Here is a 70,260-nt window from a genome sequence, read left to right as displayed (position 1 = left end):
TCTACAAAGTGAGTCCAGGACAGCCAGGGCTACACAGAGAAACCATGTCTCAGGAAAAAAAAAAAAACACAAACAAAAAACAAAACAAAACAAAAAACCTTGTTCTAATACAAAAGCTGCAAAAACATAATTGTGTGATTGTAAAACAAGTTAAGCAAGCTATGATTAAGTTATTCTCCTGTTTACAAGAGTGAGTCCAAAGTAAATTTTATTGCTATGCCCCTCTCTGCTGTAAGTGGTCAAGGTTTGATTAAATCCATGTACTCACACGGATGCCTACACACACACACACACACACACACACACACACACACACACACACACAGTTGTGGGAGGCTTTCCAAGTTCAATTTCGTGCACCCTTTAGAAAGAGTTCTTCAACAATCGAGATGTAATATGAATAAATTAATTAAAAAAAAAAAAGAGTTCTTCAGGAGCCAACAAACCCTAAAAACTGAAGTTGTCAAGTCTAAAAGACAGGCAGAAGAACGTTCTGGTAACTGAAGGAAGCAGGACCGTACTGTGAGGTTCTAGATGGCCTGAATGCAGCAGTGTCATTATTAGCTAAAGGAAATAGTGTTTCATTATTAGTTAAGGAAATGGAGTTTTTAGCTGAGGAAATATAAAATTACAGGTGGCCTGGACTCAGTTCCCATGACAATAGCAGCGTCAGCCGAGCAAGCTGCAGGCCCATAACGATAACAAAGAAAGCTGTAGTGAACTGAGGAGAACAAGTTAAAAATTCTCCCTAGCCCCCATCTCAACCCTGCCCCTGGGAATTACTGCTCTTATCTCGCCCTACTTAGGATTTACCACCCTAGACCCCCTATTGTTAGCCTAGCACTCTTTAACTAACCATTGCCACTGAGTTGTACTTTTTGTAGAAGATATTTAAACCCTGAGTCTCTGTAGGACGGGGTCTTTCCATCTCCCCAGAGTTTGGTGGACCCAGATGCGTCAGATTAATAAATTCCTTTGCTTTTGCATTGATTCTGGACTCTGTCTCTCAACTGGGCTTCCAGGGACAGACTCAGACAACCCGACTTCAGCAAGCTGGCCTTGTGAAAACCTTTGGAACTGATTTTGTTATAAGGCTTTAAAAGAAGGACGTTTAAGAACTACTGACTGCATTTATGTTTTTTGTTTGTTTTTGTTTTTGTTTTGGGGGGTGTTTGGTTGGTTGGTTGGTTGGTTCATTGGTTGGTTTTTGGTTTTTGTTTTGTGTTTTGTTTTTGTTTGGTTTTTTTGATGAGGCAACTTGAGTGTCCTAGTTAGGAAACCAGTCACTAATAATTCAATCACCAGGCAAATCAAGTTGGGAATAAAATGAGCCATTATTTAAAACTTGAATGTCCTGTATCCAGACGATGTTTATCTACTTAGAAGACACACCACCTCCTGCAGAGGCTTGGGTTTTGCCAGCTGAAACACTTCTTATTACAGACTCTGAGAGGATATATATAACAATACCAAGACCCAAAACAACTTTGGTTGTTGAGTTGCTGGTCTGCTGAAATCCTGCTGACTACACCAGGGGAATCACTCCCAGGAACTGAGTCTAAAAAGGTCTACTTCTCCTGTTCCCACTAACCTCTTTTCCCTCCTATCTAGGTGGGTTGGAAGGGGGGGGGGTATAAGCATTAAAGAACCCCAAATAAAGTAGGTTTGGAAAAGGTCACAGCCTACAGTAACGGGTATTCAGGTGAGCGCTGGCTCTACACAAAGCAAAAGATCACCAGGTAACCAACAACATCCCCTCCAGCCTTCAAGGCGAACATGCGCTGATTTCGTCCGTTGAAGAAGAGAAACCCCGGGTAGTTAACAACTGAATTCCCTGAGGGGTCTGTGAGCACATGGACCTTGTGCCCTCTACACAATGTTGTCATTGAAGCTAAACATTAGGTGTCGCACATTTTGAACAGGGCACATTCTCCAGTGACAGGTCCTGAGAGAGAAGACCAGGAGATGATAAGATCAGTTGGGAACTGGGAGGCCCTAAGGGAGCCGTGTCCTGTGCCGAGCAAGCTTACTAATTAGTGTGGCATCTTAAATACCATTTCCATAGGAGAAATGGGGCAGAGTCAGCAGCAACTATCAAGGGGACCAAGTCACCATCCCAGACAGAGCACACCATGGCCTCGGGACTGATAACTCCAGGATCTTTGAAATGACTAAGGTAACATCATCTTTTTTTTTATTTTTATTTTTTAATGTATACAGTATTCTGCCTGCAGGCCGAAAGAGGGCACCGGATCTCATTACAGATGGTTGTGAGCCACCATGCAATTGCTGGGAGTTGAACTCATGACCTCTGGAGGAGCAGCCATCTCTCCAGCCCAGGTAACGGCATCTCACTCTGGCTTCAGTTTGAGTTTGCACAGGTGGCTCTCAGGCCTCTACCGACCTCCCCACAACAGTCCCCTGGGCCTTGGCAGCATTCATCCCATCAGGCAAGAATGAAAACAGTCAAACTAAAGCCAATTAAGCTTTACTCACTATGCATAGGATTGAATCTCCAAAGCAGCATTTGAGAGTACAAAGTGGGTCAGCTTTTCAGGGCTCCTTTTACAGGAGGAGAAAAAAAAGTATAAACTAGGGGAGTTTTGTAACATAAGGATTACACAAGTAAATTTTACAGAAGCAGATAGCAGATTAGATTATTTGACAAGTCATCTTGGCAGAATGTCCCAAGGCCCCTTGACAGAACACCTTACCTTATTAAGGTAGAGTATGTGGAAGTCTAACTTGAATTTCATAGCAAATAGAAACAACTTATTCTGACCTAATAACAAAATGGCTTTTAACCCTAAAACGGACTCAGTCTGGTCCATAACCTTGACCATGGTCCAGGCATATTAGCCAAAATAACAAAATAACTTTTTAAAATGTCAAAAATAATTGACATGCTAGATCTAAAATAATTACTATGCTCTGCCATGAATGAGTATTTCAAGGCTTCATCTTCATCTAACTTTGATGTAAACTGTGGTCGGCCATTCAGTCTCCGGCAGGCTGGCCTGGATTCTGTGTCCTGCAGACTGGCCCAGGCACCGATTGCCTCAGGACAAGAACAGACAGACCTGAAGATCACTGGTCCCAAGGGCCTGTTTCTCACTCAGGGGTGACTAGAGCGCTTTGAGGCCAGGTCCTCAGTCTCACCGGGGGAGGCGGAAAATGAGCTTTCCACTGGGTATTACAGTTAGCTCTTTTAGAATGAGACTGCAGGTCACAGGGAGACTCGGGAGTCCCACAAGCCCGTGATGACACCCAGTGTGACAGCTCCTTGTTTGAGCTTTTGTGACAAGCAGAAGCAGGTGGATGTCGGAAGCCCACACTGGCAGGCAGGCCAGTGAGACACACGCCGGGCTGTGCTTCACCTGGGGTCACAGGCCCCAGTGGCTGCAAGCCCAGTTCTGCCATCGCTGCCTGACCACCAGGCATCCAGCGGCAGGTCCACCGAGAATAAGTGGAGTCTCCGACGATCATGGTGGAGGAACAGTGAGCAAGAGAGCGAACCTGAGAGTGAGCGCCTGAGCATGCCAGCCAGCCAGCCTGTATTGATAAACCTTGGGCAGTGGGGAGGGATCTTGAGGGTAAACGTGTCTGATTCACGAGGGCTAAGGGTGCCAGGCCAGGATACTTAATCTACATACAGTGTGCAGTGACACTGGGGTCCTATCACAAGAAGAAAATAGTACTTATTTATGCTAGGCAAGGACATCTAGCTATGATTAGAGGTCATTTGCTGGAGGCTAGCATCTCCTCAGCATAGGGTGCAGCACCAGATCAGGTGGCGTGAGAACGCCACTGAGGAAAAGAGCAGTTTCTTCTTACCTCGTCCCTCGAGGCTCCTGAACTCACCAGGGTGCCTCGGTTCCCAAATAAATCTGCCCTTTTTAATACTTTTAATCTGGCCTTGATTGGCTTGTTTCATCAGCAGAGATAACTCATCAATAAAGAGAATGAGTAGCTGGGTAGCCGGTGTCGGGATGGGGGTGGGCCTGTAAGCTGGAGGGAGTTTACCGTAGAAGAGGGAGCGAGAAAGGCTAGGATGCTATCATACACCTTGAAATGTGTAATAGGTTCTTGTCATTCTGAGGAAGCCAGGAGGCCAGCATGAGCTTTGGTATGCTGGTAGTTGCACAGGTAGCCATGTGCCCCTCCAACTAGAGGTAAGGGACTCAACTCCATTTGGCAGATGAGACCTGGCGTCACAAGTTCCCGAGGAACTCTGGCTTTTATCTAACTGTCAGAAATACTTCTATCATCCAGGCCCGAGCTCATTTCTGCATATTTGAACAGCTCAAAAACCATTCAGCCTTTGGTTGATAATAAAGGACATTGAAGTCTTTTGTGGCTGCTTCTCAGGTGGGGAGGGTTGTCCAGGAAGGCTGGGATGTGGGTCAAAGCCTAGGAGGCCGTGAGAGCTGCGGGCCCAAGGGAGACCAAAGAACAGCCTTGGAGTCAGCCCCTGAGGGCTGGAGTTTGTAAGCCAGTCCTTTCACGTTGGCTTTCAGCAAGTCCAAGGCTTGCTGGTTCTAGTAAGGTAGAACTAGCGAGGCACAAGGCATTTGCAACAGTTTGCAGGGCCATAGTTGATTCCCAAATAGTGTTTGTCAGCTGAGTGGAAATCTGCTGGGACCAAAGGTCAGGTTAATGTATCATGCATATGAGTGTTTTGTTTGCATGTATGTCTGTGCACCGTGTGGGTACCTGGTTCATGGAGGCCAAGAGAGAATTTGTTGGGTTCCCTATTATTGGAATTGTGTACGTTCATGAGCCAAGAGATGTAGGTGCCGGAATTAACACCAGTATTCTTGACTGCTGGCCATCTTCCCAGCCACAGTGTGCTGCTTTTTTTTTTTTTTTTTTAAACAGTAGATTCTAGCCTTGGCTGTCCTGTAACTGACTCTGTAAAGCAGGCTGGCCTTGAATTTAGAGATCTACCTGCTTCTGCCTCCCAAGTGCTGGGATTAAAGGGGTGTGCCACCACCACCCGGCTGTAAGGTATTGATAAGGAGGGCCCAGCCCATTGTGGTTGTGGCCATCCCTGGACTATAAGAAAGCAGGCTGAGTAAACCAGAGGAAGCAAGCTAGTGAGTACCACACCCTACGGCCTCTGTATCAGCTCCTGCCTCCAGGTCCCTGTCCTGTTTGAGGGCCTGTTCTGACTTCCGCAATTAATGTGGTTAGTTATATACAGATTATCTGTTATTGAAAACGTTGTAAGTTTTATTCTATTTTGTGTGGGGGGTGTTTTGCTGTGTGTCTATAAGTGCACCACATCTGTGGCTGGCGCTGTAGAGGTAGAAGGCAGCATTGGATTCCTTAGTCCCAAAGTTAAGGATAATTGTGTTTGAGGCACCATGTGGGTGGTGGATTCTCTTTAAGAGCAGCAAATGCTCTTAAGCACCAAGCCATCTTTCCAGCATCTGCTATTAAAAACTCTTAAATTCGAAAGCCAATCTAATGCCATTGTGACTTATTGTTTGTTAATGTTTTGTGCCAAGATTTTCATATATATGATAAAAGCCTGATTATCTAAGACTAGCGGGGGGGGGGGGGGGGGGGGGGGGGGGAGATGCACACACACACACGTGGTCAGTGTTGTCTCTTCAAAAATCACCTTTAGACTTCGTAGGTCATATTTATTATATCTTGGCTTTTCGATTCTGTTTTCAAGCCTGTCTTTATTACACTTTGAATTTCTATGAAATTGAGCAAAATATTGACTTTGCGGTGAATTGTGCTATTAAGTGTGCAGAGTTGTGTCCACACCTGCTCAACTCTTCTTTTTTGGAGCTTTGATCATTTTCTCACACAGAGGCTCTTTTTAAACACCTGGGGTTTTAAGATTTTTTTTTTTAATTGTATATGAGTGCTTTATCTGCAAAAGAAGATATCAGATCATATTATAGATGGTTTTGAGCCACCATGTGGGTGCTGGGAATTGAACTCAGGACCTCTGGAAGAGCAGGCAGCGCTCTTAACCATTGAGCCATCATTCCAGCCCCACACCTGGGGTTTTAATTAGCACACAAAGTAATAGGCTTCTGTCATAGTCTCACGCATGCTTTCTTTTCCACACTGGGCCTCACCCTCCCTCCACCAGCCCCTCTTGTCTTACATGCTTTCTGTCATTCTCTTCATCCCCTGCCCTTACTAGCCCCTACTTGGGCCAGCCCATAATATGTTTCTAGGGTTTTGGTTTTTTGAGACAGGGTTTCTCTGTGTAGCCCTGGCTGTCCTGGGTTTGCTTTGTAGACCAGGCTGGCCTCGACTCACAGCGATCCACCTGCCTTTGCCTCCCGAGTGCTGGGATTAAAGGCATGCGCCATCATGCTGGGATATTTCTAGTCTTATGACCTGTTTTAGTTAATAGTGCTGTGCCGGCTCCTTTCTGTGGTTCTGTCCCATCCTTTTGTTTTGTTTGGTTTGCGAAGGGTCCTGCTACGGAACCCAGGCTAGCCTCAAACTTACACTCTTCCAGCTTCAGCCTCTCCAGTGCTTGGATGCCTGACACACAGCCCAGCCAGCCTGTCCTTTTTCCAATTACTTCAGTCCCTGATTTACAGAGTCAGTTTTAACCTTTCTTCGTTTCTAATATAACAATGGGTTCCTTGTGGTGGAAGTTTTGGATTCCTTAACAACTCAGTTATGTTATGTAAATATGTGTTTGTTTTTAATCTCAAGTGTGGGATATGGGGCTGCCTTACTTTGTCCACTGCCTCACGAAGGCTCAGAGAGGAGCGTGATATTTGCCAGCTACAGATCGTTTTGTTCTGAAGACTCTGAAAATGCCGGAGCTGGGAGAGAGCTGGAGGTCTTCAAAGAAGAAAGCTGCTGCTGGTTTGTCCTTCTGCTGTGTTTGTTGTTTTCTGGGTGGCTGGATGCTGCATACCCTGACTACACAGATTGGATTGCCCCAAGGAATTAAATCTAAAGAGGTCTACGTCTACTTTCCCTCCTAACCTTCTTTCTCTCCTAATGCTGGGGGGTCGAAAGGGAGGAATAAGTATAAGAAGCCCCAATAAAGTAGACAAAAAGCATAAAGCATGCCTACATTCCCTTTTATCCCAATTATTGTTTTAGTTATATCCATCCTACAGTGTGTGTGTGTGTGTGTGTGTGATCTCTTGCCCTTTTATATAAATACTTGAAACTTTCTCACCCTTTTTGTTGTCTTTATATGTCCATCTCCTCTTCCCATTATTGAGAAGGTGACACACTGTCCTATGGTGCACCGTGGATGTTTTATGTAAGAGATAGCGGTGATAATCACCAGGAAGAAATGCTCAGAGAAGCATCCCTTCATTGTGTTCAAGTTCTAGACAGCGACAACAGAATTATCACCCAAAGTCCGGGGCCAAGGAGCCCTAGCGTAGATTTCTGTTGGTTTTGAGACAGTCTCATTCTGTCCAATCTGACTTCGAACTCTGTGCGTAGCTGAGGCTGGCCTTGAGCTTCTGCTCCTCCTGTCTCCTACTCCTGAGTCCCAGGGATTACAGGTGTGTACCACCATACCTGACTCAAGGTCTCCTTGATCCTTTATTTTAACCACGTGTATGTGTGCGGGCTTGTGCCTGTGAGTGCAGTGTGTACAGAGGCCAAGAGAGAGCGCCAAATCTCCCCAGGGTTGGAGTCACAGGTGGCTGGGAGCCATCTGCACTCTTGAGTATGTCTGCTGCGCAGTGCTTTTGCTTTTTAAGGGTTTTTATCTGGTCTGTGGGAAAGGCTGGACCTTAGGGTCTGACTCACTCCTTACTACCACAGCTCAGTTTCCCTTCCCCTAGTCCAGCCTCTGGAGTGGTACTTAGCAGGAAGTGAAAATGAATTCCAATGAAGAGTCACAGAAATAAAAGTCAGTCTGTCCGAGGAAGGCTGGAGCGCTAACATTTCTCACAAACTGCACGTTATCATTGTGTCTGTGTTGCATGGGACATAAATAAAAAAAAAAAAAAAAAAAACTCACAGAGAAGCTAAGCAGCTTCCTCACGGTCCAAAGTGAAAGCTGTCACATGGCTGCCTAACCCTGAGCGTGCTTCTCTCTGCACCACAGCTCAACAAGGCGGTTGCAGGCAACCAGCAGCTCTGTTACGCAGAGCAGAAGGGGCCCGGAATTCAGTCAAAGCTGGCTCTTCTCTGCGGGAAAAAGTCATCTTTTGCTGTAGGGATGGGAAGAGGGTCAAGAAATATGACATTTCTGTCTTCTTGGTGGCTTAGCGTTTGGTAAGGACAGTGGATGTTGCAAGTCTTCTGACTTTTCAGGAACTAGTACCGCCTCTTGTCCTCAAGTGGGGCCTCTCCTGTCACAGCTGTAATTTAAGACAACAAAGCTCGGTGGAGACTGAGATACACCTAGTGCTCCAGGCTGGGTCCCCAAGGTTTCTCTTCTCTATTTTTTCCAGGAAAATGCTAGGATACTGGTACAACATAATACACAGCTTATGTCAAAGTGGTGAAACACTTCTCTCTCTCTCTCTCTCTCTCTCTCTCTCTCTCTCTCTCTCTCTCTCTGTCTCTCTCTCTCTCTCTTTCTCTCTCTCTCTCTTTCTGTCTCTGTCTCTCTCTCTCTTTCTCTCTCTCTCTCCTCTCTCTCTCTCTCTCACCGGAGCCATAGTTATCTGAGAAGAGGAACCTCCAAATTGAGGGAAATACCTGCACCAGATTGCCTATAAGGAAGCCTTTAGGGCATTTTCTTGATTGATTGATTGGTTGGTTGGTTGGTTGATGTGGGAGGGCCTAGCGTCCTGTGGGCAGCGCCACCCTTGGCTGCGTGGTCTGGGATGGTATTAAGAAAGCAGGCAGGCAAGCGAGTAAGCGGCGTTCCTCCACGGAAGCTTCCGTTCCTGCCTCAGGGTCCCTGCCCTGGCGTCTTTTCTTGAAGGGCTGTAACTTTAAACTGAATTAAGCCCTTTGTTTTCCAAAAGCTGCTTTTGGTCACAGCACCACAAGGCAAGCTAAAGCGGTGTCCCCTGGCTGGAAGAAAGCGGGTAACTGTGTCTGTGGCCACAGCAGAGACGCGAGGCTTGTGCCGAAGCCTTGGATTTGTCTTTCTACCTTAGAGGCATTACTGTCAGTAACACACCCCAGATTTCTGTCTTCAGAGTCAACAACAGCTGCCAAACTAGAGGAAATCCGCGAGAGCAAGGGCTACCTGGACCCTTGCTCTCCACTTGGTTCAGCTCAGAAGCCACCCTTGGGGAAGCTATTTCCTGAATGTAAGACCTTTGACTCCGGGTGGTGGTGGCGCACGCCTTTAATCCCAGCCCTTGGGAGGCAGAGGCAGGCGGATTGCTGTGAGCCTGAGGCCAGCCTGGTCTACACAGAGTCCAGGACAGCCAAGGTTACACAGGGAAACCCTGTCTCGAAAAACCAAAAGAAGACCTTGGACATCCCTCTCCTTCAAGCCACTGTGTTTAAGGGTGATTTCTCTTTCATACTCAGACTCCCAATTTTCCCAGTCCCTCTTTCTCCTTTTTCTGTGGCTGAATAATTGTTATTTTATTTATTCAAGGCTTCTAAGATGAGTCCTAAGTGAGGGAACAGCCATTCCAATCCTCTCTGTCCCTCACCAGACCTGGGTAAAAGCCCAGCGTTTAATGTAGTGGGTGCAAACATGTTTTTGTTTTGATCCCAAGTGTGGGATGGGGAACAGACTTGTGAGAGAGCAGGTGATGTTTATCCACTTAGAAGTCGAACCACTTTATAGGAGGGCTTGGTCGTTGCTAGCTGAAAAATATCCTAGTACAGGCTCTGAGAGGATATATATACACCCAAAACAAGAGGCGGGGCTTTTTGGGTCTTGGTATTGTTTGGCTGTTCATTGCTCCACTTCCAGACGTTCCTAGAGAGACCAGCTCCAGAGAACGCTACAGGGCAGCTCTGGGCTTTTGCTGCTGTTCCAGGTTCCAGCAGCAACTTTGGTGGAATTGCTGGTCTGCTGAAATCCTGCCGACTACACCAGAGGAATCGCTCCCAGGAACTGAGTCCAAAAAGGTCCACTTCTCCTGTTCCTATAAACCTCTTTTCTCTCCTATCTAGGGTAGGTGGGTTGGAAGGGAGGTGTAGCATTAAAGAACCCCAAATAAAGTAGATTTGGAAAAGTTGGAGCCTAGAGTTTACCAAACAAACAACAAAAACAATCTCCATGGGTTGTTCAGAAGAAACAGCGCAGACAATAGGAAAAGGCATTTGCTCCAGTCACTCAACCCAATCCCGTTTCCCCGTTTCCCCAGCCAGCTCGTTTTCACGAATTTCTCCATGGTGTGGTTCAAGAGAGCCTCTTGTTCAGCATACGAACTCTTTTGCTGTGTTTGCACAGAGCCCGGGCCCCTCCACCGTGTGTGTGTGAGCTGTGCATTTGTCACCCTCTGATCACATTTCACGCCTGTATTGGGGTCTAAGCATTCACAGAGGAAGAGTCACTGTCCTGGTTTATCTGTGTCTTGCATCCGAAGCAGGCAACATCATCGTTATGCCTGGTGATGGACCTGAGAGAAAGCGCATAACTGGTTAGCAGTGCTTCCCCCAGTCCTTGTCAATCCACAGGGCAATTTGGAGCCAAACTCAGAAATATATGGGGTACTTGGCAGTTTCTGGTTAAAGTACCCCTTGTGTGCAAATATTTACTTAATTATTTGAAAACACGGCCACTAGATTCAAATACATTAAGTGTGATTTTGATTCTATTTTTATATTTTTACTTATTTATGTATTATTGCTTTTTAATGTGCTCTGTTGTACACCTGCATGCCACAAGAGGGCATCATATCCCTTTATAGATAGTCGTGAGCTGTCATGCAGTTTCTGGGAATTGAACTCAAAATCTCTGGAAGAGTAGCTGCTGCTCTTAACCACTGAGCCATCTCACCAGCCTTTGATTCTATTATTTTAATAGGAACAATTAACTCAAAACCAAACACAAATAAAACATACAGACCAGATTAACTTCATGTAAGCAATAAACAAAAATTAAATATGCAGAGAGATTTCTAATATTTACCAAAGAGAAAGAAGAGACTTTGTGCAGAAATGGTCAGTGGGAGAGAGATTAGGAGGACTCTGTGTCACACGTACATTTGATATTACACTTATGTGATTACCATTTTCCTTTTCCCTACGACTTTCCTCAAGTAGACACTCGCTTCTGAGAGCCCTGAGGTGGTGATTGTGCTCAGCAGACTGAGACTCACAGAAATTGTGGTCTTGTCATTGCTTTGCCCTTGTTGGAAAGCACATTATTCAGAGCTCACATAAGCATGACTCAGGCCTGTAACCCCAGCACTTGGGAGATGGAAGCGGAGGATCAGGAGTTCAGGGCCAGCCTGGCCTCTGTTTCAAGAAACAAACGTCAAACATATACGTGTGTGTGTGTGTGTGTGTGTGTGTGTGTGTGTGTGTGTGTTTTAACATACATATCTTATTCAGGGAGGGGGGAATGAGTGAAAATCAGCACACTAAAGACAAAGGACTCATCCCAAAACTGGTGTAAAAGCTCTCAGTATTAATTGAGCAATCATGTGAGAATGGTAGGTACTAAAAGTGAACTGTTGGTATGGACATAATATAGATATGTGAGAGGAAGTGGACACACTACAGATATGTCAAAGAAAGTCCCAGGGCCCTCATCCATGAATAGAGGAGACTATTCTAAGACCTAGGAACAGAAACTGGCCGAACCCAGAAACTGAAAAAAAGACTAAATCTCTAGGACTTCAGCTACTGTCAATTTTAACATATCTGCGCAACCCGTTTATTCATTCATGTGGTGACCGGCTACAACCACATCCAGTGTTCTAGGCCCTGAAGGGACAGTGGCAAAGGAGATTTCTGTCTTTGTACTTTTGTGAAACTTGCTCTCTAATGCTAAAATAATTAACACATAAGCATGTAAATTCGTAAAGTTGAAGTAAAGACACCGTGACGGTCTGAGTTAGAATGGTCTCCATAGGCTCATGTATTTGCATGCTTGGGGACTGGCACTGTTTGAAAGGATTGGGAGGCATGGTCTTGTTGCAGGAAGTGTGTCACAGGAGGCATGCTTTGGGGTTTCAAAGGCCCAAGCCAGGCCCACTGTCCCTCTCTCTTCCTGCTGCCTGCAGATCTGGATGTAGAACTCTCAGCTCCTTCACGAGCACCATGTCTGTTGCCTGCTGCCATGCTTCCCACCGTGCTGATAATAGACTAAACCTCTGAAAGCCAGCTCCAATTAAATGCTTTTCTTTATAAGAGTTGCTGTGAGCTGGGCGTGGTGGTGCACGCCTTTAATCCCAGCACTTGGGAGGCAGAGGCAGGTGGATTGCTGTGAGTTCAAGGCCAGCCCGGTCTACAAAAGCGTGTCTAGGACAGCCAAGGTACACAGAGAAACCCTGTCTCGAAAATAAAATAAGAGTTGCTGTGGAGGCGGGTGTTGTGGCAGACGCCTATAATCCCACTACTCTAGAAGGCAGAGGCAGGTGAATGGAAGTGAGTTTGAGGCCAGCCTGGTCTACAAAGTGAGCCCAGGACAGCCAAGGCTACACAGAGAAACCCTGTCTGGGGGTGGGGAATTGCTGTGGTCATGGTGTCTCTTCACAGCAATAGAACATTGACTAACATAGACGCCAGTACACTATAACAGAAACAAGAAGGCGTGTATAGCAAACAGAAATCCAAACTTAGCCAGAAACGAGGAAGCTGTAAAGCAAGACAATTAAATACTTCAAACTGAGAAAACGGAAATTGCTGGAGAGCAGGTTGAAAAGAATGGAAAAGAGTCAATACTTTCATACATGATAAATATAAATTAGTTAGTTAGGGGGTAAGAGGCAAAAAAAAGAAACAAATTGGTAAAAACCTTTCTAGGGTAAAGTAATTAAATACTATATTGTGAAGTTTAAAGTTTGCTTGTTAGGTTAACATATTAAATTGAGATACATTTTTTACCTAAAATATGAACTTGAAAACAAACCCAAAGAAGCTATCATATAGGCAGTTAGCAACTGCTAGGGAAAAATGTTCACAAGAGGCCACTCCTCCCCTGAGGCTTTGCATGCAGTCAATGGAGGATGGGCATTTTCTTCAAAGGTAGAGTCATTGGCAAGTTGCTCTTATAACTAACTTTTCACCTTTGCTACTGAAGGTGCGTGCATTCACACACACACACACACACACACACACACACACACACCACACCACACACAGCAAAGCAAAAATGGTCTCGTACAGAAAGATAGAACCACAGGATGAAGTGAGGGGGAAGATAGAAGCAAATCCATGTGGGTAAATCTAAATTGGTATTACGTCTTAGCTAGTTAGGGTTGTGACTACTGAAACACCCCATGATCAAGAGCAAGTTGGGAGGAAAGGGTTTATTTGGCTTATATTTCCACAACACTGTCCATCACTGAAAGTCAGGACAGGAACTCAAAGAGGGCAGGAACCTGGAGGCAGGAGCTGATGCAGAGGCCATGGAGGGGTGCTGTTTAGTGCCTTGCGATTCATGGCTTGCTCAGCCTGCTTTCTTACAGAACCCAGGACCACCAGCCCAGGGGTGGCCTCACCCTTAATGGACTGGGCCCTCCCCATCAACCACTAATTAAGAAAATGTCCCACACCTACAGCCTGATTTTGGGAGGCATTTTCTTAATTGAGGTTGCCTCCTCTCCCATGACTCTAGCTTGTGTCAAGTTGACATAAAACTACCCACCACTTATAAACTATATAAAAACACATGAATAATTTTCTGGTGCCTGTTAGCTTCTCATCGCTGTGACAAAATCATCCTGAGATAAGCAACTTGTAAGTGGAATAGCTTATCTAGGCTCATGGTTTCAGCGGTTCCACCTGTTGTCACTTAGCCTTGCTGCTCTGGCTCTGTAGCAGCGCTGAGTGGGCAGATGGAGGGGGCTGTTTACTTCATGGTTTCAGAGGAGAAAAGAAGCAGAGAGGCTAGGACCCCAGCATCCCAGTCAAGGACACACTCCCTAGCCTAGGACCCCATCATCTCCATCAAGGACACACTCCCTAGCCTAGGACCCCATCATCTCCATCAAGGACACACTCCCTAGGCTAGGACCCCAGCATCTCCATCAAGGACACACTCCCTAGGCTAGGACCCCAGCATCTCCATCAAGGACACACTCCCGAGGCTGGGGCCCCAGCATCTTCATCAAGGACACACTCCCTAGCCTAGGACCCCAGCATCTCCATCAAGGACACACTCCCTAGGCTAGGACCCCAGCATCTCCATCAAGGACACACTTTCTAGGCTAGGACCCCAGCATCTCCATCAAGGACACACTCCCTGGCCTAGGACCCCAGCATCTCCATCAAGGACACACTCCCTAGCCTAGGGCCCCAGCATCTCCATCAAGGACACACTCCCTAGGCTAGGACCCCAGCATCTCCATCAAGGACACACTCCCTACGCTAGGACCCCAGCATCTCCATCAAGGACACACTCCCTAGGCTGGGACCACAGCATCTCCATCAAGGACACACTCCCTAGCCTAGGACCCCAGTATCTCCATCAAGGACGCACTCCCTAGGCTAGGACCCCAGCATCTCCATCAAGGACACACTCCCTAGCCTAGGACCCCAGTATCTCCATCAAGGACGCACTCCCTAGGCTGGGACCCCAGCATCCCAGTCAAGGACACACTCCCTAGGCTGGGACCCCAGCATCCCAGTCAAGGACACACTCCCTACGCTAGGACCCCAGCATCCCAGTCAAGGACACACTCCCTAGGCTGGGGCCCCAGCATCTCCATCAAGGACACACTCCCTAGCCTAGGACCCCAGTATCTCCATCAAGGACACACTCCCTAGGCTAGGACCCCAGCATCTCCATCAAGGACACACTCCCTAGGCTGGGACCCCAGCATCCCAGTCAAGGACACACTCCCTAGGGAAGGTTCCACCAGCAAAGCCACAGGCTGGGGACCAAGTCCTTAACACATAAGCTTTGGGAAGGTATTCAAAACCAAAAGTATGGAGGGCTAAAAATATTTAGATGTATGCTAAGAAAAAAAAAATAATAACAGCATATATGCAGAATGAGACTAGCTGGGATAATAGTAATACACAACTGTTACTTTGTCTGTGATAAGAATAAGAGCATAACTATAAGCATAAGAAATTATGGGTTAAAGGGCTGGAGAGATGGCTTAGCGGTTAAGAGCACTGTCTGCTCTTCCAGAGGTCCTGAATTCAATCCCCAGCAACCACATGGTGGCTCACAACCAACAACCAATGAGATCTTGTGCCCTCTTCTGGCCTGCAGGCACACATGCAGGTAGAACACTGTGTACATAATAAATAAATAAATCTTAAAAAAAAAAAAAAAAAAATTAAAAAAAAAAAAAAGAAATTATGGGTTAGCTGGGGCGTGGTGGGGCACACCTTTGATCTCAGCACTTGGGAGGCAGCAGGCAGATCTCTGTGAGTTCCAGGAGTCCAGGACAGCCAAGGCTACACAGAGAAACCATGTCTCAAAAAACCAAAACAAAAAACAAACTAAAAAGAACCAATCCAAAACTGGTGAAGGGTTATTAATGTTTAATACTGAACTGTTGTTTTAGTGAAATCAGCAGTTACTCTATACCCAAGTAACCACAGAGCAGAATCTACCTAGTTAGCTGATAGAAGAATGCTGCACCTTAATTACTCCATCCTAAACCTCCATGCAAGCGTAGTTTCTTCCCATTCTGATTTTCCACTTAACACATTCACATCATCTCCTAGGCCCAGTTCATTTCTCCTCGTGTTTCCTGATCTCTTCTCCTGGCTCCATCCTCTCCTCCCTGCTCTTCCTCCTCCCATCAATGGATCAGGATGTCCCATCCTATTCTCTGTTACTGCTCAGCATTGCCTAGTTTGTTTTTATTGACAGCACAGAGAACAAATGGCGACATGTTTACACTAATTTGAGACAGGGGATATTTAGAATAAACATCACAATGCAATGTCCAGATTGGTCCAGAGAGTCGGGTTGGAGAAACCAACATTTGAATGAACAAGGGTAAACCATGCACAGAGTCTTCAAGAGCATTGTGCCAACACAGAAGAGAAAAGGCGTAAAAAGAAATAGAAACAGAGCAAGGACAAATAGAAAAGAGTAAAAATAATGTATCTTAGAAATTATTAGATAATTCATCACGTAAATAAAAATTATTAGACTCATTTTATTATGTGTCTGTTTTACACTCTGTGTGTGTGTGGATGCCAGAGGACAACCTTGGGCGCTGTCCCTGTGATTCTGAGACAGGGTCTCTCACTAACTGGGGGCTCTCCTTCCACTACCTCCCTCTATAACTGACTTTTTCATGTGGATTCTGGGAATCAAACCCAAGTTCTTAATGCTTGTGAGGTGGACAGTTTACTGAGCCATCCCCAGCCCCAGGTAAACTAGATTTAAGAAATATCTCTTTGCTATACTCAGGGTTACATGGTCCCAGTTACATCATCAGAAGGTAACAAAAACAAAGTGACAGAAGGTGCTCACTTTATTTTTTTGTTTTGGTTTTTCTAAACAGGGTCTCTCTGTGTAGCCTTGGCTGTCCTGGACTTGCTTTGTAGACCAGGCTGGCGTTGAACTCACAGCGATCCATCTGCCTCTGCCTCCCGAGTGCTGGAATTAAAGGCGTGCGCCACCACACCCAGCTATCATTTATGACTTCTTTATGCCAACTGCCTCCCTCTCTACTGAACCAAGAATATCCAGCGATACCCAAACCTTTAAGAGGCAGTCCCTAGTGACAGGTCTTCAGGTCATCGGGGGCGTGCCTTTCAGTGGGATACGGGGACCCCAGCTGCTTTCTCTTTTTCTCTTCCTGGTTATGTCCTAGAAGATTTTGTTGCATGGATGCACAGGCTATGGTATCTGTCCTCACCACAGGCCCAAAACCAACCGAGCCAATATGGTCAAAATGTCTGTAATGGTTACTTTTGGCTTTGGTTTTGGTTTGTTGTTGGTTTGGTTTGGCTTTTGTCAATTTGACCCAAGTTAGAGTTATTTGGGAAGAGAAAACCTCAGCTGAGAAAGTTCCACCATAGTATTGTCTGTAGGCAAATCTGTGGGGCATTTTCTTGGTTGATGTTGGAGGGCCCAGCCACCCCTGGGCAGGTGGCCCTAGATTATATAAGACAGAGCAAACTAGTCAGCAATAGCCCTCCATAGTCTCTGCTTCTGGCCCTGCCTCCAGCTTCCTTCCTCACGCCTCTTCATGAAGGACTGTAAGCTGAAAATAAAATAAACCCCTTTCTCCCCAGGCTGCTTTGAGTCATGGTGCTCATCATAGTAAGAGAAACCTAAGACAACTTATAAAAATATGAGTTAAAATAACATTGTTTCCATGTGTTCCTTTTTTCTGTGGTGTTTGTTACAGGGTTTGAAGCTGTGTAACACAAGCTGGAACCAATAGATGGAGTTTTGTTTTGTTGTGACTGTAGATGTATCCAGATTTATCTTGCAAAATGGTCCCTCAAGATACAATGTTGCAAATGGACCAGCGTAGGCAAGACTTGCCACAGGAAAGCCAGTTTCTGAGCCATTTATATTTAATAGGTATAAGAAATAATATATGGAGCAGTACAGTTGATGATGGGGCAGTGGGTCTGTAGAGTCCAGTAAATCTAAACAATTATAGACACAAATTATAGTATTGAGATTGGGAGTGTTTAATCTGAGGAAAATGGCAAATTTTGGGTCAGGCAATAAAATGAGTGTTAATGAGGGCACAAGGACCACGGACAAGGCAGGGATGGGACAGGTTTCAGTGCATTGCTCATAGGGAGCTCCCTGTGCTGACGTGGAGGGTGGCACGGGATGGGAACGGTGGATTCGCTGGTGTGTGGTATTGCAGAATTTGTTGCTGCAAAACGCATCTGAAGCTTCCTGTAAGTTTAGGAGTTGAGAGTAAGAAGTGCAAGTTCGTCAGCTATAAATGCAGCTCAGTCTATGGACGTGGCCCTTAGAAAGTGTGAAAGTGTGTTGGCCGACGAGATCTGTGTCTTAGGGGGTGGGCAAATGGCAGCTAGAACCAGTCACTCTGCAAGGTCAGTCTGGAGGTGGAGGGTTGTTGCTTTGCTTTGCTTTGCTTTGCTTGCAAGAGCTCGGGTCTGAGATTCAGTGTGATCCTGAGTTCAGGACTGTTGCCCTGACTTGCCAGTAATACAAGCACATTTATTCAGGGTGGCTCTTGTCTTTAAAAAGTTGTAAGGACTCCTGAACCCAGTCTGTGGCCACTGTTCCCTTCAGTTTACTTCCCTCCTGGAGGATTCCGGAAACAGAGCTCTCGTCAAAAGGAAAAATAGAGGAAAGACACATACTGTGGTTACAGTAATTGAGAAAATGACCCGACTCATAGATATCACGTAACATGACAAAAACTAATTCCTCAAACCGAAATTCGGTTATGTCTGTCTTGATTCTGCCCCTATATTTCCTTTAATTTTAATTCCTCTTAGTACTTTCTTGCTTAGACTTCTACCTCGGTCACCCGCAGACTGGTCCCCTCATAAACACGGAGACAAACGCCGAGACAACCCTTTGAAGCTAAAGATTGAAGACAGGCGATCAGAAATAAGAGGTTCGTGCAGCCTGAAGGAGCCGTTTTCCGGGTTGAGCGGGGTGGGGGGGCGGGGGGGGGGGGTGGGGTGGGTGTCAGGTGAATCAGGCGCTTGTGGTTCCCTCCAGCGGAGCGTCTGGTTTGGAAGCGATACCTAACCATTAAGACCAAAGCAAAACACACATCTTGTTAAAGAAATTGGGTCTTCCTACCCTTCAAAGAGGACACATAGGGAGCATTGGTGGTTCAGTGGTAGAATTCTCGCCTCCCACGCGGGAGACCCGGGTTCGATTCCCGGCCAATGCAGATCTTCTATTTTCAAAGTTTGTGCGCACAATTTTACACTTTGACTTAACGATGTCTGCAATTGACAGAACAGTCCATTAGATTCGCAATCCTGCTGTTTTCGGAACGGACCAGAGTTCAACTTTAAAAATGGTGGAGCTGTAATGCTGGATATAGACACCTAAGATGATCATTTTCTTCGATAGAGCTTTAAAAACCACAAAAGCCGGAAGGTCTCCTATTCTGGCTGGACCTTGGGCTGACCACTGGGTACGGTTCCCTATAAACAAAGGAGAGCGGCTGCAGGGGGCAGGTCCTGGGCAGATCCAGAGCCCAGGAGACCTAGATTGGGGAGGGGGATGGGGCAGGAAGGGGGGGAGGGCAGGGAGGAGAGGGGAGGGGAGCACAGAAGCCAGACAACCCGGGTGTGTACTCTGGACTAGAAGCCAGTCGCCAATGCCAGTTCTCTCCTTCAAAGAAGGAGGGAATCCATGTCCCTGGCAATATGTACCAACAGAAATGGCTTGAAAACCACATTTTAAATAAGAAAAAATAAAATATAATAATAATAATAATAATTTGAGTTTTGTTTATATTACTTAGCACTTAAGGAGGCTTTGGAGAAAGCAAACAACAGAAAGTAACAAGGGTGCGGGCAAGATGGCTGGGTAGGGTAAAGGAGCTTGCCACCAAGTGCTGATGATCTGATTTCAAGCCTGGGAACCCCATAGTGGAAGGTGAGAGCTGACCTCTTCCCTCTCCTCACGCGCCCCCAAATACATACAAGTGTATACAAACACTAAACAAGACAAACCTTTCTTATTTAAAAAAAAAAAAAGTACAAAAGTAATGTGAATGCCACTGTTAGAAAGGTGATGAATCAGCCGGGGATGGTGGTACACATTTTTGATCCCAGCATTTGGGAGGCAGAGGCAGGAGGGTCTCTGTGACTTTAAGGCCAGCCTGGTCTACACGGTGAGTTCTAGACACCCCTCCCCGCCTCAGCTACATGATGAGAGTCTGTCCAAAATAAAATAATAAAATAACAAAACAAAAACCTCTGGTCCACAGCCTGCAGCCACCCACCGAGGGACACCCTTCACCTATAAAATCCAGACACCATGGCAGCCAAGTCCTGGTTTTATATATGGTCCAAACATTGTCCATTTCTCCATTTAGTTTCTTGAAAGTACAAATTCATAATCAAAACAGTCCTGAGCACAAAGAACAGTGCTGGAGAGACCACCGCTGCAGATCTTAGATATATCACAAAGCGGCAGTAATAAAAAACAACGTGGGAGACACACAAAAAGGGACGTACAGACCGGTGGAACAAAATCAAAGATCCACACACAAGCATCTTCAACAGAAGAGATGTCCCCACTGACCATTTACTGAGCTGACATCCAGGCCAGGACAGCGCACTTGCCTTGAAAACAGGAGTTTTTGGCAGAATTTTGCATTTATCTTCTGGGAAAGGGTTCAACTAGTAACATGTAGAAAGCTGCTCTTTTTCCCGTGAGGACAAAGCAAACATTAGCAGGTTGGTATCTCACACACTGTGTGTTTTGTAATCAGAGCCACAACAGTACAATGTAGCTAAAAACAAAGACTCTGAACTCTGCTCCTGGAAAAGCTGAGTCCTTGGCGGCTCCTCATTCCGTGTTGTGGGCTCCTGGGCTCCAGTCTTTCACGCCTGGTTCCCACACGTGAAGCTTAAGGGATATGCTGCACAGCTTTCAGTAAAGACATCTGAAACTGAAAGGGAGAGAGAAGCTTCCGGCATCAACAACAAAAAGATGGAAAATTCCCTGTCGATTGAAGAGTTATACACACAATTGCTCAAAGCCTTACTTTAGGGAGACAGGTACAGGTTAAAAAAAAAAAAAAAGAAAGAAAGAAAAGAAACTTTTTTGTCGGGTTAGGGGTGGAAGCCAAGAAAACCCACTTTAGACTCAGAAGCTTAAAATGAAAGCTGCACTTTCTGAACTCAGGGAGGCGACCAGTTTGGGATCTGAACCACGTCCTTGAGGGGAAGTTGTATTGCATGTTTAAAGATGAAAACCGCAATTTGCTCATACAGGGGGCAGATGGTGGAACGGGGTGGTCAGCTCTGACTCAGGTCATTTTGCTGACAAGAAGTTCTAGCTGACCTCGACAGTGTGCCTGGCCGTTGGGGGCAGCTGGGCTTGAGGTTGGGGAATTTCTGGGAACACCAGGCCGCAGAGTTTCTCACCGAACATAAACACAGTTTATGGTCAATCTGACCTTGTGTAGAGAACCTTTTTACATCAGCAATGAGCTGAGATGATATGGCTGGTGGGGGCCTGAAATAAAAATATCTGTAGCTATGTACCCCAAAGGAGCAGGCCTCACCCCTTTTCAAAACTGTTTAAGCAGGTTAGGAAGCATTGTTATAGGTTGCAGAGATGGCTCAGAGGTTAAGAACACGGGCTGCTGCTCTTCCCAGCCATCTATAATGAGATATGGTGCCCTCTACTGGCGAGTAGTTGTACATAAATGAATCTTTTAAAGGGAAGAAGCATTGTTATTGGTTCCACCCAGAAGGCTGGAGCATTTTAAATTGTAAGACATGGATGCAGATAAAGAGCTCATCAAAGAGGGAGAGATATTCCTATTGCTGTTTGGTCCCTTTGTACTTTAATTGTAAATGCTTTAAAACCATTACAGACCGATTCTGCGAGCTTGTCCATATGTTATAGCTGATGGTGAGTTGGAAAAGAAAATGGCTATGGAAATAAAGGACAAAAACAGCTGGCCAAGCCAGCATGTTACAACTCAGAATAATGTAACTCTTGATATCTTATATAAACAACAGGGGGCGAAGGCATTAAGGAAAAAAAATCCTTGCCAGGTTGTGGTTACCCATGCCCTTAAGCCAGCCCTCGGGAAGCAGACGCAGGTGGCTGTGAGTCACCATGTGGCTGCCGAGAACTGAACTCAAGACCTCTGGGAGAGCAGACAGTGCTCTTAACTGCTAAGCCATCTCTCCAGCCCCGGGCTGATTGTTCTTATTTCTCTTCATGATTGGAGAAACCACAAGGACTCAATCTGAAGGGTATGTGTCTTGTTCCAATCGTTCCTTGTAAGCATGTTTGGATGCTAGTTGTTAATTTGAGCTCCCGGTGCCTTTATGTACTTTGAGCCCCGAATGGTGTTTGGATGCCTGCACAGACGGATCGAGCTTGCAAAAAAACCTCCCATATCTGTGCCTCATCATTGGATCAAATGAAAAAGGGGAATATGAGGGTGTTTGGACTAATTATTGCCCTTCCTGCCCCGGCTGCTGCTGCTGGAGCAGCCCTACATCAAAGCTTTCAAAATGCATGTTACTTTCAGAGAGGCACTCAGATTCAGAAAAAAATTATGGAACACTCAAAGACATATAGGTAGCAGTTGGGAGCACTGGGAAACCAGGAATGTTAAACTCTCAGGGTTGTCTCTTCAACAGGACAGGGGTATGACCTGTCTGTCCACCCAGAGGCCTGGAGTGGGGGTGGCTAATAACCTGGTGATTTACACTTCCTATAGGGCCAGGCCATACCAAGCTCCCACAACCAGGATCGGAGATGCTTAATAGTCTAGGTGACCTCTGTGTTATCTGTATGGCAGGATCCCCACACCAGGACCAGAATTGCCTGATGTCCCAAGTGACCTCTACGCTCTCTGTATGACAAAGGCCACACCAGATCCTCTCCTAGGCCCTGGAGACCGCACATGTAGCCTAACTCTAGAAGCGTCTTCTTGGAAAAAGTGACATGTACTTTGAAGAGAGTTTCAGTATCACCATGCCTCCTTGTGCACAGGGGGTTGTATTACACCTGGAAACTTTTCCCCCAAATTGTACTGTACTTAAATATGCCAAAAATAAACTGCCTCGTTACAGACTCTAGAAGTTCAAACCAGCCAAGCGTGGTGGCACGCGCCTTTAATCCCAGCACTCGAGAGGCAGAAGCAGGTGGATTGTTATGAGTTTGAGGCCAGCCTGGTCTACAAAGCGATGCCAAGGTTACATAGAGAAATCCTATCTTGAAAACAAACAAACAAAACAAAACAAAGAAGAAGAAGAATCAGTATTGAGCCAGACAGTGGTGCATGTCTGTAATCCCAGCACTCGAGAGATGGATCTCTGTGAGTTCGAGGCCAGCCTGATCTGCAAAGTGAGTCCAGGACAGCCAAGGCTACACAGAGAAACCCTGTCTCGAAAAGCTAAGGGACCATCGTGGAAGATGGGCGTGGAAAGCTTGCAAGGGCCAGAGGGCCAGGGGGTGGCTGTAAGACTGTGTCTCCTCGTAATGCCAGAAGCTACACCCATAAGGGTTCACCAACGTGACTGCCTACGCGTAAGCTGAACAAGGTAGATGTGCCAGAGTGGACAGGAAAGCCCAGGAGACTCCAACCCTACACAAAGCACTACAGGCAGCTAAGGAATGCTTGGGGCAGGGGGTCCTTTCCTAGGGAAGAGCGCACTGATTGGCTGTCCAGTATCAAATGTCAACCCTGAAAACATACACACGAGGAACATTCTACAGAAATGAGAAGGTCATCTTTATGTTTTTAGAAGTGTGTGTGTGTGTGTGTGTGTGTGTGTGTGTGTGTGTGTGTGTGTGTAAAACAGCAATTAATGAAAAAGGCCATAAATTCGAAAGAGAGCAAAGAGAGGATATATAGGAAGGTTTGGAGGAGCCGAAGGGAAGAGGGAAATAAGGAAATTTCATTCTAATCTCGAAAAAGAAAAAAAAATAGTACTGATTTATATTTATATTGGTTTCCCCTGCATGTTAGCTAGACCTAGGTCTCACCCTCTCAGGGTGGCCAGCCTGTCCCATGGAGGGGCGTGGCTTCTGAGCCTGGGAGACCGAAGGCGGCGGCGATTCGGCTGCAGTGCAGGTTTCACCAGGATGGACTCACAACGCAGGCTTCGAACAGCCAGAATAATTGCCGCTCTAAATACTCCAGGTTTTCAACTAGCTGGAATTAACCCCAGAAATTCTGCAATAGCTGTGTGGTGCTGGCTAGCCGGACAATTCACTCTCCATCAGAGACAAGCGTGACTGTGTCTCTGTGGCGCAATCGGTTAGCGCGTTCGGCTGTTAACCGAAAGGTTGGTGGTTCAAGCCCACCCAGGGACGATGGGAGGATTTTATGTTAAGTGGCGATTTTCTTCTTCCTGACTAGATTTTCTTGTAGCCTCTTCTCCCCAAGAGAAAATGTTCTAGGAAACGTGAGGAGCGAGTGCTATAGTCTGAGCACGGGGACCGGTGAGTTATTTACTTTAATGGTGTTGGACAGAAGAAAACGTTCCTGTACCAATATTGTTTTGTTTTTGTTTTTGCCAACTGTAACGTGAAGACACACACACAGAAATAGTATAACGCGCTCTGATTGGATAAAACCCATTCATATCCCGGTTCTTCAGCATTTACTACTTTAAAAGTTAATCTCATTTAAAATAATGCCTACTGGGGCTGGAAAGGTGGCTCAGAGGTCAAGAGCACTGACTGCTCCTCCAGAGGTCCTGAGTTCCATTCCCAGCAACCACATGGTGGCTCACAATCATCTAAAATGAGATCTGGTGGCCTCTTCTGGCCTGCAGGCAGAATACTGTATAAATAATAAATATATAAATCTTAAATATAAAATAAAATACACCTTTGCTCTACATAGTGAGTTCAGGACAGCCAATAATATGTAAAGGGACCCTGTTTTAAAAAAAAAAAAAAAAAAAGGTAAGTAAGTAAGTAAGTAATTAAATATACCTTTGCCAAAACATCTATTGTCATGCTGAACCAAGTATCTATGTACTGTGACCTAGCCAGGTTGCCACCTAAAACTGACTATGATACAGTCTTTATGTTATCCCCTTGATTGAAGAAAATGCTGTTTCTATATGGATTGCCCATCTGAGACATGATAGTCAGTTGGATCCCACGCCTTTTGACACCCTGAGCCAAAGCAGCCCCACAGAACTCATTCCTTTATGTGTTGACTCTAGCTCTTTGAGGTGCTTGTTGTTGTTTGTTTGTTTGGGGCTTCTTTATTTTTGTTTTGTTTTGTTTCTTGAGACGGGGATTTTCTGTGTAGCTCTGGCTGTCCTGGTCCTGGATCTGTAGACCAGGCTGGCCTCAAACTCAGAGACCCGCCTGCCTCTACTTCCCAAGTGCTGGGATTAAAGGCATGTGCACACATTTAATCCCAGGCACCTCTTCTAGTATTAGGGCACCTGATTTCACATATACATACCCACACATAGACATGAAAACTTGTAATAAAAACAAAAAACAAAAAACAAGAGAGAGAGAGAGAGAGAGAGAGAGAGAGAGAGAGAGAGAGAGAGAGAGGGATAGCAGTGGTGACACACATCTTTAATCCCAACACTCCCAAGGCAGAAGCAAGGGCATCTCTGAGTTCAAGGCCAGCCTGGTCTACAGAGTGAATTCCAGGACAGCCAAGGCTACACAGAGAAACCCTTTCTCCAAAAACAACAACAACAAAAACCCTGCTGTGGGGTACACACGGGGGAGGCAGAGTCAGGAGGATATCTGTGAGCTCAAGGCCAGCCTGGTCTATATAGCAAGCTCCAGCACAGCCAGGGCTATGTTGAGAGAGCCTGTCTCAGACAGACAGATTGATTTTAAGGGAGGAGAACGATGGCATGTAAGTAACGGCAGTTGCCATTAAGCCTGACTATCTGAGAGCTTGTCCACGGAGTCCATACCATAGAAAGAAATCCCACTGTCACAAACTCTCCCCTGGCTTCCACATGTGAGCCTGCCCCTCCCCCCTCACACACAACACAGAGAAGAGATTAGTTATTGTGTGTATATGTGTTTGTGCCTGACTGTATGAGTGTGCACCACATAATTACAGGAGGCTGAGGGGGTCCAGAGATGGCACATTGAACCCCCTGGACCAGGAACACGGACTGGGGTAACCCCACACATCACGTCCCAACTCAGGGTCAGTTTCACGATGTTTCTGTAGAAGAGAACCAAGAAAACGAGCAATCAAGACTTGAGGTGGGTAGGCTGGACAGAGCAGGGCGACCTCTGCTGCAGGGCTGGCCCCGTGTCCCCCACCCCCCCCCCCCCCCCCCCCCATCGCCGCCTGCAGACCGTCTCCGCCTTGCCGTTGTCAGCGGACAGGCATCAGTTTGTCCATGGCAAGAGTGTTTCCCAGGACGTCAGGACACAGAGGTGGGAGCCGACCGGCTAGTTAGTGATGGGGCAAGGATACTGCACCGTACTATCCACCTCTCCACAAGCTAGAACGTTCCACAGGCTACGGAACGGGGCGTGTGTTGTCACCCCTGGGTGCGGGGACGTAAGCGTGGTCTATACAGATGGTGTTATGCCCAAGTTGTGAGAGACCCCCTCCCCCAAACAGACCACCCAAGACTAAGTCCAAAAGCAATAGCAAGGAAGTCTTTATTTGCAGGCTCGGGCCTGGGCCACAACTGACACAGCAGATGCAGGAAAGTGGCCCTGAGTCTCAATTCAGAGGGTTTTTTAAAAAATAGGTTTTAGACAAAGAAATGGGTTTTACAGTATTTGATTAGATGACATTTGGGCAAATGGGAACTTTTCTTCTGCATCCTTTCAAGCAAGCTTGTAGCAAGTTCTTCATAACAAGATGCTCCAACTGAAGACCAGGCTGTATCTGATCTCAGGGAAGAAGGGACCGGCAGGGAGAGGAGTGACTGACTCTCTCCCATGTCTTACAACAGGCAAGACAAACACACTTCCACAGTCAGAAAGGAGTCACTGGGGCCCTGGCACCAGTGTTCCATATTTAACTGTAGGACTTTAAGACCTCCATAAAAGGCCTTTGGAGAAGTGTATGAAAGTGTTACTAACGCATATTCAGAGCAGGTTCGCCTTACTCCCACTAACAACACATGCACTCACTAAATACATAATATCCAGGCACACACTGGGTAGAAATCTTGTGACTTGATCTCTCTCTCTCTCTCTCTCTCTCTCTCTCTCTCTCTCTCTGTTACATTGATAGGACTGTGTAGGACTCTGAACACTTTAGATGTTTCACTACAGAAAGCTGAAACATCTCAGAGCCTGAGGTGAGGTTTATACAGAGGTTCCTACAGCTCACTCTAACTGTGCATCATGACTGTGGTAAAATTGCCTGCTAGACTCAAGCTCTTAATAATAGTCTCTGATTGAAGGAAAATTGGTAAAGGTATCCTAGGCAAGAAGAAATAGCTACTTTTCTATCATATTCAAGGCACATTTTAACCATATGGGGGCTCCATAATAAAGCTTGGAAAAATTTTAAACTATTTTTAAAAACATTTTATTTAAAAAACATTTTCAATTAAAATTTTTTAATTAAAAATTAACCTCCAATGACGCAGAACTGAATATAGATCCGATTCTATACATAACCTGACAGGAATGTTTGTTGAGGCTTATTTTTGGTATATTATGCTGAAAATATGCTACTTGTTTTGTTTTGTGTTTTGTTTTTGGAGACAGGGTTTCTCTGTGTAGCCTTGGCTGTCCTGGACTCCCTTTGTAGACCAGGCTGGCCTCGAATTCAGGTTGATCCACCTGCCTCTGCCTCCCGAGTGCTGGGATTAAAGGCGTGCGCCACCACGCCTGGCACTACAGGGGTTTTTTCCCCCTACAATATAAACTTGTGAAATTATGTTTTCTGACATATTTGTTTCCTTTTCTTTCCTTATCCAGCTGCTGGCTCTCTAACCAGAGAAACAAGAACACGGAGCCCTTTCTAACTAGGCTCAGCAGAGCGCCCTCTAAAGGCTGAGCCTCAAATACAGTGGGACTGCATCTTTTAGGCAATTTTGGCTTCTTTATTTCCTGTATATAATGACAGAAAGTCTGACTAGGGTGTTCTAAACTTCTGGGTGGAGGCATTAAGGTTGGCTGGAAGGAGCAAAGAAGGAGACCTCAGCCTGGGGTGGCGCGTGCCTTTAATCCCAACCCTCAGGAGGCAGAGGCAGGCGGATCACTGTGAGTTTGAGGCCAGCCTGGTCTACAAAGTGAGTCCAGGCCAGCCAAGGCTACACAGAGAAACCCTGTCTCAAACAAAAACAAAAAAAGGAGGGGGGCACTGCTTGTGATGTGTCAGGCTGCACATGGGTGTGTTGACATCAGCCACACCACATTACCTTAACCCTGGTTTTCCTTTTCTTTGCCTTCTGGGATTCCCAGTGACTGCCACACCCCCACACTCAATTTGGAAGACCGTGCCTGAGACCTGAATAATGTGACTCATACCTAGTTCCAAATATTTGCATATCTTACAGAGGCCTCCTGACTTTTAGTTAGAAGTCTGCAGAAACCTGAGAGGATTGATTGCCCTGAGGCGCGATCAACAGACACCAATTTTCTCAGTGTGAGAAGTGTTCACTAGCTGCCTTGCCTAGGGTGGCTTCAGGGATGGACCTGACTGGGGCAACAAGGGATTGCAGAAAAGACAGACGAGTGGACACATGGACAGAAAGCTGGGATCCCGTGGTCTGGGCTCTTGGATGGAGAAGCCTCAGCCCCTGAAGCTGAGCATGTTCATTATAGAGAGTTGGACAGAGAGGAGTTACTGTGTACAGAGGGTTTGGGCTTTACAGTTGGATCAGGAGCCAGGTTTAGCTTGCTTGCTTGCTTTCTTTCTTTCTTTCTTTCTTTCTTTCTTTCTTTCTTTCTTTCTGAGACAGGGTTCCCCTGTGAAGCCTTGGCTGTCCTAGAACTCTCTCTGCAGACCAGGCTGGCCTTGAACTCACAGAGAGTTTAGCTGGTCTTTGCCGGAGCACTCTGTATAGGGAAGCCGACTTCAGGCTGTGCCTATCTAGGGTGAGAAGAAGAACGCCATGGCAGCCATTTGCTGCACACACTATCTAGGTCTGCACTCGTCTCCATCCCTCTGAGCCTCACCAAGGGAAGGCCTGGCCACTCAGGGTGTCACTCACAGAGCCCGCTCTGACCTCACAACCAGCTCGGCAGTTTTTTTTATGTAGATTAACAGGGCAGTTGTGTGTTCCTGAGAACTCTTCGGTTTTCAGGAAGTATTCTGTGTGTCCCTGAGGGAGCCGGTCCTTCTGAGGCTGGTGGGAGTGGGGGCAGGGCACTCACTTATTGAACATTATATCCCCGTCAAACTCGTAAAGCAAATTTGCACACCACAAGTTCAATTAATTTAGCTCTCTGTAACTGACGCTTTACTAATAAAGATACCAGAATACAAACAGCTTAAGTAAATTGCCAACTACTGCATGGTTTGTAAGTGCAGAATCAAGGTTTAGTTTAGGACTGTATTCCTGCCGCACCTCCCCCACCCCCTCCCTGGCCATGTAGCCCCAGATGGATTTAAACTCCTGATGCCCTGACGCAGAAGAGCAACACCACACCCAGCTATAAGACAATTTTTATTTCTATCTCTAGAAAAAGTCTTGGTGAGAAAGTCCATTAAATTAGATGTTTTGTTTTTTTCAAGAAGGACATATAAATTCATGTGGAATGTTTTATGTGGCAGATATGTGTGTAAACACCCAGGGCATGAAGTAAAAACAAGGTAGCTTTTCCTTTCCCAAATAAAGATTCTCAGCACTACATAAACATCTCACTAAAAGACATTTGTCGTTGGGATGCATTATTCATTACTTGAAAACTTAAGAATAAACAAGAGACCTAAATAATGGTGACCAGAATAATAGATATGCCTCAGCAAAGCCTCAGAGACCACCTCAGACTCACACCAGAGAGACACACAGCCTTGATAAAGGGCAGGGTTAGGTCGGGAGTGTCCGCAACAGGCTGGGGGTGTTGCTTGTCCAGGCACAAGTGCCCTGGAGATGCCTCTGCAAGGTCATGGTGTGGGAGGGACACTAAGGATGCAGGGGAGGGAGGAGGGGGGTTAACCAGGGAGAGAAGCAGAGGACTTTGGGAGACCTGAGGAACCCCCACATCTTAGAAGAGTCTGAGACAGCAGGGTAGAAAGCTGCTTTAGGCTTTGGCTCCTGGAGCTGCGACTGCGCTCCAGGCTTCCCGCCACTACGCACCTGCGCTCTTCCGGTTCTTGACTCTCTTTCTTTTTGCGGTATTGGGAAAATCGAAAGTGCCCTCTGTTTACTTCTGAGCCTTTTCCATCAAGTGTCTATCAGCTCTTTCCTACACTGACCATTTTTCGTGATCTCTAGATTTACTCTGGAAGTTACTGGATAGGTCTAGCCTTACCCGTTTTCTTTGATTTCCTGGCTCTGCTGTCTAGGACCAGCCAGAGGAAGGACAGAGTCCCATCCAAGCGGCTGCTCTCTGGGGCAGAACTGCATATTGCCGCCGTTCCCGCCTGCAGATTCATTCTGGTGAGGCAAGTGGACACACCTGACGGTCTGTGGTCTTTTGGGTGCCCACTGCCTTTCCCTCTAAGGTAGCAAAATGGACATCTACCATTGTTTTTAAATTCTCTGTATTACCAGTAGGCCCGGCTAGCGATCAATAAAGACACTGACACTGGTTATTTTTTAAAATAGCCTTAGTTAACCTAGGCCAGGCCAGGCATTAATCCTCTAAACTATTTTCCATAGTGGGGCAGGTGTGGGTCCTGGACTCACTTGGTAGACCAGGCTGGCCTCGAACTCACAGCAATCCACCTGCCTCTGCCCCCCAAGTGCTGGGATTAAAGGCGTGCGCCACCATGCCCGGCTCATCTGCTTCTAATAAATTCTATCAAACGACCTCCCATCTATAATCTTAAATACTTGGTAATGTTCTTCATCTGGGCTGGATTCTCCATCCACGCCACCGTCTGCTTCTCCTCCATCTAACCCATGACTTTGAGTTGCACCGGCTAAATGAAGCTGCCTGGACCAAGGTGCCCCTGTGGGGCGCGAGGTGGAGACACTAAAGGCTAAAGCAGGGCTTGAGATGAAAGAGTCCGAGCTCAGGCCACTCGAGTCAGGGGACACAGCAGCGACAGAGGAAAAGTAGAGCAGGGACAGAGGAAGAGTCCTGCAGCTTCTGGGTGGGACCCACGCAGCCATCTTTGTTCGGGGCAAGAACATTGGTTGCTGGGACAAGGGGGAAAAAGCCACCTTACCGCCCTTCACTTCCCAGGAGCGGGACCTAGTAAAGTGCCCAGAAGCCGGGACACACTCAAAAGCCCGGCAAAGCCCGGGCTCCTGCGTATTCTGAGAGCATCCGAGTTCACTAGGAGGGTAAGGCTATGCACAGCCCATGAGGTTGACCCCCGGTGAGGGGCAGCGTTCCGCCCCAGGTTGTGCGGCCCGAGCACCCGTGCGTCCTGCGAGGGCGCAGACTTCTAAGACAGGGCCACAAGGTCGCTGCTGTGTGCTTGACTGAGGGATCCGTGGTGTGCGCGGGGACTCGGTTCTGTTAAGATTTAAAATGCTGGGGTTAGCAGGGCCACCATTTTCAGGAGGTCTCAAAAAAAAAGAGCGAGCGTGGGTTGTTTCCGTAGTGTAGTGGTTATCACGTTCGCCTCACACGCGAAAGGTCCCCGGTTCGAAACCGGGCGGAAACAGACGAACCTTTCTGTAACCGAAAGTGCAGCTCTTTTTGTATGGCGAGTCTCGTGCTGGTGTTAAATACAGGATGTTTGTGGCTCCAACTGCACCTAGGAAAGGCCTCACACGCACACACACCCCCTTCGCAGCCTTTGAAAGGTAATTAGTTAGATGACATACTGAAGGTTCCACCCTTACAGTTTTTCAGTGACCGCAGACAGCGGGCTCTCCCTCCCCTGACTGCTCGGCTTTATTGGGAATCCCAACATGGACAGATCGCGTCTGCAGTGGGTTTCCGTACTGGGGGGGGGGGGGGGGGTGGGGGGGCGGGGGGGGGGGGCGGGAGGCCTACTGATGGGCGTGGAAGAAGAGAGCCGCGGTCAATGACGCGCAGCAGGTGTGCAGAGGAAATGGCGCCGGACTTTGGGCGCCCAGCTTCAGCTAAAAGGTGGCCAGCTTGCCTGGACGGTGCGCGTAGCTGTCATTGCAGTGTCCTGCGCACGACGGTGATCTTCAGTGGACTTGAAAACAGAAGAAGCGGACACGGCGGTCCTCCGTGAGACTCACACAGCTGCGCTCCTGAGGTGCTGAGCTCTCCGAGGAGGGCGGGGGAGGGGACATCGGCTGCATAATCCATGCTGTTGGGAAACTGCAACACCGCGCACTCAACATCCACTCTGGCTGCGCTCCCCCCTCCCCACCAACCTTATCAGGTATTGTTTGGTCTGTGTGGCTGGCTTGAGGGCGGGGCTGGGGGGGGATGAGGGGTCGAGGGTGGGAAGGAGTGAAGAAAAGAAACAGCGGAGCTGTGCAGCAGGTTTCTGCGGCGTCAGGTCAGGCCTAGAAGAGTACAAAAGCGCTGTCTGGAAACGTCTGGGCGCACCGTGGTACCCGCAGTTCAGCTTTGAAAGGATGTGGTGTGACTGAGTTCAGTCCAGGGTGTCGATCAAAGGATGCTGTCTGCAGACTGGCCCAGCGACCAGGGCACCACCTGAGGCAGTCACCTGCGAAACTCACCCCGTGTGGGCCCTGCACCCTGACGGAACCAGAGGAAGAAATGTCACGTGCTGGTCCGGGTGTAGCGGCTCACTCGCTTCATTCCAGCTCTTGGGGAGCAGAATCTGTGAGTTTGGAGCCAACCTAAAAGGGAAAACAAGACAACAACAACAACCCCCAAAATAAAAAATCAAATCCACGCTGTGCATGGCAGCTTTCTTCTCCGACGCTCTCTCATCACTTTCTTATGGTTCCCGACACCATTTACTGAGATTTTTTTTCTTCCTTCCCGACACCACTGCACCCTCAATCCCCTTTCTATGCGCTTCCTTTTGACTCCGAACAGCAAAGCTCGCGCGGTCTCTCCAGCGCTGTCCTCATGGCTCTCGATTCAGAAGCCCAAGCAAGAGAACTGGGGCTGTACGTGTGGCTTTTTTCTGTTTCAAGGAGACACGCACAGAAAACCCAAGGTTTCTCCTGACCAGCACTCCTGACAATGGGCGCTCCCTTCCATTGCGGGTCTGCTGGAAAACAGCGAGAGAGTTAAGGGGTAGTCCTGAAAAGAAGGAAAGAAAGAAAGTCAGAGACATCATGTGCCGGTTCCAGAGACGATAACTGTGCTCTGCTGGGAAGAAGCAAAAAGGAAGACACCAAAGAAAATCAAGGCTCCGCAACTGTGCGACCGTAAAGCAGCTTTAAAAATAAGAAAGAAAGAGAGGGGAAAAAAACACACACAGAAAGAAAGAAAGAAAGAAGAAAATGTTTGGAAAATAAAAAACAAAAGCCACTAAATTAAGGGCATTCGTGTTTGGGATGACGGGATGCTCCAGCGCGTGCCCAGGGACAGGTCGGTTCTGATCTGGGACCTGGTCATCGTGGCCTCTCTTGGGCCCACTGGGACTGACTCGTGCGACTTCGGGCTTCCTTTTAATGCACGCACGCGGTCAGAGAGCACGTTTACCTCGGGCGGCCGGGCGACCCTGACAAGAGAAACGCAGCGCAGCCTGCGTAGCCAAGGCCGAGGCAGGTGATTTCTTTCTTATAGAGATGAGTAAATAAGAGGTCCTTGTGTCTCCGTGGCGCAATCGGTCAGCGCGTTCGGCTGTTAACCGAAAGGCTGGTGGTTCGAGCCCACCCGGGGACGAGTGACGCAAACATCATCTTACTCAACTTCTCAGTAGTTCCTCTCCTTTATGAGCTTACATCTTCTCACCTACTCTCCCCAAACTGACATCTTTCTGACAGAATAAGATAAAGAGGAGTTATCTTTTCCAGTACTCCAAAGTGGCTGACCCAAGGTGTGACCACCAACGCTGTAATTTTGTAAGATTTCCTTCCCTGTTTTGGCCTCAAAACACCTTGCTTTTGCCTAGAAACAGTCCTGCCCCTGAGAATTGTAAGCAGGCACCATCAGGGCTCCAATTGCTGTTTCCAGTCTTTCAGCATTTGCCTTGATAGCTAAGCATTAAGGAGGGTAAGATTTCTTTAAAGTTCACAGAAAGCATCCCTGAAGAATGGAGAGTGTATTTAAAAATCGCCAAGGAGGGTCCCTCGCTGGCACGGTGCATTTGCACGTAAAGTTATTTGAGCAAAAGAGTATACTTTGTGACACACTGCAGTTTCCGGTGCCAGGGTGACACATGAATACGTGAGGGCGAGGGGGGGGGGGAGACGGGGGAGTGTCCGGTGCGGTGCGCTTGGGGCAGAAGGGCTGTGACACGTGTGAGAGAAGGCTGCAGTTGATGGGGGCACAGGTTCTCCACCACCCGGGACCGTGTCAGAACGCTGTGCAGCAGTCTGGAGCTCGTGAGCGCTCTGCGGTGGAACCAGCTGCCCGAGCCGCAGGGTCGTTCTGGCTCTGAACAGCAGCAGGATGCCCAAGGTGAAGAATGGTCCATTTACTACTGGACTGGAGCACGTCGCAAGACCTCCATGGTCCATCATCTCCCAGAGGCCACGCTGGTCCTTCGTGGCCATGCTTCGGCAGAGGGTGACGCCTTCAGGCTGTGCTGCTGCCGCGGGACGTCCGCGCTGTTGCCGGGCGCCATGTGGAAACCCAGGCTCTGTGCCCCCGCTGGCTGTAAAGGGCACGGAAGCTGCTCTTGAAGTGGGATCGACGACTGCAGACACACAGTCCCAAAAGAGAAACACAGAAGGCTTCAATGACAAGCCCCACCTCCACCCCAACCTCCCGACACAAAACGGAAGAGCCTAAAATAGAAACCATCAAAGAGAACTCATAATAAAAATTGTGATAAGGGCCGGGCGGTGGTGGCACAGGTATTATTGAATCGCAGCACTTGGGAGGCAGAGCGACAGGCGGATCTTCATAAGCTGGAAGCGAGCCTGGTCTACAAAGTGAGTCCAGGATAGCCAAGGCTACACAGAGAAACCCTGTCTCAAAAAAAAAAAAAAAAAAACAAAAACAAAAAAAAAAACAAAAACAAAAACAAAAACAAAAATTCCCAATAAAAAAATAAATATAACAATAAATTGTGATAAGTGTGCTGAAATAGAGCTCTACACAATCGATGGTTCCTGGCATGGAGACAGGTGGAGAAGGACTCAGCTTTGCTGGGGGGGGGGGGGGGGGGGCTGGGAGATTATCCATGCTCCAGGGAGTGTATGAACTAAACAAAATGATCCTGAATTGTTTTCTTTCCTTCTTTCTGTTTTTCTGTTTTCTTTTTTGGAGGAGGAGTGAGGGCACAAGGGAGGGGTCGTGGGCACAGGAGGACTGGCGTGATCAGGGTGCACGATGTGTAAGGACATTATGTTGGGAAAACTTACTTGCCAAAGAGACTTTTAAAGAATTAATTAGAGTAGAGAAATACGCAAGGCAACGCACCCTAGTGGTCACTAGGGAACACAGGGACCTTGGGCTGGTTCTTGGTTTTAGGTTAAAAAAAAAAAATTAACCGTTTTCATAAGGAACTTCATAAATTTGTTACAGTTTAAGAGAGAAAGCAGCCGGCTGGTGCTGGCACACACCTCTAATCCCAGCACTTGGAAGGCAGAAGCAGGCAGATCTTTGAGTTCGCCTCCAGTCTGGACGACAGAGTGAGTTCCAGGAGAGCCAGAGCTACTACGGGAAAGCCTGTCTAGAGAGAAACTGGCGGGGGGGGGCGGGGGGGGGGGTGTTTATGTCTTTGTGAACTTGTACTGCAAGTAGGAGTCTTGAGTGCACTTGAATAAAAATGTCCAACCTTAAGCAGCTTTGTAATGGTAATTGGCTAGTTACTATAATGGGTTAGAATGCTAACAAGCTCCAAGATGACAGACAAAGGATTTGATGATCTCTTAGAACAGTCCCTGAGCAGCCTCTTGGGGTGGGGTGGGGGGCGGGGGTGTCCAATCCCTGGTCTAATAGCTAGGATTTGGTTCTTTCACCACTGTGGCCCAGTTTGATTCCTGCTCAGGGAAGTGTGTTTTTGTCAATTCAGGCACGGAAAGTGTTAAAATCTTAGACACTCAAAATACTACCCACCTTGCAGAAAGGAAGAGAAGGCCCTATTTCTTCCCCCTCCCAGCAGTACTCCCCATCTCCCCCCAGTTCCCATCCCCCCAACTCCCCACCCCCCCACCCCCACCTCCCAGCCAACCGCCTTCCTCCCCTGCTGCTCCTGCCTGGCCCCAGGTGAGTCAATGAAAAAGGAGCTGCCTCCCCCTGGAGCACGGATGACCAAGAGATAAGCTCCTGTTCAAAGATGTCCTCTGCACACTAAAAGCGATCCATTAAACATTTCAGGTATTTCTGTCAAACTGGAGATTCTGTTTGTCTTTGCAGAACACAAAACATAGCACAAGGCGCCTATCAAAGTCTGAGGATGGTGGCTGAAGAGACGAGCCAGAGTGACAAATCCATTGCCATCACAGACAGTTGCCTGGTTTATTCTGCTGGGACGACACATTTTCATGTCCCCTCCCCCCCCCCAAAATCTATAAAAATAAATCAAATAAGGAACAGCAACACCATCACAATAAGGCTAAGGATTCCCAGTGTGCCAGGTTCCTTGCAAAGTGTGGGTTCTGCCTGACACTGATAATTACATTTTACGAGAGAACGAACTAAGACGCCATTTTTTCTGGAAATGGTCCCAAGGACAGATACCCTGGTGCATCTCAGAAGTCCTGGGTAGCTAATAATCCGGCCAAATGGACAACCAAACCCAACCGTCACAGAAGCTTCAAAATGGATTAGACGAAAAAGACGTCAAAGTATCCATAGTAAATGCTAGGTTGTGGGAATACAGGTGTCTTCATGTGTTTGTCAAATGGATTTGCTTTAAAAAAAAAAAAAATGAGTGGCCCGTGGGGAGGAGAAGGTATGGAATAGATGTGGGCACACGGCAGCACTGCTTGTCGAGAACACAGATAAAAATACTGTTTGAAATGAAATGTTGGGGGAGCAGTTATTGGGATAAATAGTATTGGGGAGGCAGGTGGATCACGAGGAGATTTGGGACAGTTTTACACTCGTCTTTGGTTTTTTATTCGGTCTTTTTAAACGACCCCTATTTCTTTTGGTTTCTCACAGTTTGCCTTTCTCTCCCAGTGCTTCTGAGCCTGCCTTCTGGAACGAAGCTGCCCACATCCCTTCGGCTCTAACTATTGTTTCAGATTTCATCTCGCTCAGGCAATCGTTACCTGTTGTTGGGTTTCCCGCTTCCCATCCGAGGTTCTGCAGACCCGCCGATAGGACATGGAATTTCCCTTTTTGCCAGCAGCTCTCGGCAAAGCAACCTCAGCCTTCCAGCCCTGACGTCGCAAAAAAAAAAAAAAAAAAAAAAAAGAAAGAAAGAAAGAAAGAAAGAAACAAAAAACAAAACCAAACAGAACAAAAAAAGCAAAAGCCAGACCGAGCTTAAACCCCCGTGCGTGGGAGACGGATCCGAGTGGGCTGATGTGGAAATTTCGACAGTATCCGAATGCAAAACGCCAGCGAACGAAGATCCAATCAATCTTGCCACAGCACTAAAAGCTGCAGCACCGAGGCACCCGGGGAGGATGCGATCTCTCCCCGTCTAGCTAACATCAGAGGCTAATTGAGCCCTAGCTTACCTGAAGAGAAATGTCTCCTGAGAAAGTAAAGCGAACATTTTGTGAACTCAGTGAAGTAAGAAAAGTGACTAAACTGAAGAATGAGGTCTCACCGAGATTTGAACTCGGATCGCTGGATTCAGAGTCCGGAGTGCTAACCATTACACCATGGAACTCAGAGCATAGTAAGTTCTTTTACCCCTTTGTTGTGTAAGAAAGTCCTCTAGGGCCTTGAAAACAGACAAAAGCCCCCATCAAAAGCAACATGTTCTCCCTTCACTTACCACACTTCTCTGTCCCGAGCTGAAGTTTCCGCAAGCAAAGGCCTTTATTTCTTATTTCTTCTGTGTTTCAGCCTATTCCTCCTCCTCCAAGAAGGCTCAGTGAGGGAGGGTGTGATATGGGATGACTTCCTGTCTCCTTCCTTGGACGACTGGTACCTACATTTCGCACTAACCACCTTTAACACACAAACGTAAGCCTACACACAATAGGGCTGGAGGGACCTTCGGGTGTTTCTTCACACACATATGTGCGCTTCTTGTGGGTTAAGTTTTTCCCTGCAAAAATATACATGCGTACTCACTGAACAAGGAATCAGCAATGTTTCAGGTTCTCAAACACTTAAATTAGGCCACACTTGCCCCAAACTCGTCTGTGCTGACGGAGTCAGAAGGCCCTGACGTGGAGACACACTGTTTTCTGAGTGTTGGCCATCGATTCCATCTGAATTTCCTTATCATAATTGATTTTTTCAAATTTTGAAAGTAGATATTATCTAAAGGTACCCTAACTGTTTACTGCAATGACATAGCATGTGTGTATCCAAGGTCTCATAAAACATATAGGTAAAAATCAATATTATATCTCAAAATTGTAATGTGTGCATATTAAAGGAGAGGTCTCCAGTCAGCCTTGGACTGTTAAAGATAAACCTGTGCCCATTAAAGGATTAATTAAAGATTCTTTGATCACTCATTTATAATTCTGGCAGAATGAAGGCAGTTTTGCACTTTGCAGGGAAGGACGAGAGAGGAATCTATAAAGGGATCATAAGAAACAAATCAAAACAAGAAGTTATGTGTGATTGGTCAGAGTAGCATGGTCACCTAGGACATCAGAAAACAGGCATATTTACGAGTTGTAACAGTCGTAAAGTTACAGCTTAAAAAGCTTAAAAAGCAGCAGCAATAATAACATTATGGTTGAGGTCACCACAGCATGAGAGACTGCATTAGCTGGTCCAAGCCTTAGGAAGATTGAAAACCACTGGTCCGAAAGAAGGGGGGGGGGGGGGGGTGGCAAAGGAACAGAGGAGGAGGAGGAGGAGGAGGAGGAGGAGAGGAGTGTGTGGAGGGGAGGCAGAAGTGACAGAACCTAGCTGACTGTAAGGGAGGCAGAAAAGGGGTGACTAGGAGCTCCCCACCCACTGCAGCCCTGTAAACATCAGAACTCACCTCCATCCCCCACTGAGACTGGGGATGTGGCACAGCAGCAAGCAAGCGCCCCCTTATCGTTACATCCGGGAACCTGCAACTTTCATCCTCATAAACTGACAGTGTCCGGGGTCTAAAAGCCAGAAAGGGGTTTGTTTTGTTTTTGCTTTGTTTCCGGGGGAGGGCGGTTGTTGTGTTTGCTTTGCTGAAACCCATTTGCTTTCTTCCCTGCCTAAGCACAGCTGCAGAGTAGACCGTCTTGTCAGGCAAAGGGACTACGCTAAGCTTCCACGGGGGGGCGGGGTGAACCAGGAAGGAGTCCGTGTGTTATGACTGAGATGGTTCGAGAAGCGGGTCCAGCATGCCAATCGCTCCCGTGAGCCAGTTACCACAGAAGGCACCGGCAAGACGCTGCTCCCCGCACACTAGAGCTGAGTCCCCGCCTCCCCACCGAAAACCGGAAGGAGTGTATGTGCACAAGGCTAGGCTGCAATGGAACCCACGTGCGTTTCCTTGTGGCCTCAGAGCCCAGAGCATCACCTGGCCAGGGAAAGATGAGAGGTTGTAGGGTGCTGGGGGTGGGTCTGAGCACACTTGGCAATCTCCTGGTCTTCGGTTTATACACTTTACTGTCAAGGTTTCTTTCTAAAAGGAGTCTACTTACCAGAAGCGTGCTCTGTGTGTTCCCTGGTGGTCTAGTGGCTAGGATTCGGCGCTTTCACCGCCGCGGCCCGGGTTCGATTCCCGGTCAGGGAAGCCTTTTTACTAGCGTTGGCACAAGGATCCTAGCCTATGACTCTGCCTAAAGATCCAACAGGGCCTGTGAGGCTAAGTCTGTATACATAACACTGTATACATAACAATTAAAAAGAAAAAGGTTATGCTGGGCTTGGTAGCCCATGCCTTTAATTCTAGCACTCAGGAGGCAGAAGCAGGCGGGATCTTTGTGAGTTCTAAGCCAGTCGGGTCTACAAAATGAGTCCCAGCCTGGAGAGGTGGCTTTTCCACAGGTCTTGAGTTCAACTCCTAGAAACTACATGGTGGCTCACAAAATAGATATATTATGGTCTGATGCCCTCTTCAGACCTGCAGGTGTACATGCAGGCAGAGCACTGTATACATAATAATTACAAAAAAATTGAGTCCAGGATGCCAAGGCTACACAGAAAATCCTTGTCTAGAAAAACCAAACCCAAAAAAACAAAACAAAAACAGATCAGTTGGTAAAGCAACAGAACTCTGGAGTTCTCGGGTTTCAACCCACGTAGGACTACTTCCTTCTGAGAAAGGGAGAGTTCTTGATTTATACATTTAAGCACAGCCAGGCGTCAGTTAGTACACACCAAAACCAGTTCCGAGGATGTTAGGGCGAGAGGTGGGACACGGAGGGCGGCTGTCTAAGGGTTTAAGAGAGTTCAGGATGATTTGTGTCTGGGAACTGCAGCTGTCCTGCATAGGCAAAGCGGAGTGGCGTGGCGTCTCCCCCGGGGTCACGGGTGGGGACGTGGTCTCTACAGAGGAGGCTCCGAAAAGCGCGGGGAAGTGTGACAGTCACGCCCCCTCCGGTGGCGAGCGCGCGGGTAGGTGACGGAGACGTCACCCCCGACGTCACGGACACGGTCGTGGTCCATGCAGATGAGGGGCGCGCAGGGGCGCGCGAGGGATTTCCGCGCGGCGTGGGATGAAGCGGGTGTCTGCGGGTGTGAGCGGAGCGCAGGAGGGGCGTGTGCGTCCGGGGAGGCCCGCGAGCGCGCGCGGCGAAGTGACCGTGTGTTGAGCGCGCAGGGCCGGTGGGGCTGGGTCGGGCGTGCGGGCGGGTGGAGCATACTTACCTGGCGGGGGAAAATATCACGATCAGGCAGGTGGTTTTCCCAGGCGAGGCTCACCCATTGCACTGTGGGGTGTGCTGGCCCCTGCGATTTCCCCAAGTGGGGGAAACTCGACTGTGTGCGCGCTATCCCCTGGTGATTCTGGTGTAAGGAAAGTAATGAGAACGGTAATCTGACGTCAGCGTTACAATAAGGCCATCTTGGCATTTGTGGACCCACGGTACTTGTTCCCCCCGCCACAGCGAAACGAGGAAGGTGATGACTACTGTGTTCTGAGACTGGAATCTTAGTTGTTGAGATCTGTCCGGGCTCAGGATCATGCGAGTGGAGGGGGCGTGCACACCTCTCACCTCGCCTGCCGGGCAGGCTGCAGTTAGAACTGTATCTCTCACTTTTCAGCTCAGCCAGGCTGCCTTCGTTTTTGTCTCTTCTCTTCCATCAAATCCGAGCTGAAATGCAGAGTGGACAGCGCAGTGCTGTGGACGCGGATTTAGGGCTGGTGACCGCAGAAAATGCTCTTCCTTCGTTCTTCTAACGATGTCAACACTTCTTGATTGCCCGAATAAACGTGCTGCAGTTAACTCCGAGACTACACAGACACGCCCACGTGGTTGCCTCCGCCCCACACCCACCCGCGGCAGACGTCAGGCCGCTTTGTCCCTGAGACAAAATAACTGAACGGAGAGCCTCCAAGTCAGCACACCTGCCACAGATTGGGGATCGAGGGCAATTGGGCCTTTTCACAGCCTAGCGTGCGGGAAGACACTTCCTCCTCCTGGATACTGGAAAGTACCAGAAAACTCAGGTGGAGAGCCTGGGTTACGTTGCTGTCTGTCATTCCGTAAACACAGAGATGGGCGGATTCTCACACCTATTTGCAAGGTACCGTCGTGCTGCAAGGGTGCATCTGAGGTTAAGCGGTGGAATTATCACCTCTCACTCGGGAGACTCAGGATCAGTACCTGGCCACGTAACAGCATGGCATTTCTCTGGAACCCTACCGTCTATCACCAGCATTTATTTTTTTATTTTTTGTATTACCAGAACATATAGGACCAAATATGTGAGTACCAGTAAAGGAAGATCTCTTGATGTTGCAACATCTGTAATCCCAGCACTTGGGAGGCAGAGGCGAGGTTTGAGGCCATCCTGGTCTACATAATGAGTTCAAAGACAGGCAAAGCTACATAGTGTTACCCAGTTTCAAAAGGGGTGTTTGAGGGATCGGGAGGAAGGAAAGAAAGAAAAGGAAAGGAACAAACACAAACAAACTTTTCTCTGACGTTGCTCTCTCCCCTGTTTTATCGCGGTGGTTTCCAGGCTGCATGGAGACACAGCAGCCCTGGTTCGGGTCGCAGCCTCAGCAGTAGACCTGTACGCTTGTGGCACAGTCTTCTGTCTGAGTCAAGTGCAGGACTCAAGACGCTAGGGCTGCATGGGTCGGTCTCCTCTGGAGCTTAGGTTAAGGCAACCGTGTGACCAGATACATTTCCCCCCTGTGTCATGTTTTCCTCTTCCTCTAATTCCTCCTCTCCTTGTCCTCCACTTCCTCTAGTTCTCCTCCTCTTCCACCATCACCACAACCACTTCCTCCTTTTCTGAGTGCCTGGGCTTTCCAAGCCAAGTGAGAAATGACATTACAGTTCTCTTTCCACAGCAATTTTTTTTTTAACTTTTACTGAATACCTATGATTTTACACGTCGTGTGCCAACATCCCTCTCCTCTCCTCAGTAAAATAAAACAAAAAACCTTGTCACAGAGCTGTAGTGTATCACACTTTTGTCCACATGTTTACTTCCAAATGTTCGTTGCTAAGAGTCACGGGTCTGGTTGGAGGCCTACACAATCGTTACCAGATCCTCACTGGGACTGCTGTCGGATATCCCATTGGTGCTGTCCACAGCAATATTTTAAGTGAACTCAGGTCCACAGGATGAAATTAACGAGACTGTTTTCCTCAATCATTCTTACAACTGACTGTGGCTGACAAAATGAGCCATTCCCTAGACCCAGGGAGAGAGAGGACATTGAATTCCATCGGCCCACGATGTGCAGGTGGCCGACTGTTCCTCACCCACTCCAAGCCAACACACACAGTCGCCATTCTAATTTCTGTTTCCATCCCTGTCCACCCCGTGGTCAGGTTTAAGCATCAGTCAGGTTTCTTGTTGGGGAGGGGTGGACACGGGACAGTGTGCAGATAGATCTCTGCCTCATCCTCTTTGTCTGCCTCAGGGTGGTGATTTTAAGAGCAGCGTGCGTTTTCACACAACTGGTACCCTACTAGTTTGCTAGCCGCTTGTCTCACACTCTGGTCACTTGTGTAGCACCCTAGAAGAGCAGCTGTGGTGCTTTAGGACGTCACATGCCCTGCGAAGTAAACAGCACACAAATCTGGGGCACAATGGTGGTCCTCCCCCCCCCCCCGCCCCGCCTCTCCCTCACCTTCCTGTCTAAACCAGCAGCAATATAACAGGCACTGCTCAGAGATGGTTTACCGTCAGTCAGTGCCACACAGGTGGGGTTTTGTTACGGACTCGCCCCCAGGACTGTTGTTATCAAGCGTGTTTTCGCCTACTTCTGCACTGAGCATCGTTACTGCTGAGCCACAAGGAAGCTCTGCAGAACCATGAGTTTGAGCTGGAATTAGCTTTTCCCATCGGATGAGCTGGAACTCCCAGATGGAGGCAGGCAGGAGGAGAAGGAATTCAGTCGGCCCCGGAAAGTCCGTGAGTGGCAAATCTCGTGGAGATTGAGGGGTGAGAGGACTTGTGTTTCTCGCAGCCTAGTGAGTAGCAGGCATTTCCTTCCCAGCAGTGGGAAATACTAAGAGTCTTGAAGACACACTGACTTACGTCGCGCTTTCTCAGTAGAAATGTAGAGCTGCCAGACTCCCCTACGTTTTCACAACGTGTTGTCAGAGAGCCCCTAAGGGCCGCATTGGTGGTTCAGTGGTAGAATTCTCGCCTCCCACGCGGGTGACTCGGGTTCGATTCCTGGCCAGTGCAACTTGTTAGCTTTTTCTTTTCTGGCCGAGTGTTTTTTGGTACTAGGACTTAGGCGACCCAAGTCCATCCTTCGTGCTGTTTTTTTTTTGTTTTTTTGTTTTTGTTTTTTGTTTTTTCTGGAACAGCGAACTTTATTCATAGTGGCACAAGTAGCTAAGTACTGTCTTATATATCAAGGACTCCAGGCACAGACTTAGGAATATGGAATAGCGCTACCTCGGCTGTTCATTTATTTCCATATTGTTCTTCTTCTTTCCGTTCAGAAGATTTTATTCTCATGGCAGAAGATGGCTTCACACCGATATTCTAGGCAGAAAAAAAAAAAAAAAAAAAAAAAAAGGATATGACAGACAGGCAGAAGTTATTCAGGCATATTTTTGTTTGTCGAAGGATGTCATGCCAGAGGCTTCTGCCTATCTGCTTTAGACTCTAACTGAGATATATGGTAATTCAGGTTTGTTGGGGTTCAAACCAGCACACCCCCTTATCTCAGCATTCCGGAACCAGAGGCAGGAGGATCTCTTGTGAATTCTCGGTCAGTCTGGTTTACATAGCGAGCTCCAGTGCAGCCAACGCTAAATAGTGGGACCCAAAGACATTGTCATCCCTAGGGATGCTGTCTGAGGTGTCTCCGAATCTCTGCGCTGTAGCTTCTCAGTAAGAAGCCATGTAGAGGTCTCGGGTTTCCGAGATCTCTCCAGCACAAAATCCTTTTGTGGAAAGACAACAGCTTACTTTAAGACTCATCAACTTTATTTAAGTTTCATCAAGAAATTCTCTAGTAAGGAGCCAGAGAGACGGCTCAGAGTAAGAGCTCTTCGAAGAATACAGGTTGGACTCTCAACAACCACACGAGAACTGTCTTTGGATCTTCTCTGTCCCTTGTGGGTCTGCTCGGGGGTCCTAAAACCCTTACAGACAAATTATTTTCTTGTCAGTTATCTCTTTAAACAAGCTCTAAGGAGAAAGCGCGAAGGCAACTCCCAACACTACACTTTATTCCAGCCGACTTTCCCGCCTTTGTTTGAGAAAGTGGCAGGAATCGGCACACCCCAGGTGCAATAAATGAATCTCTTTCTAGGAAGACTCCCTTCCGGATAGCGGTGTTTTCCCCGCTTTTCCCACTCCACGACCGCCTCAGTCCATACTCAGCCTCACAGGATCTTTAGATAGAGTCCTAGGCAAGGATCCTTCTGACAACGCTCAAAGGTTGGTGGTCTAGTAAAAGGCTTCCCTGACCGGGAATCGAACCCGGGCCGCGGCGGTGAAAGCGCCGAATCCTAGCCACTAGACCACCAGGGAACACACAGAGCACGCTTCTGGTAAGTAGACTCCTTTTAGAAAGAAACCTTGACAGTAAAGTGTATAAACCGAAGACCAGGAGATTGCCAAGTGTGCTCAGACCCACCCCCAGCACCCTACAACCTCTCATCTTTCCCTGGCCAGGTGATGCTCTGGGCTCTGAGGCCACAAGGAAACGCACGTGGGTTCCATTGCAGCCTAGCCTTGTGCACATACACTCCTTCCGGTTTTCGGTGGGGAGGCGGGGACTCAGCTCTAGTGTGCGGGGAGCAGCGTCTTGCCGGTGCCTTCTGTGGTAACTGGCTCACGGGAGCGATTGGCATGCTGGACCCGCTTCTCGAACCATCTCAGTCATAACACACGGACTCCTTCCTGGTTCACCCCGCCCCCCCGTGGAAGCTTAGCGTAGTCCCTTTGCCTGACAAGACGGTCTACTCTGCAGCTGTGCTTAGGCAGGGAAGAAAGCAAATGGGTTTCAGCAAAGCAAACACAACAACCGCCCTCCCCCGGAAACAAAGCAAAAACAAAACAAACCCCTTTCTGGCTTTTAGACCCCGGACACTGTCAGTTTATGAGGATGAAAGTTGCAGGTTCCCGGATGTAACGATAAGGGGGCGCTTGCTTGCTGCTGTGCCACATCCCCAGTCTCAGTGGGGGATGGAGGTGAGTTCTGATGTTTACAGGGCTGCAGTGGGTGGGGAGCTCCTAGTCACCCCTTTTCTGCCTCCCTTACAGTCAGCTAGGTTCTGTCACTTCTGCCTCCCCTCCACACACTCCTCTCCTCCTCCTCCTCCTCCTCCTCCTCTGTTCCTTTGCCACCCCCCCCCCACCCCCCTTCTTTCGGACCAGTGGTTTTCAATCTTCCTAAGGCTTGGACCAGCTAATGCAGTCTCTCATGCTGTGGTGACCTCAACCATAATGTTATTATTGCTGCTGCTTTTTAAGCTTTTTAAGCTGTAACTTTACGACTGTTACAACTCGTAAATATGCCTGTTTTCTGATGTCCTAGGTGACCATGCTACTCTGACCAATCACACATAACTTCTTGTTTTGATTTGTTTCTTATGATCCCTTTATAGATTCCTCTCTCGTCCTTCCCTGCAAAGTGCAAAACTGCCTTCATTCTGCCAGAATTATAAATGAGTGATCAAAGAATCTTTAATTAATCCTTTAATGGGCACAGGTTTATCTTTAACAGTCCAAGGCTGACTGGAGACCTCTCCTTTAATATGCACACATTACAATTTTGAGATATAATATTGATTTTTACCTATATGTTTTATGAGACCTTGGATACACACATGCTATGTCATTGCAGTAAACAGTTAGGGTACCTTTAGATAATATCTACTTTCAAAATTTGAAAAAATCAATTATGATAAGGAAATTCAGATGGAATCGATGGCCAACACTCAGAAAACAGTGTGTCTCCACGTCAGGGCCTTCTGACTCCGTCAGCACAGACGAGTTTGGGGCAAGTGTGGCCTAATTTAAGTGTTTGAGAACCTGAAACATTGCTGATTCCTTGTTCAGTGAGTACGCATGTATATTTTTGCAGGGAAAAACTTAACCCACAAGAAGCGCACATATGTGTGTGAAGAAACACCCGAAGGTCCCTCCAGCCCTATTGTGTGTAGGCTTACGTTTGTGTGTTAAAGGTGGTTAGTGCGAAATGTAGGTACCAGTCGTCCAAGGAAGGAGACAGGAAGTCATCCCATATCACACCCTCCCTCACTGAGCCTTCTTGGAGGAGGAGGAATAGGCTGAAACACAGAAGAAATAAGAAATAAAGGCCTTTGCTTGCGGAAACTTCAGCTCGGGACAGAGAAGTGTGGTAAGTGAAGGGAGAACATGTTGCTTTTGATGGGGGCTTTTGTCTGTTTTCAAGGCCCTAGAGGACTTTCTTACACAACAAAGGGGTAAAAGAACTTACTATGCTCTGAGTTCCATGGTGTAATGGTTAGCACTCCGGACTCTGAATCCAGCGATCCGAGTTCAAATCTCGGTGAGACCTCATTCTTCAGTTTAGTCACTTTTCTTACTTCACTGAGTTCACAAAATGTTCGCTTTACTTTCTCAGGAGACATTTCTCTTCAGGTAAGCTAGGGCTCAATTAGCCTCTGATGTTAGCTAGACGGGGAGAGATCGCATCCTCCCCGGGTGCCTCGGTGCTGCAGCTTTTAGTGCTGTGGCAAGATTGATTGGATCTTCGTTCGCTGGCGTTTTGCATTCGGATACTGTCGAAATTTCCACATCAGCCCACTCGGATCCGTCTCCCACGCACGGGGGTTTAAGCTCGGTCTGGCTTTTGCTTTTTTGTTCTGTTTGGTTTTGTTTTTTGTTTCTTTCTTTCTTTCTTTCTTTCTTTTTTTTTTTTTTTTTTTTTTTTGCGACGTCAGGGCTGGAAGGCTGAGGTTGCTTTGCCGAGAGCTGCTGGCAAAAAGGGAAATTCCATGTCCTATCGGCGGGTCTGCAGAACCTCGGATGGGAAGCGGGAAACCCAACAACAGGTAACGATTGCCTGAGCGAGATGAAATCTGAAACAATAGTTAGAGCCGAAGGGATGTGGGCAGCTTCGTTCCAGAAGGCAGGCTCAGAAGCACTGGGAGAGAAAGGCAAACTGTGAGAAACCAAAAGAAATAGGGGTCGTTTAAAAAGACCGAATAAAAAACCAAAGACGAGTGTAAAACTGTCCCAAATCTCCTCGTGATCCACCTGCCTCCCCAATACTATTTATCCCAATAACTGCTCCCCCAACATTTCATTTCAAACAGTATTTTTATCTGTGTTCTCGACAAGCAGTGCTGCCGTGTGCCCACATCTATTCCATACCTTCTCCTCCCCACGGGCCACTCATTTTTTTTTTTTTTAAAGCAAATCCATTTGACAAACACATGAAGACACCTGTATTCCCACAACCTAGCATTTACTATGGATACTTTGACGTCTTTTTCGTCTAATCCATTTTGAAGCTTCTGTGACGGTTGGGTTTGGTTGTCCATTTGGCCGGATTATTAGCTACCCAGGACTTCTGAGATGCACCAGGGTATCTGTCCTTGGGACCATTTCCAGAAAAAATGGCGTCTTAGTTCGTTCTCTCGTAAAATGTAATTATCAGTGTCAGGCAGAACCCACACTTTGCAAGGAACCTGGCACACTGGGAATCCTTAGCCTTATTGTGATGGTGTTGCTGTTCCTTATTTGATTTATTTTTATAGATTTTGGGGGGGGGGGAGGGGACATGAAAATGTGTCGTCCCAGCAGAATAAACCAGGCAACTGTCTGTGATGGCAATGGATTTGTCACTCTGGCTCGTCTCTTCAGCCACCATCCTCAGACTTTGATAGGCGCCTTGTGCTATGTTTTGTGTTCTGCAAAGACAAACAGAATCTCCAGTTTGACAGAAATACCTGAAATGTTTAATGGATCGCTTTTAGTGTGCAGAGGACATCTTTGAACAGGAGCTTATCTCTTGGTCATCCGTGCTCCAGGGGGAGGCAGCTCCTTTTTCATTGACTCACCTGGGGCCAGGCAGGAGCAGCAGGGGAGGAAGGCGGTTGGCTGGGAGGTGGGGGTGGGGGGGTGGGGAGTTGGGGGGATGGGAACTGGGGGAGATGGGGAGTACTGCTGGGAGGGGGAAGAAATAGGGCCTTCTCATCCTTTCTGCAAGGTGGGTAGTATTTTGAGTGTCTAAGATTTTAACACTTTCCGTGCCTGAATTGACAAAAACACACTTCCCTGAGCAGGAATCAAACTGGGCCACAGTGGTGAAAGAACCAAATCCTAGCTATTAGACCAGGGATTGGACACCCCCGCCCCCCACCCCACCCCATGAGGCTGCTCAGGGACTGTTCTAAGAGATCATCAAATCCTTTGTCTGTCATCTTGGAGCTTGTTAGCATTCTAACCCATTATAGTAACTAGCCAATTACCATTACAAAGCTGCTTAAGGTTGGACATTTTTATTCAAGTGCACTCAAGACTCCTACTTGCAGTACAAGTTCACAAAGACATAAACACCCCCCCCCCCGCCCCCCCCCCCCAGTTTCTCTCTAGACAGGCTTTCCCGTAGTAGCTCTGGCTCTCCTGGAACTCACTCTGTCGTCCAGACTGGAGGCGAACTCAAAGATCTGCCTGCTTCTGCCTTCCAAGTGCTGGGATTAGAGGTGTGTGCCAGCACCAGCCGGCTGCTTTCTCTCTTAAACTGTAACAAATTTATGAAGTTCCTTATGAAAACGGTTAATTTTTTTTTTTTAACCTAAAACCAAGAACCAGCCCAAGGTCCCTGTGTTCCCTAGTGACCACTAGGGTGCGTTGCCTTGCGTATTTCTCTACTCTAATTAATTCTTTAAAAGTCTCTTTGGCAAGTAAGTTTTCCCAACATAATGTCCTTACACATCGTGCACCCTGATCACGCCAGTCCTCCTGTGCCCACGACCCCTCCCTTGTGCCCTCACTCCTCCTCCAAAAAAGAAAACAGAAAAACAGAAAGAAGGAAAGAAAACAATTCAGGATCATTTTGTTTAGTTCATACACTCCCTGGAGCATGGATAATCTCCCAGCCCCCCCCCCCCCCCCAGCAAAGCTGAGTCCTTCTCCACCTGTCTCCATGCCAGGAACCATCGATTGTGTAGAGCTCTATTTCAGCACACTTATCACAATTTATTGTTATATTTATTTTTTTATTGGGAATTTTTGTTTTTGTTTTTGTTTTTGTTTTTGTTTTTGTTTTTGTTTTTTTTTTTTTTTTTTGAGACAGGGTTTTTCTGTGTAGCCTTGGCTATCCTGGTCTCACTTTGTAGACCAGGCTCGCTTCCAGCTTATGAAGATCCGCCTGTCGCTCTGCCTCCCAAGTGCTGCGATTCAATAATACCTGTGCCACCACCGCCCGGCCCTTATCACAATTTTTATTATGAGTTCTCTTTGATGGTTTCTATTTTAGGCTCTTCCGTTTTGTGTCGGGAGGTTGGGGTGGAGGTGGGGCTTGTCATTGAAGCCTTCTGTGTTTCTCTTTTGGGACTGTGTGTCTGCAGTCGTCGATCCCACTTCAAGAGCAGCTTCCGTGCCCTTTACAGCCAGCGGGGGCACAGAGCCTGGGTTTCCACATGGCGCCCGGCAACAGCGCGGACGTCCCGCGGCAGCAGCACAGCCTGAAGGCGTCACCCTCTGCCGAAGCATGGCCACGAAGGACCAGCGTGGCCTCTGGGAGATGATGGACCATGGAGGTCTTGCGACGTGCTCCAGTCCAGTAGTAAATGGACCATTCTTCACCTTGGGCATCCTGCTGCTGTTCAGAGCCAGAACGACCCTGCGGCTCGGGCAGCTGGTTCCACCGCAGAGCGCTCACGAGCTCCAGACTGCTGCACAGCGTTCTGACACGGTCCCGGGTGGTGGAGAACCTGTGCCCCCATCAACTGCAGCCTTCTCTCACACGTGTCACAGCCCTTCTGCCCCAAGCGCACCGCACCGGACACTCCCCCGTCTCCCCCCCCCTCGCCCTCACGTATTCATGTGTCACCCTGGCACCGGAAACTGCAGTGTGTCACAAAGTATACTCTTTTGCTCAAATAACTTTACGTGCAAATGCACCGTGCCAGCGAGGGACCCTCCTTGGCGATTTTTAAATACACTCTCCATTCTTCAGGGATGCTTTCTGTGAACTTTAAAGAAATCTTACCCTCCTTAATGCTTAGCTATCAAGGCAAATGCTGAAAGACTGGAAACAGCAATTGGAGCCCTGATGGTGCCTGCTTACAATTCTCAGGGGCAGGACTGTTTCTAGGCAAAAGCAAGGTGTTTTGAGGCCAAAACAGGGAAGGAAATCTTACAAAATTACAGCGTTGGTGGTCACACCTTGGGTCAGCCACTTTGGAGTACTGGAAAAGATAACTCCTCTTTATCTTATTCTGTCAGAAAGATGTCAGTTTGGGGAGAGTAGGTGAGAAGATGTAAGCTCATAAAGGAGAGGAACTACTGAGAAGTTGAGTAAGATGATGTTTGCGTCACTCGTCCCCGGGTGGGCTCGAACCACCAGCCTTTCGGTTAACAGCCGAACGCGCTGACCGATTGCGCCACGGAGACACAAGGACCTCTTATTTACTCATCTCTATAAGAAAGAAATCACCTGCCTCGGCCTTGGCTACGCAGGCTGCGCTGCGTTTCTCTTGTCAGGGTCGCCCGGCCGCCCGAGGTAAACGTGCTCTCTGACCGCGTGCGTGCATTAAAAGGAAGCCCGAAGTCGCACGAGTCAGTCCCAGTGGGCCCAAGAGAGGCCACGATGACCAGGTCCCAGATCAGAACCGACCTGTCCCTGGGCACGCGCTGGAGCATCCCGTCATCCCAAACACGAATGCCCTTAATTTAGTGGCTTTTGTTTTTTATTTTCCAAACATTTTCTTCTTTCTTTCTTTCTTTCTGTGTGTGTTTTTTTCCCCTCTCTTTCTTTCTTATTTTTAAAGCTGCTTTACGGTCGCACAGTTGCGGAGCCTTGATTTTCTTTGGTGTCTTCCTTTTTGCTTCTTCCCAGCAGAGCACAGTTATCGTCTCTGGAACCGGCACATGATGTCTCTGACTTTCTTTCTTTCCTTCTTTTCAGGACTACCCCTTAACTCTCTCGCTGTTTTCCAGCAGACCCGCAATGGAAGGGAGCGCCCATTGTCAGGAGTGCTGGTCAGGAGAAACCTTGGGTTTTCTGTGCGTGTCTCCTTGAAACAGAAAAAAGCCACACGTACAGCCCCAGTTCTCTTGCTTGGGCTTCTGAATCGAGAGCCATGAGGACAGCGCTGGAGAGACCGCGCGAGCTTTGCTGTTCGGAGTCAAAAGGAAGCGCATAGAAAGGGGATTGAGGGTTGCAGTGGTGTCGGGAAGGAAGAAAAAAAATCTCAGTAAATGGTGTCGGGACCATAAGAAAGTGATGAGAGAGCGTCGGAGAAGAAAGCTGCCATGCACAGCGTGGATTTGATTTTTTATTTTGGGGGTTGTTGTTGTTGTCTTGTTTTCCCTTTTAGGTTGGCTCCAAACTCACAGATTCTGCTCCCCAAGAGCTGGAATGAAGCGAGTGAGCCGCTACACCCGGACCAGCACGTGACATTTCTTCCTCTGGTTCCGTCAGGGTGCAGGGCCCACACGGGGTGAGTTTCGCAGGTGACTGCCTCAGGTGGTGCCCTGGTCGCTGGGCCAGTCTGCAGACAGCATCCTTTGATCGACACCCTGGACTGAACTCAGTCACACCACATCCTTTCAAAGCTGAACTGCGGGTACCACGGTGCGCCCAGACGTTTCCAGACAGCGCTTTTGTACTCTTCTAGGCCTGACCTGACGCCGCAGAAACCTGCTGCACAGCTTCCGCTGTTTCTTTTCTTCACTCCTTCCCACCCTCGACCCCTCATCCCCCCCCCAGCCCCGCCCTCAAGCCAGCCACACAGACCAAACAATACCTGATAAGGTTGGTGGGGAGGGGGGAGCGCAGCCAGAGTGGATGTTGAGTGCGCGGTGTTGCAGTTTCCCAACAGCATGGATTATGCAGCCGATGTCCCCTCCCCCGCCCTCCTCGGAGAGCTCAGCACCTCAGGAGCGCAGCTGTGTGAGTCTCACGGAGGACCGCCGTGTCCGCTTCTTCTGTTTTCAAGTCCACTGAAGATCACCGTCGTGCGCAGGACACTGCAATGACAGCTACGCGCACCGTCCAGGCAAGCTGGCCACCTTTTAGCTGAAGCTGGGCGCCCAAAGTCCGGCGCCATTTCCTCTGCACACCTGCTGCGCGTCATTGACCGCGGCTCTCTTCTTCCACGCCCATCAGTAGGCCTCCCTCCCCCACCCCCCGCCCCCCCCACCCCCACCCCCACCCCCAGTACGGAAACCCACTGCAGACGCGATCTGTCCATGTTGGGATTCCCAATAAAGCCGAGCAGTCAGGGGAGGGAGAGCCCGCTGTCTGCGGTCACTGAAAAAACTGTAAGGGTGGAACCTTCAGTATGTCATCTAACTAATTACCTTTCAAAGGCTGCGAAGGGGGTGTGTGTGCGTGTGAGGCCTTTCCTAGGTGCAGTTGGAGCCACAAACATCCTGTATTTAACACCAGCACGAGACTCGCCATACAAAAAGAGCTGCACTTTCGGTTACAGAAAGGTTCGTCTGTTTCCGCCCGGTTTCGAACCGGGGACCTTTCGCGTGTGAGGCGAACGTGATAACCACTACACTACGGAAACAACCCACGCTCGCTCTTTTTTTTTGAGACCTCCTGAAAATGGTGGCCCTGCTAACCCCAGCATTTTAAATCTTAACAGAACCGAGTCCCCGCGCACACCACGGATCCCTCAGTCAAGCACACAGCAGCGACCTTGTGGCCCTGTCTTAGAAGTCTGCGCCCTCGCAGGACGCACGGGTGCTCGGGCCGCACAACCTGGGGCGGAACGCTGCCCCTCACCGGGGTCAACCTCATGGGCTGTGCATAGCCTTACCCTCCTAGTGAACTCGGATGCTCTCAGAATACGCAGGAGCCCGGCTTTGCCGGGCTTTTGAGTGTGTCCCGGCTTCTGGGCACTTTACTAGGTCCCGCTCCTGGGAAGTGAAGGGCGGTAAGGTGGCTTTTTCCCCCTTGTCCCAGCAACCAATGTTCTTGCCCGAACAAAGATGGCTGCGTGGGTCCCACCAGAAGCTGCAGGACTCTTCCTCTGTCCCTGCTCTACTTTTCCTCTGTCGCTGCTGTGTCCCCTGACTCGAGTGGCCTGAGCTCGGACTCTTTCATCTCAAGCCCTGCTTTAGCCTTTAGTGTCTCCACCTCGCGCCCCACAGGGGCACCTTGGTCCAGGCAGCTTCATTTAGCCGGTGCAACTCAAAGTCATGGGTTAGATGGAGGAGAAGCAGACGGTGGCGTGGATGGAGAATCCAGCCCAGATGAAGAACATTACCAAGTATTTAAGATTATAGATGGGAGGTCGTTTGATAGAATTTATTAGAAGCAGATGAGCCGGGCATGGTGGCGCACGCCTTTAATCCCAGCACTTGGGGGGCAGAGGCAGGTGGATTGCTGTGAGTTCGAGGCCAGCCTGGTCTACAAGTGAGTCCAGGACCCACACCTGCCCCACTATGGAAAATAGTTTAGAGGATTAATGCTGGCCTGGCCTAGGTTAACTAAGGCTATTTTAAAAAAAACCAGTGTCAGTGTCTTTATTGATCGCTAGCCGGGCCTACTGGTAATACAGAGAATTTTAAAAACAATGGTAGATGTCCATTTTGCTACCTTAGAGGGAAAGGCAGTGGGCACCCAAAAGACCACAGACCGTCAGGTGTGTCCACTTGCCTCACCAGAATGAATCTGCAGGCGGGAACGGCGGCAATATGCAGTTCTGCCCCAGAGAGCAGCCGCTTGGATGGGACTCTGCCTTCCTCTGGCTGGTCCTAGGACAGCAGAGCCAGGAAATCAAAGAAAACGGGTAAGGCTTAGACCTATCCAGTAACTTCCAGAGTAAATCTAGAGATCACGAAAAATGGTCAGTGTAGGAAAGAGCTGATAGACACTTGATGGAAAAGGCTCAGAAGTAAACAGAGGGCACTTTCGATTTTCCCAATACCGCAAAAAGAAAGAGAGTCAAGAACCGGAAGAGCGCAGGTGCGTAGTGGCGGGAAGCCTGGAGCGCAGTCGCAGCTCAGGAGCCAAAGCCTTAAAGCAGCTTTCTACCCTGCTGTCTCAGACTCTTCTAAGATGTGGGGGTTCCTCAGGTCTCCCAAAGTCCTCTGCTTCTCTCCCTGGTTAACCCCCCTCCTCCCTCCCCTGCATCCTTAGTGTCCCTCCCACACCATGACCTTGCAGAGGCATCTCCAGGGCACTTGTGCTGGACAAGCAACACCCCCAGCCTGTTGCGGAACTCCCGACCTAACCCTGCCCTTTATCAAGGCTGTGTGTCTCTCTGGTGTGAGTCTGAGGTGGTCTCTGAGGCTTTGCTGAGGCATATCTATTATTCTGGTCACCATTATTTAGGTCTCTTGTTTATTCTTAAGTTTTCAAGTAATGAATAATGCATCCCAACGACAATGTCTTTTAGTGAGATGTTTATGTAGTGCTGAGAATCTTTATTTGGGAAAGGAAAAGCTACCTTGTTTTTACTTCATGCCCTGGGTGTTTACACACATATCTGCCACATAAAACATTCCACATGAATTTATATGTCCTTCTTGAAAAAAACAAAACATCTAATTTAATGGACTTTCTCACCAAGACTTTTTCTAAAGATAGAAATAAAAATTGTCTTATAGCGGGGTGTGGTGTTGCTCTTCTGCGTCAGGGCATCAGGAGTTTAAATCCATCTGGGGCTACATGGCCAGGAGGGGGTGGGGGAGGTGCGGCAGGAATACAGTCCTAAACTAAACCTTGATTCTGCACTTACAAACCATGCAGTAGTTGGCAATTTACTTAAGCTGTGTTTGTATTCTGGTATCTTTATTAGTAAAGCGTCAGTTACAGGAGAGCTAAATTAATTGAACTTGTGGTGTGCAAATTTGCTTTACGAGTTTGACGGGGATATAATGTTCAATAAGTGAGTGCCCTGCCCCCACTCCCACCAGCCTCAGAAGGACCGGCCTCCCTCAGGGACACACAGAATACTTCCTGAAAACCGAAGAGTTCTCAGGAACACACAACTGCCCTGTTAATCTACATAAAAAAACTGCCGAGCTGGTTGTGAGGTCAGAGCGGGCTCTGTGAGTGACACCCTGAGTGGCCAGGCCTTCCCTTGGTGAGGCTCAGAGGGATTGGAGACGAGTGCAGACCTAGATAGTGTGTGCAGCAAATGGCTGCCATGGCGTTCTTCTTCTCACCCTAGATAGGCACAGCCTGAAGTCGGCTTCCCTATACAGAGTGCTCCGGCAAAGACCAGCTAAACTCTCTGTGAGTTCAAGGCCAGCCTGGTCTGCAGAGAGAGTTCTAGGACAGCCAAGGGCTTCACAGGGAACCCTTGTCTCAGAAAGAAAGAAAGAAAGAAAGAAAGAAAGAAAAGAAAAGAAAAGAAAAAGAAGAAGAAAGAAAGAAAGCAAGCAAGCAAGCTAACCTGGCTCCTGATCCAACTGTAAAGCCCCAAACCCTCTGTACACAGTAACTCTCTCTGTCCAACTCTCTATAATGAACATGCTCAGCTTCAGGGGCTGAGGCTTCTCCATCCAAGAGCCCAGACCACGGGATCCCAGCTTTCTGTCCATGTGTCCACTCGTCTGTCTTTTCTGCAATCCCTTGTTGCCCCAGTCAGGTCCATCCCTGAAGCCACCCTAGGCAAGGCAGCTAGTGAACACTTCTCACACTGAGAAAATTGGTGTCTGTTGATCGCGCCTCAGGGCAATCAATCCTCTCAGGTTTCTGCAGACTTCTAACTAAAAGTCAGGAGGCCTCTGTAAGATATGCAAATATTTGGAACTAGGTATGAGTCACATTATTCAGGTCCTCAGGCACGGTCTTCCAAATTGAGTGTGGGGGTGTGGCAGTCACTGGAATCCCAGAAGGCAAAGAAAAGGAAAACCAGGGTTAAGGTAATGTGGTGTGGCTGATGTAACACACCCATGTGCAGCCTGACACATCACAAGCAGTGCCCCCCTCCTTTTTTGTTTTTGTTTGAGACAGGGTTTCTCTGTGTAGCCTTGGCTGGCCTGGACTCACTTTGTAGACCAGGCTGGCCTCAAACTCACAGTGATCCGCCTGCCTCTGCCTCCTGAGGGTTGGGATTAAAGGCACGCGCCACCCAGGCTGAGGTCTCCTTCTTTGCTCCTTCCAGCCAACCTTAATGCCTCCACCCAGAAGTTTAGAACACCCTAGTCAGACTTTCTGTCATTATATACAGGAAATAAAGAAGCCAAAATTGCCTAAAAGATGCAGTCCCACTGTATTTGAGGCTCAGCCTTTAGAGGGCGCTCTGCTGAGCCTAGTTAGAAAGGGCTCCGTGTTCTTGTTTCTCTGGTTAGAGAGCCAGCAGCTGGATAAGGAAAGAAAAGGAAACAAATATGTCAGAAAACATAATTTCACAAGTTTATATTGTAGGGGGAAAAAACCCCTGTAGTGCCAGGCGTGGTGGCGCACGCCTTTAATCCCAGCACTCGGGAGGGCAGAGGCAGGTGGATCAACCTGAATCGAGGCCAGCCTGGTCTACAAAGGGAGTCCAGGACAGCCAAGGCTACACAGAGAAACCCTGTCTCCAAAAACAAAACACAAAACAAAACAAGTAGCATATTTTCAGCATAATATACCAAAAATAAGCCTCAACAAACATCCTGTCAGGTTATGTATAGAAATCGGATCTATATTCAGTTCTGCGTCATTGGAGGTTAATTTTTAATTAAAAAATTTTAATTGAAAATGTTTTTTAAATAAAATGTTTTTAAAAATAGTTTTAAAATTTTCCAAGCTTTATATGGAGCCCCCATATGGTTAAAATGTGCCTTGAATATGATAGAAAAGTAGCTATTTCTTCTTGCCTAGGATACCTTTACCATTTTCCTTCAATCAGAGACTAGTATTTAAGAGCTTGAGTCTAGCAGGCAATTTTACCACAGTCATGATGCACAGTTAGAGTGAGCTGTAGGAACCTCTGTATAAACCTCACCTCAGGCTCTGAGATGTTTCAGCTTTCTGTAGTGAAACATCTAAAGTGTTCAGAGTCCTACACAGTCCTATCAATGTAACAGAGAGAGAGAGAGAGAGAGAGAGAGAGAGAGAGAGAGAGATCAAGTCACAAGATTTCTACCCAGTGTGTGCCTGGATATTATGTATTTAGTGAGTGCATGTGTGTTAGTGGGAGTAAGGCGAACCTGCTCTGAATATGCGTTAGTAACACTTTCATACACTTCTCCAAAGGCCTTTATGGCGGTCTTAAAGTCCTACAGTTAAATATGGAACACTGGTGCCAGGGCCCCAGTGACTCCTTTCTGACTGTGGAAGTGTGTTTTGTCTTGCCTGTTGTAAGACATGGGAGAGAGTCAGTCACTCCTCTCCCTGCCGGTCCCTTCTTCCCTGAGATCAGATACAGCCTGGTCTTCAGTTGGAGCATCTTGTTATGAAGAACTGCTACAAGCTTGCTTGAAAGGATGCAGAAGAAAAGTTCCCATTTGCCCAAATGTCATCTAATCAAATACTGTAAAAACCCATTTCTTTGTCTAAAACCTATTTTTTAAAAAAACCCTCTGAATTGAGACTCAGGGCCACTTTCCTGCATCTGCTGTGTCAGTTGTGGCCCAGGCCCGAGCCTGCAAATAAAGGACTTCCTTGCTATGCTTTTGGACTAGTCTTGGGTGGTCTGTTTGGGGGAGGGGGTCTCTCACAACTTGGGCATAACACCATCTGTATAGACCACGCTTACGTCCCCGCACCCAGGGGTGACAACACAACGCCCCGTTCCGTAGCCTGTGGAACGTTCTAGCTTGTGGAGAGGTGGATAGTACGGTGCAGTATCCTTGCCCCATCACTAACTAGCCGGTCGGCTTCCCACCTCTGTGTCCTGACGTCCTGGGAAACACTCTTGCCATGGACAAACTGATGCCTGTCCGCTGACAACGGCAAGGCGGAGACGGTCTGCAGGCGGCGATGGGGGTGGGGCGGGGGGGGGGTGGGGGACACGGGGCCAGCCCTGCAGCAGAGGTCGCCCTGCTCTGTCCAGCCTACCCACCTCAAGTCTTGATTGCTCGTTTTCTTGGTTCTCTTCTACAGAAACAATCGTGAAACTGACCCTGAGTTGGGAACGTGATGTGTGGGGGTTACCCCAGTCCGTGTTCCTGGTCCAGGGGGTTCAATGTGCCATCTCTGGACCCCCTCAGCCTCCTGTATTATGTGGTGCACACTCATACAGTCCAGGCACAAACACATATACACACAATAACTAATCTCTTCTCTGTGTTGTGTGTGAGGGGGGAGGGGCAGGCTCACATGTGGAAGCCAGGGGAGCGTTTGTGACAGTGGGATTTCTTTCTATGTATGGACTCCGTGGACAAGCTCTCAGATAGTCAGCTTAATGGCAACTGCCGTTACTTACATGCCATCGTTCTCCTCCCTTAAAATCAATCTGTCTGTCTGAGACAGGCTCTCTCAACATAGCCCTGGCTGTGCTGGAGCTTGCTATATAGACCAGGCTGGCCTTGAGCTCACAGATATCCTCCTGACTCTGCCTCCCCCCGTGTGTACCCCACAGCAGGGTTTTGTTGTTGTTGTTTTTGGAGAAAGGGTTTCTCTGTGTAGCCTTGGCTGTCCTGGAATTCACTCTGTAGACCAGGCTGGCCTTGAACTCAGAGATGCCCTTGCTTCTGCCTTTGGAGTGTTGGGATTAAAGATGTGTGTCACCACTGCTATCCCTCTCTCTCTCTCTCTCTCTCTCTCTCTCTCTCTCTCTCTCTCTCTCTCTTGTTTTTTGTTTTTTGTTTTTATTACAAGTTTTCATGTCTATGTGTGGGTATGTATATGTGAAATCAGGTGCCCTAATACTAGAAGAGGTGCCTGGGATTAAATGTGTGCACATGCCTTTAATCCCAGCACTTGGGAAGTAGAGGCAGGCGGGGTCTCTGAGTGTGAGGCCAGCCTGGTCTACAGATCCAGGACCAGGACAGCCAGAGCTACACAGAAAATCCCCGTCTCAAGAAACAAAACAAAACAAAAATAAAGAAGCCCCAAACAAACAAACAACAACAAGCACCTCAAAGAGCTAGAGTCAACACATAAAGGAATGAGTTCTGTGGGGCTGCTTTGGCTCAGGGTGTCAAAAGGCGTGGGATCCAACTGACTATCATGTCTCAGATGGGCAATCCATATAGAAACAGCATTTTCTTCAATCAAGGGGATAACATAAAGACTGTATCATAGTCAGTTTTAGGTGGCAACCTGGCTAGGTCACAGTACATAGATACTTGGTTCAGCATGACAATAGATGTTTTGGCAAAGGTATATTTAATTACTTACTTACTTACTTACCTTTTTTTTTTTTTTTTTTAAAACAGGGTCCCTTTACATATTATTGGCTGTCCTGAACTCACTATGTAGAGCAAAGGTGTATTTTATTTTATATTTAAGATTTATATATTTATTATTTATACAGTATTCTGCCTGCAGGCCAGAAGAGGCCACCAGATCTCATTTTAGATGATTGTGAGCCACCATGTGGTTGCTGGGAATGGAACTCAGGACCTCTGGAGGAGCAGTCAGTGCTCTTGACCTCTGAGCCACCTTTCCAGCCCCAGTAGGCATTATTTTAAATGAGATTAACTTTTACGTAGTAAATGCTGAAGAACCGGGATATGAATGGGTTTTATCCAATCAGAGCGCGTTATACTATTTGTGTGTGTGTCTTCACGTTACAGTTGGCAAAAAACAAAAACAAAACAATATTGGTACAGGAACGTTTTCTTCTGTCCAACACCATTAAAGTAAATAACTCACCGGTCCCGTGCTCAGACTATAGCACTCGCTCCTCACGTTTCCTAGAACATTTTCTCTTGGGGAGAGAGATGGCTACAAGAAAATCTAGTCAGGAAGAAGAAAATCGCCACTTAACATAAAATCCTCCCATCGTCCCTGGGTGGGCTTGAACCACCAACCTTTCGGTTAACAGCCGAACGCGCTAACCGATTGCGCCACAGAGGACACAGTCACGCTTGTCTCTGATGGAGAGTGAATTGTCCGGCTAGCCAGCACCACACAGCTATTGCAGAATTTCTGGGGTTAATTCCAGCTAGTTGAAAACCTGGAGTATTTAGAGCGGCAATTATTCTGGCTGTTCGAAGCCTGCGTTGTGAGTCCATCCTGGTGAAACCTGCACTGCAGCCGATCGCCGCCGCCTTCGGTCTCCCAGGCTCAGAAGCCACGCCCCTCCATGGGACAGGCTGGCCACCCTGAGAGGGTGAGACCTAGGTCTAGCTAACATGCAGGGGAAACCAATATAAATATAAATCAGTACTATTTTTTTTTCTTTTTCGAGATTAGAATGAAATTTCCTTATTTCCCTCTTCCCTTCGGCTCCTCCAAACCTTCCTATATATCCTCTCTTTGCTCTCTTTCGAATTTATGGCCTTTTTCATTAATTGCTGTTTTACACACACACACACACACCACACACACACACACACACACACACACACACTTCTAAAAACATAAAGATGACCTTCTCATTTCTGTAGAATGTTCCTCGTGTGTATGTTTTCAGGGTTGACATTTGATACTGGACAGCCAATCAGTGCGCTCTTCCCTAGGAAAGGACCCCCTGCCCCAAGCATTCCTTAGCTGCCTGTAGTGCTTTGTGTAGGGTGGAGTCTCCTGGGCTTTCCTGTCCACTCTGGCACATCTACCTTGTTCAGCTTAGCGTAGGCAGTCACGTTGGTGAACCCTTATGGGTGTAGCTTCTGGCATACGAGGAGACACATCTACAGCCACCCCCTGGCCCTCTGGCCCTTGCAAGCTTTCCACGCCATCTCCACGATGGTCCTAGCTTTCGAGACAGGGTTTCTCTGTGTAGCCTTGGCTGTCCTGGACTCACTTGCAGATCAGGCTTGCCTCGAACTCACAGAGATCCATCTCATCGAGTGCTGGGATTACAGCAGCACCACTGTCTGCTCAATACTGATTCTTCTTCTTCTTTGTTTTGTTTTTGTTTGTTTGTTTTCAAGATAGATTTTCTATGTAACCTTGGCATCGCTTTGTAGACCAGGCTGGCCTCAAACTCATAACAATTCCACCTGCTTCTGCCTCTCGAGTGCTGGGATTAAAGGCGCGTGCCACCACGCTTGGCTGGTTTGAACTTCTAGAGTCCTGTAACGAGGCAGTTTATTTTTGGCATATTTAAGTACAGTACAATTTGGGGAAAAGTTTCCAGGTTGTAATACAACCCCCTGTGCACAAGGAGGCATGGTGATACTGAACTCTCTTCAAAGTACATGTCACTTTTTCCAAGAAGACGCTTCTAGAGTTAGGCCTACATGTGCGGTCTCCAGGGCCTAGGAGAGGATCTGGTGTGGCCTTTGTCATACAGAGAGCGTAGAGGTCACTTGGGACATCAGGCAATTCTGGTCCTGGTGTGGGGATCCTGCCATACGATATACACAGAGGTCACCTAGACTATTAAGCATCTCCGATCCTGGTTGTGGGAGCTTGGTATGGCCTGGCCTATAGGAAGTGTAAATCACCAGGTTATTAGCCACCCCCACTCCAGGCCTCTGGGTGGACAGACAGGTCATACCCCTGTCCTGTTGAGAGACAACCCTGAGAGTTTAACATTCCTGGTTTCCCAGTGCTCCCAACTGCTACCTATATGTCTTTGAGTGTTCCATAATTTTTTTCTGAATCTGAGTGCCTCTCTGAAAGTAACATGCATTTTGAAAGCTTTGATGTAGGGCTGCTCAGCAGCAGCGCCGGGGCAGGAAGGGCAATAATTAGTCCAAACACCCTCATATTCCCCTTTTTCATTTGATCCAATGATGAGGCACAGATATGGGAGGTTTTTTGCAAGCTCGATCCGTCTGTGCAGGCATCCAAACACCATTCGGGGCTCAAAGTACATAAAGGCACCGGGAGCTCAAATTAACAACTAGCATCCAAACATGCTTACAAGGAACGATTGGAACAAGACACATACCCTTCAGATTGAGTCCTTGTGGTTTCTCCAATCATGAAGAGAAATAAGAACAATCAGCCCGGGGCTGGAGAGATGGCTTAGCAGTTAAGAGCACTGTCTGCTCTCCCAGAGGTCTTGAGTTCAGTTCTCGGCAGCCACATGGTGACTCACAGCCACCTGCGTCTGCTTCCCGAGGGCTGGCTTAAGGGCATGGGTAACCACAACCTGGCAAGGATTTTTTTTCCTTAATGCCTTCGCCCCCTGTTGTTTATATAAGATATCAAGAGTTACATTATTCTGAGTTGTAACATGCTGGCTTGGCCAGCTGTTTTTGTCCTTTATTTCCATAGCCATTTTCTTTTCCAACTCACCATCAGCTATAACATATGGACAAGCTCGCAGAATCGGTCTGTAATGGTTTTAAAGCATTTACAATTAAAGTACAAAGGGACCAAACAGCAATAGGAATATCTCTCCCTCTTTGATGAGCTCTTTATCTGCATCCATGTCTTACAATTTAAAATGCTCCAGCCTTCTGGGTGGAACCAATAACAATGCTTCTTCCCTTTAAAAGATTCATTTATGTACAACTACTCGCCAGTAGAGGGCACCATATCTCATTATAGATGGCTGGGAAGAGCAGCAGCCCGTGTTCTTAACCTCTGAGCCATCTCTGCAACCTATAACAAATGCTTCCTAACCTGCTTAAACAGTTTTGAAAAGGGGTGAGGCCTGCTCCTTTGGGGTACATAGCTTACAGATATTTTTATTTCAGGCCCCCACCAGCCATATCATCTCAGCTCATTGCTGATTGTAAAAAGGTTCTCTACACAAGGTCAGATTGACCATAAACTGTGTTTATGTTCGGTGAGAAACTCTGCGGCCTGGTGTTCCCAGAAATCCCCCAACCTCAAGCCCAGCTGCCCCCAACGGTCAGGCACACTGTCGAGGTCAGCTAGAACTTCTTGTCAGCAAAATGACCTGAGTCAGAGCTGCCCACCCCGTTCCACCATCTGCCCTCCCCCTGCACCCTGTATGAGCAAATTGCGGTTTTCATCTTTAACATGCAATACAACTTCCCCTCAAGGACGTGGTTCAGATCCCAACTGGTCGCCTCCCTGAGTTCAGAAAGTGCAGCTTTCATTTTAAGCTTCTGAGTCTAAAGTGGGTTTTCTTGGCTTCCACCCCTAACCCGACAAAAAAGTTTCTTTTCTTTCTTTCTTTTTTTTTTTTTTAACCTGTACCTGTCCTCCCTAAAGTAAGGGCTTTGAGCAATTGTGTGTATAACTCTTCAATCGACAGGGAATTTTCCATCTTTTTGTTGTTTGATTGCCGGACGCTATCTCTCTCCCTTTCAGTTTCAGATGTCTTACTGAAAGCTGTGCAGCATAGCCCTTAAGCTTCACGGTGTGGGAACCAGGCGTGAAAGACTGGAGCCCAGGAGCCCACAACACGGAATGAGGAGCGCCAAGGACTCAGCTTTTCCAGGAGCAGAGTTCAGAGTCTTTGTTTTAGCTACATGTACTGTTTGTGGCTCTGATTACAAAACACACAGTGTGTGAGATACCAACCTGCTAATGTTTTGCTTTGTCCTCACGGGAAAAAGAGCAGCTTTTCTATCATGTTACTATTTGAACCCTTTCCCAGAAGATAAATGCAAATATTCTGCCAAAACTCCTGTTTTCAAGGCAAGTGCGCTGTCCTGGCCTGGATGTCAGCTCAGTAAATGGTCAGTGGGGACATCTCTTCTGTTGAAGATGCTTGTGTGTGGATCTTTGATTTTGTTCCACCGGTCTGTACGTCCCTTTTGTGTGTCTCCCACTTGTTTTTTATTACTGCCGCTTTGTGATATATCTAAGATCTGCAGCGGTGGTCTCTCCAGCACTGTTCTTTGTGCTCAGGACTGTTTTTGATTATGAATTTGTACTTTCAAGAAACTAAATGTAGAAATGGACAATGTTTGGACCATATATAAAACCAGGACTTGGCTTGCCATTGTGTCTGGATTTTATAGGTGAAGGGTGTCCCTCGGTGGGTGCTGCAGGCTGTGGACCAGAGGTTTTTGTTTTTTGTATTTTATTATTTTATTTTGGACAGACTCTCATCATGTAGCTGAGGCGGGGAGGGGTGTCTAGAACTCACCGTGTAGACCAGGCTGGCCTTAAAGTCACAGAGACCCTCCTGCCTCTGCCTCCCAAATGCTGGGATCAAAAATGTGTACCACCATCCCCGGCTGATTCATCACCTTTCTAACAGTGGCATTCACATTACTTTTGTACTTTTTTTTTTTTAAATAAGAAAGGTTTGTCTTGTTTAGTGTTTGTATACACTTGTATGTATTTGGGGGCGCGTGAGGAGAGGGAAGAGGTCAGCTCTCACCTTCCACTATGGGGTTCCCAGGCTTGAAATCAGATCATCAGCACTTGGTGGCAAGCTCCTTTACCCTACCCCCAGCCATCTTGCCCGCACCCTTGTTACTTTCTGTTGTTTGCTTTCTCCAAAGCCTCCTTAAGTGCTAAGTAATATAAACAAAACTCAAATTATTATTATATTATTATATTTTATTTTTTCTTATTTAAAATGTGGTTTTCAAGCCATTTCTGTTGGTACATATTGCCAGGGACATGGATTCCCTCCTTCTTTGAAGGAGAGAACTGGCATTGGCGACTGGCTTCTAGTCCAGAGTACACACCCGGGTTGTCTGGCTTCTGTGCTCCCCTCCCCTCCTCCCTCCCTCCCCCCCCCTTCCTGCCCCCCCCCCTCCCCAATCTAGGTCTCCTGGGCTCTGGATCTGCCCAGGACCTGCCCCCTGCAGCCGCTCTCCTTTGTTTATAGGGAACCGTACCCAGTGGTCAGCCCAAGGTCCAGCCAGAATAGGAGACCTTCCGGCTTTTGTGGTTTTTAAAGCTCTATCGAAGAAAATGATCATCTTAGGTGTCTATATCCAGCATTACAGCTCCACCATTTTTAAAGTTGAACTCTGGTCCGTTCCGAAAACAGCAGGATTGCGAATCTAATGGACTGTTCTGTCAATTGCAGACATCGTTAAGTCAAAGTGTAAAATTGTGCGCACAAACTTTGAAAATAGAAGATCTGCATTGGCCGGGAATCGAACCCGGGTCTCCCGCGTGGGAGGCGAGAATTCTACCACTGAACCACCAATGCTCCCTATGTGTCCTCTTTGAAGGGTAGGAAGACCCAATTTCTTTAACAAGATGTGTGTTTTGCTTTGGTCTTAATGGTTAGGTATCGCTTCCAAACCAGGCGCTCCGCTGGAGGGAACCACAAGCGCCTGATTCCCCTGACACCCACCCCACCCCCCCCCCCGCCCCCCCACCCCGCTCAACCCGGAAAACGGCTCCTTCAGGCTGCACGAACCTCTTATTTCTGATCGCCTGTCTTCAATCTTTAGCTTCAAAGGGTTGTCTCGGCGTTTGTCTCCGTGTTTATGAGGGGACCAGTCTGCGGGTGACCGAGGTAGAAGTCTAAGCAAGAAAGTACTAAGAGGAATTAAAATTAAAGGAAATATAGGGGCAGAATCAAGACAGACATAACCGAATTTCGGTTTGAGGAATTAGTTTTTGTCATGTTACGTGATATCTATGAGTCGGGTCATTTTCTCAATTACTGTAACCACAGTATGTGTCTTTCCTCTATTTTTCCTTTTGACGAGAGCTCTGTTTCCGGAATCCTCCAGGAGGGAAGTAAACTGAAGGGAACAGTGGCCACAGACTGGGTTCAGGAGTCCTTACAACTTTTTAAAGACAAGAGCCACCCTGAATAAATGTGCTTGTATTACTGGCAAGTCAGGGCAACAGTCCTGAACTCAGGATCACACTGAATCTCAGACCCGAGCTCTTGCAAGCAAAGCAAAGCAAAGCAAAGCAACAACCCTCCACCTCCAGACTGACCTTGCAGAGTGACTGGTTCTAGCTGCCATTTGCCCACCCCCTAAGACACAGATCTCGTCGGCCAACACACTTTCACACTTTCTAAGGGCCACGTCCATAGACTGAGCTGCATTTATAGCTGACGAACTTGCACTTCTTACTCTCAACTCCTAAACTTACAGGAAGCTTCAGATGCGTTTTGCAGCAACAAATTCTGCAATACCACACACCAGCGAATCCACCGTTCCCATCCCGTGCCACCCTCCACGTCAGCACAGGGAGCTCCCTATGAGCAATGCACTGAAACCTGTCCCATCCCTGCCTTGTCCGTGGTCCTTGTGCCCTCATTAACACTCATTTTATTGCCTGACCCAAAATTTGCCATTTTCCTCAGATTAAACACTCCCAATCTCAATACTATAATTTGTGTCTATAATTGTTTAGATTTACTGGACTCTACAGACCCACTGCCCCATCATCAACTGTACTGCTCCAATATTATTTCTTATACCTATTAAATATAAATGGCTCAGAAACTGGCTTTCCTGTGGCAAGTCTTGCCTACGCTGGTCCATTTGCAACATTGTATCTTGAGGGACCATTTTGCAAGATAAATCTGGATACATCTACAGTCACAACAAAACAAAACTCCATCTATTGGTTCCAGCTTGTGTTACACAGCTTCAAACCCTGTAACAAACACCACAGAAAAAAGGAACACATGGAAACAATGTTATTTTAACTCATATTTTTATAAGTTGTCTTAGGTTTCTCTACTATGATGAGCACCATGACTCAAAGCAGCCTGGGGAGAAAGGGGTTTATTTTATTTTCAGCTTACAGTCCTTCATGAAGAGGCGTGAGGAAGGAAGCTGGAGGCAGGGCCAGAAGCAGAGACTATGGAGGGCTATTGCTGACTAGTTTGCTCTGTCTTATATAATCTAGGGCCACCTGCCCAGGGGTGGCTGGGCCCTCCAACATCAACCAAGAAAATGCCCCACAGATTTGCCTACAGACAATACTATGGTGGAACTTTCTCAGCTGAGGTTTTCTCTTCCCAAATAACTCTAACTTGGGTCAAATTGACAAAAGCCAAACCAAACCAACAACAAACCAAAACCAAAGCCAAAAGTAACCATTACAGACATTTTGACCATATTGGCTCGGTTGGTTTTGGGCCTGTGGTGAGGACAGATACCATAGCCTGTGCATCCATGCAACAAAATCTTCTAGGACATAACCAGGAAGAGAAAAAGAGAAAGCAGCTGGGGTCCCCGTATCCCACTGAAAGGCACGCCCCCGATGACCTGAAGACCTGTCACTAGGGACTGCCTCTTAAAGGTTTGGGTATCGCTGGATATTCTTGGTTCAGTAGAGAGGGAGGCAGTTGGCATAAAGAAGTCATAAATGATAGCTGGGTGTGGTGGCGCACGCCTTTAATTCCAGCACTCGGGAGGCAGAGGCAGATGGATCGCTGTGAGTTCAACGCCAGCCTGGTCTACAAAGCAAGTCCAGGACAGCCAAGGCTACACAGAGAGACCCTGTTTAGAAAAACCAAAACAAAAAAATAAAGTGAGCACCTTCTGTCACTTTGTTTTTGTTACCTTCTGATGATGTAACTGGGACCATGTAACCCTGAGTATAGCAAAGAGATATTTCTTAAATCTAGTTTACCTGGGGCTGGGGATGGCTCAGTAAACTGTCCACCTCACAAGCATTAAGAACTTGGGTTTGATTCCCAGAATCCACATGAAAAAGTCAGTTATAGAGGGAGGTAGTGGAAGGAGAGCCCCCAGTTAGTGAGAGACCCTGTCTCAGAATCACAGGGACAGCGCCCAAGGTTGTCCTCTGGCATCCACACACACACAGAGTGTAAAACAGACACATAATAAAATGAGTCTAATAATTTTTATTTACGTGATGAATTATCTAATAATTTCTAAGATACATTATTTTTACTCTTTTCTATTTGTCCTTGCTCTGTTTCTATTTCTTTTTACGCCTTTTCTCTTCTGTGTTGGCACAATGCTCTTGAAGACTCTGTGCATGGTTTACCCTTGTTCATTCAAATGTTGGTTTCTCCAACCCGACTCTCTGGACCAATCTGGACATTGCATTGTGATGTTTATTCTAAATATCCCCTGTCTCAAATTAGTGTAAACATGTCGCCATTTGTTCTCTGTGCTGTCAATAAAAACAAACTAGGCAATGCTGAGCAGTAACAGAGAATAGGATGGGACATCCTGATCCATTGATGGGAGGAGGAAGAGCAGGGAGGAGAGGATGGAGCCAGGAGAAGAGATCAGGAAACACGAGGAGAAATGAACTGGGCCTAGGAGATGATGTGAATGTGTTAAGTGGAAAATCAGAATGGGAAGAAACTACGCTTGCATGGAGGTTTAGGATGGAGTAATTAAGGTGCAGCATTCTTCTATCAGCTAACTAGGTAGATTCTGCTCTGTGGTTACTTGGGTATAGAGTAACTGCTGATTTCACTAAAACAACAGTTCAGTATTAAACATTAATAACCCTTCACCAGTTTTGGATTGGTTCTTTTTAGTTTGTTTTTTGTTTTGGTTTTTTGAGACATGGTTTCTCTGTGTAGCCTTGGCTGTCCTGGACTCCTGGAACTCACAGAGATCTGCCTGCTGCCTCCCAAGTGCTGAGATCAAAGGTGTGCCCCACCACGCCCCAGCTAACCCATAATTTCTTTTTTTTTTTTTTTTTTTTTTTTTTTTTTTTTTTTTTTTTTAAGATTTATTTATTTATGTACACAGTGTTCTACCTGCATGTGTGCCTGCAGGCCAGAAGAGGGCACAAGATCTCATTGGTTGTTGGTTGTGAGCCACCATGTGGTTGCTGGGGATTGAACTCAGGACCTCTGGAAGAGCAGACAGTGCTCTTAACCGCTAAGCCATCTCTCCAGCCCTTTAACCCATAATTTCTTATGCTTATAGTTATGCTCTTATTCTTATCACAGACAAAGTAACAGTTGTGTATTACTATTATCCCAGCTAGTCTCATTCTGCATATATGCTGTTATTATTTTTTTTTTTAGCATACATCTAAATATTTTTAGCCCTCCATACTTTTGGTTTTGAATACCTTCCCAAAGCTTATGTGTTAAGGACTTGGTCCCCAGCCTGTGGCTTTGCTGGTGGAACCTTCCCTAGGGAGTGTGTCCTTGACTGGGATGCTGGGGTCCCAGCCTAGGGAGTGTGTCCTTGATGGAGATGCTGGGGTCCTAGCCTAGGGAGTGTGTCCTTGATGGAGATACTGGGGTCCTAGGCTAGGGAGTGTGTCCTTGATGGAGATGCTGGGGCCCCAGCCTAGGGAGTGTGTCCTTGACTGGGATGCTGGGGTCCTAGCGTAGGGAGTGTGTCCTTGACTGGGATGCTGGGGTCCCAGCCTAGGGAGTGTGTCCTTGACTGGGATGCTGGGGTCCCAGCCTAGGGAGTGCGTCCTTGATGGAGATACTGGGGTCCTAGGCTAGGGAGTGTGTCCTTGATGGAGATGCTGGGGTCCTAGCCTAGGGAGTGCGTCCTTGATGGAGATACTGGGGTCCTAGGCTAGGGAGTGTGTCCTTGATGGAGATGCTGTGGTCCCAGCCTAGGGAGTGTGTCCTTGATGGAGATGCTGGGGTCCTAGCGTAGGGAGTGTGTCCTTGATGGAGATGCTGGGGTCCTAGCCTAGGGAGTGTGTCCTTGATGGAGATGCTGGGGCCCTAGGCTAGGGAGTGTGTCCTTGATGGAGATGCTGGGGTCCTAGGCCAGGGAGTGTGTCCTTGATGGAGATGCTGGGGTCCTAGCCTAGAAAGTGTGTCCTTGATGGAGATGCT

General features: G+C 47.7%; 11 non-coding genes and 1 pseudogene across 11 annotated transcripts; 7 read left to right on the top strand and 5 right to left on the bottom strand.

Annotated features, from left to right (window-relative positions):
- The first annotated feature begins 18,786 nt into the window (after nucleotides 1–18,786).
- On the top strand, nucleotides 18,787–18,857 carry Trnag-ccc (transfer RNA glycine (anticodon CCC)). Its single transcript has one exon. It is a non-coding gene; the product is annotated as a tRNA-Gly (tRNA).
- Nucleotides 18,858–23,915: 5,058 nt separating this feature from the next.
- On the top strand, nucleotides 23,916–23,989 carry Trnan-guu (transfer RNA asparagine (anticodon GUU)). The gene has a single exon. It is a non-coding gene; the product is annotated as a tRNA-Asn (tRNA).
- Nucleotides 23,990–31,297: 7,308 nt separating this feature from the next.
- Nucleotides 31,298–31,370, top strand: Trnav-cac (transfer RNA valine (anticodon CAC)). Its single transcript has one exon. It is a non-coding gene; the product is annotated as a tRNA-Val (tRNA).
- Nucleotides 31,371–33,419: 2,049 nt separating this feature from the next.
- Trnan-guu (transfer RNA asparagine (anticodon GUU)) lies at nucleotides 33,420–33,493 on the top strand. The gene has a single exon. It is a non-coding gene; the product is annotated as a tRNA-Asn (tRNA).
- A 6,016-nt stretch (nucleotides 33,494–39,509) lies between these two features.
- Nucleotides 39,510–39,581, top strand: Trnae-uuc (transfer RNA glutamic acid (anticodon UUC)). Its single transcript has one exon. It is a non-coding gene; the product is annotated as a tRNA-Glu (tRNA).
- A 1,068-nt stretch (nucleotides 39,582–40,649) lies between these two features.
- LOC127199690 (uncharacterized) lies at nucleotides 40,650–40,776 on the top strand (annotated as a pseudogene).
- A 2,816-nt stretch (nucleotides 40,777–43,592) lies between these two features.
- Trnag-ccc (transfer RNA glycine (anticodon CCC)) lies at nucleotides 43,593–43,663 on the top strand. Its single transcript has one exon. It is a non-coding gene; the product is annotated as a tRNA-Gly (tRNA).
- A 1,230-nt stretch (nucleotides 43,664–44,893) lies between these two features.
- On the bottom strand, nucleotides 44,894–44,965 carry Trnae-uuc (transfer RNA glutamic acid (anticodon UUC)). The gene has a single exon. It is a non-coding gene; the product is annotated as a tRNA-Glu (tRNA).
- A 6,007-nt stretch (nucleotides 44,966–50,972) lies between these two features.
- Trnan-guu (transfer RNA asparagine (anticodon GUU)) lies at nucleotides 50,973–51,046 on the bottom strand. The gene has a single exon. It is a non-coding gene; the product is annotated as a tRNA-Asn (tRNA).
- Nucleotides 51,047–53,099: 2,053 nt separating this feature from the next.
- Nucleotides 53,100–53,172, bottom strand: Trnav-cac (transfer RNA valine (anticodon CAC)). The gene has a single exon. It is a non-coding gene; the product is annotated as a tRNA-Val (tRNA).
- Nucleotides 53,173–60,495: 7,323 nt separating this feature from the next.
- On the bottom strand, nucleotides 60,496–60,570 carry Trnan-guu (transfer RNA asparagine (anticodon GUU)). Its single transcript has one exon. It is a non-coding gene; the product is annotated as a tRNA-Asn (tRNA).
- A 5,056-nt stretch (nucleotides 60,571–65,626) lies between these two features.
- Trnag-ccc (transfer RNA glycine (anticodon CCC)) lies at nucleotides 65,627–65,697 on the bottom strand. The gene has a single exon. It is a non-coding gene; the product is annotated as a tRNA-Gly (tRNA).
- Between the last annotated feature and the right edge of the window lie 4,563 nt (nucleotides 65,698–70,260).

This window comes from Acomys russatus, chromosome 15 (genome assembly GCF_903995435.1).
Source record: "Acomys russatus chromosome 15, mAcoRus1.1, whole genome shotgun sequence".
NCBI lineage: Eukaryota > Metazoa > Chordata > Mammalia > Rodentia > Muridae > Acomys > Acomys russatus.
Note: the sequence above shows the minus strand (reverse complement) of the source record. Positions and strands in the feature narration are given on the sequence as shown.